This window comes from Melopsittacus undulatus, chromosome 3 (assembly GCF_012275295.1).
Source record: "Melopsittacus undulatus isolate bMelUnd1 chromosome 3, bMelUnd1.mat.Z, whole genome shotgun sequence".
Taxonomy (NCBI): domain Eukaryota; kingdom Metazoa; phylum Chordata; class Aves; order Psittaciformes; family Psittaculidae; genus Melopsittacus; species Melopsittacus undulatus.
In genome coordinates, this window is record NC_047529.1 from 28,515,985 (window position 1) to 28,577,273 (window position 61,289).

At 47.8% G+C, this 61,289-nt stretch overlaps 3 protein-coding genes across 3 annotated transcripts in view; 1 reads left to right on the forward strand and 2 right to left on the reverse strand.

Annotated features, from left to right (window-relative positions):
* The window catches only part of RRM2 (ribonucleotide reductase regulatory subunit M2), a 5,770-nt gene extending 1,618 nt beyond the window's left edge, over positions 1-4,152 (reverse strand). Inside the window, exons 1-8 of the mRNA XM_034061198.1 lie at positions 3,999-4,152; positions 3,842-3,916; positions 3,488-3,625; positions 2,778-2,894; positions 2,200-2,333; positions 1,363-1,457; positions 446-579; positions 1-43 (exon numbers count right to left, since the gene is read on the reverse strand). The exon at positions 1-43 is cut by the window's left edge and continues 62 nt beyond it. Coding sequence (XP_033917089.1) covers positions 1-43; positions 446-579; positions 1,363-1,457; positions 2,200-2,333; positions 2,778-2,894; positions 3,488-3,625; positions 3,842-3,916; positions 3,999-4,109 — 847 coding nt within the window. The 5' untranslated portion in view covers positions 4,110-4,152. The remainder of the gene's footprint in view (positions 44-445; positions 580-1,362; positions 1,458-2,199; positions 2,334-2,777; positions 2,895-3,487; positions 3,626-3,841; positions 3,917-3,998) is intronic.
* A 21,319-nt stretch (positions 4,153-25,471) lies between these two features.
* Positions 25,472-39,331, forward strand: LOC117435912 (uncharacterized). The gene is made up of 5 exons (XM_034060424.1): positions 25,472-25,513; positions 26,718-26,790; positions 26,938-27,274; positions 34,503-34,555; positions 38,877-39,331. Exons 1-5 carry the CDS (start codon positions 25,472-25,474, stop codon positions 39,284-39,286), a joined length of 915 nt encoding a protein of 304 aa, XP_033916315.1. The 3' UTR covers positions 39,287-39,331.
* Positions 39,332-48,094: 8,763 nt separating this feature from the next.
* Positions 48,095-60,699, reverse strand: KLF11 (KLF transcription factor 11). Its single transcript, XM_034061012.1, has 4 exons — positions 60,553-60,699; positions 57,982-58,236; positions 51,757-52,747; positions 48,095-49,755 (listed from the first exon to the last, which is right to left on the reverse strand). Exons 1-4 carry the CDS (start codon positions 60,592-60,594, stop codon positions 49,451-49,453), a joined length of 1,593 nt encoding a protein of 530 aa, XP_033916903.1. The 5' UTR covers positions 60,595-60,699; the 3' UTR covers positions 48,095-49,450.
* Positions 60,700-61,289: the final 590 nt, after the last annotated feature.

The following is a 61,289-nucleotide window of genomic DNA, read 5'->3' on the forward strand; positions in this document are numbered from 1 at the left end:
TCAAGTGCTTGAACATGAGGCAGGCAAAGTCACAGTGCAAGCCCTGGAATGAAGTTTCAGAAAATTATTTCAGGAAAAGAGATTTAAAAGAGCCACTCAAATCAGTGGCACAGAACAAATGGCACCATCTTTGCACTTGCTGTGTTAGTGCAACTTTCTGCCTAACCAGGAGGCATAAGCTCAGCCACTATAAGCTGCACTTGCTCTGAGTGACAAGGAACACTGAGTGCAAGAGTTGGTGGGAAGCCTTAAGCTACTTCAGAAGTAAAATGCTCAGTTCATTCATTCTCTGCTGCAAGACCCACGATGACACATTTACACAGTTTAGTGAGCTTTACAGACTGTTTCTAAACATACAGTCTTAAAACATAGGCTCCAACTGAATACCATTACTTTGAGATACTGTAGCACATTACCATCTTAACTGCTAGAATTTGATTCATACCTCATCTCTACTGATGAGTTCGTTAGAAAAAGTGAGTCCAGGCATTAATCCTCTTTTTTTCAGCCAAAAAATTGATGCAAAAGAGCCAGAGAAGAAGATTCCTTCCACTGCTGCAAAAGCTACTACACGCTCTCCTGTCAAGAAAAGATTGATATTACTATCACACAGAAAACCTAATAGGATTAATACCCAGAAGCTGCAAATAGACCAGTGAACTGCATCCTCCAAGGAGAATGAAGTTTCTGCTCAAGTGTATAATGCCATGTCCTTAAAAGCTATTTCAGTAAAGGCTTCTGGTCATTCAGCAGAACTTTTCAACAGAAGAGGAAGTAAAAAGTAACTGACAGGGTTAAGTAGCTGAAGCCAAGGCTCTTCCTCCAGGTTAACCAGCAATACCATCCTTTTTTCATTTTTTCAAAGACTGCACAATAAAACTCAGCAGTCATTTTAACAGCTGATGTAAGTCACTGTCTGCTCATCTTTGATTAAGGAAGTTTGGCTATGAAGAATGCTTTAGTAATAGTGAAATGATGATCCATACCATCTCATATAACCTTTGAAGCAAGGTATCAGGAATCAGCAATATGGGGGGGTGGGCTACAGCCTCCAACTGTACATGTCCACTGGGGCTAAATGGCCAGTATAGGTCTGGACACAACAGCAATTTATAATGCTCATATAGCCAGGCATAAAAAGATTGCCACATGAGCTACTATTATTCAAAATGCCAGCAATTTTATGAAGATTTATGACAGCAGCTCACTTGCAAATGTATTTTCTTCAACTCCAGAATTATACCTGTGTCTTATACTGGAAAGTATGTACTTTCCTGTAAGAGCAATGATCCCTGTGAAATCTGGACAAACAACAGGTTTTGCCTTTTTTCAGGAGGAAATTTCACTTAGCTCTCTACTCACCGTATGTTGCTTTCTTGTCCCCAATCCAGTGCAAGGCCCAGTCAGCCTTCTTTTTAACACATGGTAATGTTTCAATGGCATTAAAAAGAAATTCCCTGAGAAAGATAAGTCATTAGGATCAGACATCAGCACTAGTACAGTAAGCACCCATTACTGTAAATGACCTTGTTCACATACAGGTGCTCTGCACCTTCACTCTGATAATTAAGTTATATCTCCAATCTTATTTTGCACCAATGTAGCTCTATATGTATCAATAAACTATCTTTTCATCACATAGTCATGACATCCACACCAGTCCACATTGACAATATCAGATGTTGTACTTAAACAAGGCTTTCTAAACTACAGATCAACCAGCCTCCACTCCCCAGTAGCAAGCACCAGAGCTCTCATGCAAGTAGCTCTTCTTTATACATTCACACAATATGGAAGTGTAGCTGGTAACTAAATGCAGTGAGTTTAAGAGATCACATTGTAATAAAGTGGCATTCTCAGAGAATTTTTCCAACACAGCTTTCTACCAGGTGCATAGCTCCTCCATGTAATTAATATACTCCCCTTATTCAGCTGCTCCATCTTTTACCTAGATTTATTCCTTTATTTCAAGATTAAATTGCTTCAGTTTCACTCAGTCTAAGCAAGTTCTTGTTCACTTCAGAGAGGGAAAATAAGAATACAAAAATAAAGAGGAAAATGTCACTGCTTTTAAGCAGCAGTGGTGTTTTATATAAATCTGGTTTAAATCCTAAAATTAGCTTTAAATTCAGTGACTGATATGTGTCATTTAAATCTCGGCACATAAAAAGTTTTGAACCTTTCTTGAGCAATACGAACCTCTCTTTAGAATCTTTAATGTAGGTGTCAATAAGAAGACTGTACATTTCCGAATGTATGTTTTCCATGGCAATCTGGAAGCCATAGAAACAGCGAGCTTCTGTGACTTGCACTTCTTGACTGAACCGCTCCACCTAGAGGAAATAAGTGTGTGGAAACACAAAGTCGCAGGTTAGACAGACATGGATGCCATCTAACAGCTTTTACTCAGGCCACAAAAGCCTCTTCAGATTCATTCCAGAAGTGAGTTATTAACACCAATATGAAAAGCAGTAGCCACTCACAGTTCCAAGTCAGTTATTCTCACGACTTGGGAGATGTGAGTGATGTGAGTGAAATGAGTGAATTTCTTAGCTTTAATTATTGCCCATTAGTGAGAACACCAGGCAGTGGGCAAGCTTGTGGAATACAAAGCAACCCCAATTTGTTAATTAGCATAAGACTATCACAGGTTGCAATGCTGTAATGCTACATAATCTAGCAAACAAGCTAGATGAGTCCAGCAAGCATGTTAAACATAGCTATCTGCTTATCTTCACAAAGTGAGGTTTCTCTCAGGCCTGTTTCTATATCCTTACCAAGTTTTCATTGACGATGCCATCACTGGCAGCAAAGAAGGCAAGAACATGAGAGATGAAGTACTTCTCCTCAGGCTTCAAGGACTCCCAGTGCTGGATGTCTTTGGAAAGGTCCACCTGAAACATTATCAGAAGCAGATATTAAATACAGAGATGGGGCTCCAGAAGGCTGCACTTCAAATCCTGTGTTCAGTTCCGTGCCCCTCACTACAAGAGGGATATTGAGGTGCTGGAGTGAGGTCAGAAAAAGAAAAGCTGAAGGGTCTGGAGCTGCTGGGGGAACTGGGGTTGTTTCATCTGGAGAAAAGAAGGCTCAGGGGAAACTTATCACACTCTACAACTACTTAAAAGGAGGCTGTAGCAATGTCTCTTCTCCTAAGAAAGAACTGATAGGGCAAGAGACAACAGCCTCAGGTTGAATCTAGGCTGGATATTAGAAGAAGACTCTTCACCAGAAGGGTAGTCAGGCATTAGAACAGGCTCCCTGGGGAATTAAGTGGTTGAGTCACCATCCCTGGAGATATTTGAAAGCCATGCAAATAAGGCCCTTAGTAATATGGTTTAGCAGTGGACTTGGCAGCCCTGGGATAACGATTGGACTCGCTGATTTTAAAGGTCTTTTCCAACCTAAACGATTCTGTGACTGGGATGAAGCCCACGCCAGTGCCCTGGGGTTGCAGGCGGGAGCAGCCGGTCGGGGGGTACCTCACCTCCTCCGCCGTCCAGAAGGAGGCCTCGGCCTTCTTGTACATCTGCCAGATGTCGTGGTACTGGATGGGGAAGATGACGAAGCGCCGGGGGTTGTCCCGCAGCAGCGGCTCCTCCTGCTCCTCCGCGCCCCGCGGCACCTGCGGCGGAGACAGCGGCTGAGGGGGCGCCCGGATTTGGCGGGAAACTGAGGGACGGCAGTTGGCGGGAACGGGGGGCGGGAGGGGCGCACCGCAACACCCGGCGGGAGCGATGGGGCACGGCAGGGGGAGAAGGAGAGAGGACAGCAAAGCGGGGCCGACATGAGCCGCGGGGAAAGGGGAGACGGGAGAAAGGCCCGGGCCTTCCGCACTCACCGGCTTCCCGTCCTCCTGGAAGATCTTGCGGGCCGCCTTGCTGGCCAGGATGCGGGTGCTGCTGAACACGGGGGGCTGCGGGGAGAGAGCGTCAGGGTGAGAGCGCTGCGGCCCCCCCCGGGCAGGGAGCGGGAGGGGAGGGAGGGCTGACACTCACCGTGTTCTCTTTGTCTCTCAGCGACAGATTCTTCATGGGTGACAGGCCCTTCACGGGCGAGCGGCGGGGCTGGTCGGTGCGGGCAGCGAGCGGAGCGCGGGAGGACAGCATGGCTGCGGCAGTGGCTGATCGGGCAGTAAGAGCTCAAAGTCCCGCGCTGCCTCCTTATAACAGCTTCGAACTTGGCGCCAGAACGCGCCGCCGACCACTCACCGTCCGCGCAGCGCCCGCCACAGCCCTCCCCCCCGCTCCCATTGGCTGACGCCACGGCTGGGGCCCCGCCTCCCATTGTGGCGGCGGGAGGGAAGGACCCGCCCTCCGCTTTGGCGCCAGAGGAGTGGGGGGGAAAGGCGGGAGAGCGCAGAGGCCCCGCCCCCTCTCCCGCGCCGCGGCTTGGCCCCAGGGAAAGGAGGGTGCGTCCCCGAGCGCTGCCTACGTGCGCGGGGTCTCGTGGTGTGGGCGGCAGCTGCGGGTCCGGGGTCCTAGAGGAACCCGGAACATGTGTTTGCGGGTACGGGAATGGCCATAGTCTGGGGTTAAAGTACAGATCTGGAAATGCCACGGTGCCTCCGTCCCTGTCTTGTTCTCCCCGTCTCTTTCCTGCTGCCTCCTACATACCGATTCATTTTCACTTTCAACACTGATTCCTGCATTTGGTGGCAGAAATCGGCTTCCTGGAGAAACTGACTCCTTGTGCCACCTGGTCCCATGTTTTAGATAAACAGCACAAGAAAGAGAGAACACAGGTATGAAGAAGAGGTGGATACTCATCTTTAAAAATTCAGCATTATTTTCTATTCATTACATTCCCTTTATTTGAACAACAGTGTTTCCCTCGTCCAGCTCTGCAAAGGGTCTGCTTCTGTCAACCAAAAGTGTTTACCCTGAAGCAATTTTAATGAAACCAAGAGCTCAATGAGACTCAGAGGGACTTCTATGTAGGACAAATGCACAATGTTCTTGAATGACACTAAGTGGTCACTGTCATCTGAGCTCATGCTCCAAGGAACTGGTACTAGTAATTACATGGCCTCTGACACTCTGAATCCATGTTCATTATTAATTTCAGCAGGTCAGTATTACAGTCAGAATTTTGGGTCTGAGCTCTCCTCAGCTGGGATGTATCAGAAATGGCGAGCCTGGAGATCAGGCTTATGGTACTTGTGATCATATTTAGGACATCATGCTGATGCAGGCACCCACCCAGATGTTCTGTGGGGCATTCTGTAGCAGCCCTCTATACAAATCTAACATACATCTCCATCCCAGAGGAGCAAGCACTGCAAAACCCCATCCTAGCAGGCAGCCTGGACAGGCATGGACACTCTTGCTGTGTTCCAGGAAAGCAGGTCCCAAGGGCAGGTATGTGGGGCAGCTCACCAGCACCCACACAGTACCCTACTATCTCTTGCTACCTCTACAGTGGCTGAGGGGTGTGTGTGACAGAGAGCTATGGCAGCACCCTCCCCACCTCAGCCAAACTCATGTACCCTCCTACCCCAATAAAGGACCCCAAAGCCATCAGACCCCAAGCTGTGGTGCAACGGCTGTGCTATCACTGCAGCTCAGCCACTCTTCTCAGAAGCCTATGGCAGGGGATCAAAGCCCTGCCCTGAGTACAGTGGCTCTGCAGAGACAAAACACAAGCGAACACAGAAAGGGCCTGCGAGGAAGCACATTTCATCTCTGTGCTACTGGAGCTGCAGCAAAATGGTATTTAGGAATGAGTGTCCACACTGAATTTTCCTGTTACAGCAGTTTAACCCCAGTAAATTTGTTCCTCGACGCACATCCCCAAGGTTTACACGCTGTGCACGTTACTTAGCTGTGTACCCACTAGTGGTGTCGTGGAGGAAAGCAAGCATGAGGAGTCCTCTCTCCTTCACATACATCCTCCTCCATTATGCAACTGCACTTTGGGACCAGTATTTTCAGAACAGCTCCGTGGCCAGCACTCAGCATCACTGACAGGGGGATGTCAGCTGGCTCATGCCCTGTCTTTGGTTGTGTAAAGTATGCTCTGCTCTTCTGACTTCTGGCCCAGAGTGCAGTACTGTGTTTAAAACATACAGCACCCCAAAATTTGAATTAGCTTCATGCCTTCCTGCTTGTAGGAATTTAAGCACTCAGAAAGGTGGAAGTAAAAGCAGCCTGGGGCGGTAGGGCGAGGTGGTATGGGGTGTTGTGTAACCATGCTGTTCACACAGGTTGCCCCCCAGACTGCTAACCCTGAGTGGCCCCAGCACTCATGTTCACTCAGGCCTGGCACACCTTATCAGCCTCATATGAAGCTCAGCAGCAGCCACTGCTGTTGTGGGATCCAGTGGAATCCAGCATGGCAAAGCCCCTTCCCACAGGCACAACTTACAGTCCCCAGACCTCGCATCCCCATCACGTATCTGCTTCATCATGATAGGTACTGCCTTAGCTTTCAGTTGACCTACATGATGGCATTAGGTAATACTCAGCGCAGGCTCTTTCTTGCTCAGATGATTGGTTTTCTTCCACTTTAATGCAGATTGCCTACAGGACAGACAGTTTTGCTGACTGCCAGATTGCTGACTGCCTCTCAGCGCTGGTCTAACTGATGAAAGCTGGTGAAGATAACTCCATAGTAGACATGGGCTGACTCATCATTAGCTGAGGACACAGCATTTACTGATAGTTTTCCCCTGATTTGAGGAGGGTGATTTGTTTTCATGGCTGTGCCAAATCCTGAAATCCTCACTGACTGCTCAATCTGTCAGGGTTGATATTTGTATAGAGCATCACGCTGAAGAGTTCCTGCTTAGGCCTGCCAATGACAGAGCCTGAGTTCCAGTGTGACAAACAGAAATCTGAATACTCTAAATACAAGCTGAGACAGGGCAGGTGAGCAGGAGGAGGCCATCAGCCAATACTGCCAAGATGACAAGCAGTGGTCTCAATGGCCACCAACAGGTTTGGAGGTAGCCCTTGGCATTTCCTCCTGTGCTCACCCAGCTGTGCTGATGAGAAGGATGCTCCACATCTCCCCACAACCAATTTGAGCTGTAAAGTCTTGGATGAAAACTTCAGTGGTTTGAATGAAAATATTACCCAAATAGCTTGCCTCTCTGTTTAGAGATGGTTGCCCTCCACCCACTGCAGGGAGACTGCAGAAACTGAGCTGCAGGGCTCTGCCTCTTGAGCCAAAGCACACTAACAGACTGTTTCACTGAAAAACCTAGAGCAGAACAAAACAAGTCTTAGTTTGATTGTAGTTGGATATCACATGTGCTCATGCAGCTCACTAATGGGTAGGTCTGAGAGCACCCTCATTAGCAGCCTGCTTCCCTGATGACTGCCCTTTATGGAGGTAATGAATGGCTGTTGAAAACCAAAATACTCACATGCTTAGCATCCCCACTGTCTTCAATTCTTTAAAACCATGCTTCTTGCCTATTCAAGGCCCTTATCCACCATTTACAACTCTCAGGACAAAGTCTGCAGGTAGTATATGACCACATATGGGGTTATAATGGTGCAAGTGGACATGTTGTTCCCTTGCTGCTTGTGAAGCTGGGCAGAGGGCTGCAGACACGGTCCCACAAGTGCCAGATAGTGGAACCAATCTTAAAAAACTTCTAAGAGCTGCAAAGATGAAGCATTCCAATCATCTGCACTTGCTGGCCATCAGTGGTCAATAATACACAAGAGCACCACTGATTCTGGTACCTTCCTTAGGATCTATGAGCATGTTGTGGAGCTGGAGTAGTGAGACCCAGCACTGCAGTCATACGTGTGCTCAAGGATTGTCACCCTTTCTGATAGCATCACCTTCATATTTGCTGCAGCAGAAGGTAGCAATGACACCAGCAGAAGACTTTTGGCCCACCACTGACTTGCTGAAGCAGGTTTTGGTCTCAGCTCCTGTGCTCTGATCATGGAGACTGTGGCTGATCTGTTGCCAGACATGGAAAATTACAGGTCGCTCCTGCTCTAGCAGCCTGTCAGTCACCATGGAGGAATAGTGAATTTCCCTCAGGTTACGTTCCTCAGCACTTACTCATCTGAAGGAAGGCAGACCCAGGTCCCTCATTTCTGGGCAGGCTCATGTTGTTTATGTGGAGCAGGGCTCTTGCACAGCAGTGTTTCTGATGCATCTCACTCATTGCTACCCTGCACAAGAAGCAGTCTGAGCCATATTTTCCTTCTTGCTCCAGAAAACAAGCTTGCCATGTTAGCATAGCAAAGCAGCTAGGATGTACAGCCCCCCTATACTTCCAAATGGTTTCAAAGAAAACCAGCCTCAAACCATGAAAGTCAATTACTGAGGAGACAAAAGCAGGACGGCAAATGATTTTTCTTAACTGGTTCAGTAGTGAGCAGCTTGGTTATCAGCCAAACCTTACTCATCTGCAGGTAAGTCCGGGGCTTACAGACCTTAGGTACCCTTATCCCTGCTCTCTCTGCTCCCAATGACCTCTTCTTCCCTAGCAGAGACTTAATTTTTTTCCCTTGGAAGATGCAGATTATCTTCAACAAAGTGAAGGCTTTCTGCTGTAAGCTGGCACCCCTACCCCAAGACATCACCTAGTCAAGATTGTCTTGAAAGGATCCTGCCTCTTGTCTTTGGGATAGTACAGCATTTTGGCCTTGTTCTGCTCCTGGTGCCCATAACATCTGCACCTTTCCAGCAGGACAGAGAAAACAGGGACATTTACCATTGCATATTTTTCTGGTGGCATCTGCTGGACACTTCCCTGAAGAGCATGAGAAGATTCAGTATTTGTCAGGGCTCAATTGTGATTATGTCCAAAATGGGACTGGGAAAAGCAGGCTCCTTCCATGGCGAGTCTTGTTGCTCTGCCAAGGCAAATTTCAGTGTGGGGTCTGGCAGTGACCCCATGGTGATAGGACAAGGTGCAAGGGACTGTTTACCTGGTGAGTCCCTGTGCACAAACAGCAATAGGGAAGATCCCAAATAACATTCAGGTAAGTGAAATATGAGAGATACATACACCTATGTATGAAGGCAGAAATTGACCCTAGGAATTGTAATCAGGAATAGAAAGAGGTAAACTGGAAATTAAATAGTGATGAGTGCCTGCAGCACTCAGGGGACCATGAAGACACAGATAAGTGGATTTACATTGCACTTGCATTCAAAGGGATAACCAGATGTGGATGAATTGATGCAGGTCTGATATTAAATGACATAGAGGCCTGTATGGGGATATAAGAGACAAAAAAAGATTGGCAGTACAGTCACGCTAATCAAAATCCCTTGCTTTATAAGGGTATATTTGATTTACTGCCTCGTGACATTGAGAGGATTAAAACTGGTTAACTTATAGACTGTAGAAAGCCATTGTAGGGGCATATCATTACCAGCTCAGTGTCCTGAGATAGTCTGCAAAGTTTCCACATGGTAGATGTGGTGGGTGGTGAATAACGAGTGTAAAAGTCTCACTCTGTCTTTGGTATTAATGAGCCTATATGCAAAATCATGCACCAGGGAAGAAGAATGAAGACCATGCTTATGCAATGCTGAGCTGCCCCTGCAGAGAGGGACTGCTGGGGGATGATATGGCTCCCTCAGCAGCCTTCCAGGCTAACCCATGGTCAGGGGGAAAAACAGGTCCTCTGCTCTACAGGCAGAGGAATTGCAGCTATTTCCCACCTGTATCATGTGGGAGAGCATCCATGGGGCAGCCCCAGGGGACTGTGTTCAAGATTCAGCCAACCAAAGGCAGGTGTTTGCTCATGGGTGGGATGTGTAGGCACTGAGGGTACCTGGGACATCCTAAAGCATCCCGCCTGCCCTCGCTGTTCCCTAAAGATCCTCCACCCCTGCCATGTCACCCCTGCCAGACACAGGTCTCAGCCCCCTGGAGCCTTTCAGATGGCACCCATGTCCATGTTTAGGCAACTGTGATATCTAAATGCCTTCTCATTCTCTCAAACCAAACCCACTCACTGTACCCAGTGCCAGCAAAAAAAGGTTCAAAGGGTGTCAACAACGTGGAGCAGTTCAGAAAACAGACCCAGGGCAGAATGAAGGCTGGTTTTTCCATGAAATCCATCTTGGAAAAAGCTGTCCTCTTTAGTGCACTGAACCACCTTTCCTGGAGACACCACAGATTCCTCAATACCCGGTCTTTACTTCAAGGCTTCCTGTGACAGTTTTATTCAGTCACATTACGATTTGCTCAGCAGTTACTGGCAACCTTTGCTGAGGGTAAAAAGATTAGGATAGATTATTTTATTAGTCCTTTTGTCTGACATCAATCAAGAGGCTCTTTCATCTCGTGGCATGCTCAAGGGCACGCCATGAGCTTAGTTCCCCCCAGCTGTGCATGTTGGCATACCCAGCTGATGAAAAGGGGGGGTGAATCTTCAAGATAAGAGTTTAACAGTGAAAACATCAATAAACCAGTCACTGATATTTTGTTGCAGTAGAACAAGTAGGTCTCATGTAACTTCAGAAGAAAAGATAGATAAAGATAGATAGATAGATAGATAGATAGATAGATAGATAGATAGATATAAACAGATATATAAGCCAGGAAACAGTGTTAGCCAGCACAGACCCGCTGTACCTGCTCCACCACATCTTGCCGCATGTTCCGTTTGGGGGTTCAGTGACCTCTAGCGTTTCAGTAAAGCTGAGACATAAGTAATTCCTTTACAGGACATAGCATTTCCCATACTCCTTTCCTCTAAAACCCATGAACAGATCCCCTCTCCTCTCCCATACCAGCCCTTGGGGAAGAAGAGGGATTATTTTATTCAGTTAACAGGTACGTTTCTGGAACTAAATTATTACAGGTGTTTCCTTCCTAGCAGGAGCTGGGAAAGCTTCCACTGTGTAAGCAATCTACCTCAATCACAGATAGATACAGCAAGTCATTATATGACTGTTCGTTGCCTACACTGTGTTATACACCTACACTCAGGTTTCCATTCACCTCCTCCCCTTTCCCCAGCTGGTGGGCCAAAGGCCTTGCTCTCCAAGCTGAGCTGACTTCAGCTGCACCAGCTGCAAACAGGCACTCCTGCTGCAGCCCTTCTCTCCCCTCTGGAACATCGGGATGCTCATCTATATTAAAACATGGTGCACTGGGGTTTCTCAGCTGGTCCCTTCACAGGTAACTGGGGGAGAAGGAAATATCTTGGATCACAGTAGAACACCAAGCAGAAGTCTTTGCTGACATCTCTGCTTTTCTGCCTCCCGCAAGACCAGCCTATCTCGTGTGTCTTCACAGAGCACTACTGCTAGGGTTTTGCTCTTCTGACCGTGTTTTGAGTCCATCCCTGCAGTCCTAACCCTTATTTTCCTCATCCAAAACATGCAATACTGCAGAGAGGTGCTCGCTAGGGCACATAGGAAGGCATGTGACAGCAGGCTCTGAGACACTGGTCCTGTTCTACAGGTGACATGTGGGAGCAGGGCAGGAGATCAGTAGTTTCATTCCCAAGCAAATCCCTGTTATCACACTCATTGCTGTGTGGGAGATAAGAAGACAGTGAAGGAAAGCAAAAAAAAATGCCCATACAGATAAAATATCCTGGGAGCCAGAGCTCAGCCAGTTCCCTGCAGGAAAAGGGGTCCTGCATCAGTGAGACCAAGCATGGGGACACACAGAGCTCCTGGAGCTCAGACACATGGCATGGGACTGCTGAGAATGAGGGTCCCTCCATCCCACTGCTGCCATGCTGCTGTACCTCAGCACAATCAATTGCCATTCACCCTCAGCCTGGTCATACCTTGTATATTCAAAGCCATCCACTTGGCACATGTGGAGAAAAAGGCACTGGTTGTGCCCCATGAGCCACATCACACTGCTTCTACAAAACACCTCTTGATACCCTGCACATCATCTATAGCAATAACCTCAAAGCCCAGGGAAAGATGTGCCCTGGGAAGAAAGCAGAAGGAATTCATTCCATCACCAGTTTCCCAGGTCTCTTCCATCACAAGGAATTAGTTAACCACTAAACAAAAGCATATTCACACAGGCATTTAAACGACAAGAGGAATGGTCTTTACCAGATGAGAGCAAAGAGCAGGCCCTTCTTGTCTCCCACAGTAGTGCTAGTGATTAGGGAAATACACATCAGCTTCTGGCGAAGCATTTCCTGCTCCCACTGTTCCCAGGAGGAAAATGTGCCTTTTCCTAATGTGCTCATGCTGCTTGCATATGGAAGCTGTAATGAAAACATGATGTCGGTCAGTGTGTCCTTTCTTGCATTGCTAGAGGGGAATCAGCTTTTCTCATCCAACTATTTGTCGATTCAGATGTGTATTCTCTGCTCCTGGAAGCAGAGCTCGGGTTGTGCCAATGGCACAGCTCTGTCGATGCACATCTGCACTGCAGCATGTGCTGGGGGCTTTGGGGGTGGCTCACGTCAGCAGGCAGGAGCCTGCTGCTGAGTCTCTTCTCAGCCTCTACTTGTCAATTGGCTCAGCATTAAAAAAGACATCTTCAATTTGCATCACCCCAAAATGCATCAAGCCAGCATCAAGCCAGTGTGTTACCTCCAGGGATTGTGAGGAACAGAGTCCATAACCTCACAGGACCCACAACTGCTTCATTTTCCAAGTCAGCACAACTGACTGCAGCCACAAATCATGCAAAGTTTTGTTAAACTGGGAGGAAAGCTGTATTGAGCTTGTCTGGCAAGCACAGGAGGAGCAACCATGGCTTGAGAGAAGTTTATTACCTCTCTCAGCGGTGCTAAGCTGGCCCTGCTCCCATTTACTGCAGAGGGACATGAACAGCTATCATCTGCTCTGTTGAGGCAGAACAGAAATACAGCAAACCCAGACATATTTAACAGCTGGGCAGTTACACAATTACCTGATGATGTAAGGAGTAACCACCACCCTGCTCTCCCACCAAAACAAGCATTTGGCTGCCTGCCTTGACCGTGGTCCAGCCCTTGAGGAGCACAGCACAGCCATTGCTCTTACTCAGCCTCCAGAGGCAGCTGGGGCTTTTGATCCTAATTTCATGGGGTGACCCCAGATTTCAGCAGGTGACCAACAGTCCCCCTGCAAGCTACATCTCAGGAGTGGAGGTGGGAGCTGGGAACAAGCCATCACTATCTTCCAGATATGAAGTAAATGTGATCATCTCTAGAAAATGTTGCAAAGCATTTTCAGGGCTCTTTGAAAGGCCTCCCACAACAGGTAGAGGTAGAACCTCAAACCAACAAGGAAAAGCACCCCAAACTTGATACAGCACAACATCCCAGGGTAGGAGAGCAAAGAAACCTCCCTCATCAGGTATTCCTGACATGGATTTTACTCTCTGTCCCCTTCTCCCTCTGTGAAGTGGCAGGAGTGCCATAAATCCACTGTGAACTTAGCTGACACTGTTGGTGCTACATGAGGGTGTTATACCCAGCCCAGAGGGAGTCTGGAGAACCAGTATCACTTAGCAGGTATCTCAGTCCCTTACTCCTCATTTGGCCTCCTGCAGGTTCCCTTATCTGCTTGCAGAGTTGTGAAGGACATTATGTCCCTGCAAAGCCAGGCAGCTATGGTGCAAGCACTTGGCCAAACACTGGCCTCTTGCCTCTGGTCTCATGGAGATGGCTTTGTTTGAACAAGGACCCCAGGACTCAGCTAGGGCCTGCTCACAGCCCCTGGAAAACTGTCATAGCTGTCATGAGATATGGGCACATTGCCCCCTTGGCTATTAATTAAGCCAGCAAAATGTAGGGCAGGGGCTAAAAGCAGCCCTGGGTCCTGCTGGTGAGGCAAGAGGAGGGATGCACTTCTCCACTGCATGAGGCATACAGCAATGCTCTGCTTGCATGCAGTGTGTGTGTGCAAACTCACGTTGGGGCTGCAAACCTCTGAGCTACTTCTGAAGTCTCAGGCAAATGTCCCATGAGCAGGTTATCCTCTACCCAGCACCCCTGCGGAGCTCTGGCACAACCCTCCAGTTGCTTGTCAGGGCTGGCAAGCAACCTTGCAAGTGGAAAGCCTGATCATGCATCTCCTGCTACCTCCCAGGCTCCAGCCACAACATCCTTGAGGGATTACCAAGGGACACAGCCTTCAAAAATGGGTGGCCACAGCCAAACCACCCACCCAAAGTCAGTCAGCAGTGGTGTTAGCTCCCAGGGGACCAGAACCTCATGGGGAGGGCAGAGTCATGCAAAAGGAGGAGCTGCTGAGCTGGGCATCCCTCTCCATCCCTTCTTTTGAGCTCCTGGGTCTGATCCAGGCTCTGTGTCAGGGACAGTGCTGGCTATAGCCCACCCTGGGTACCATCAGTGACATGTTCTGGTGGTAAATACAGGGTTTCCCAGACATGCACCACTGTTACAGTCAGGTTTTCACCCTCTCTCAGTGCCTGACACTGGCTGAAGCAGGACCCAGTTTCCACGTACATCTGTGTTTTAAACTCCGTAGTGCTGGAGATGAAAGCACTGATGGCGGCACCCCTGGGGTCTGCTCCTGACTCCAAATGGTCTTTAGATGTTCACTGTTTGAGAGGTGCTTATACGAATCAGCATATACAAAAAACAGTGACTTCCATCACCAAACTGGACAAACATTTCCCTGTTCTGTGTTATCTCCTTTTCACAGGCATCCAGCAGCAACATTCTACAAGCACATATTTAGATAGCTTCTTCTCACTGCTCGCTCCAGCTAGTTCAATCTATTATAGCGTTGTACAACCATTTATGGTTAATTTACGTGTAACACTGTAAAACATAAAAAATACTCCTGACACTGGGTTGAGAGGCAGAAAATACGTGGTGAAGTCGGTGGGGTTTTCTTAGGTTGTTTTGACCTAAAGCCAAATTAGCCTCTAGGCAGTGAGCTAGGAAAAACAAGTTTCTAATCCAGAAAAGGTCTCTGGTCTCTATTAAGCAGTAAATGGCCGTGTTTTATTCACCAGGGGGAGGGCAGAGGGTCTTCCACTCATCCTTTCAAGATGATGATTATTATTACTTAAAATGTCTTGAGAAGTCTGGTTTTGAGTCTAATCCACATTAAAAAAGAGCTGGGGGAAAGCTTTGGTGAGCTAACAGAAGCTTAATTTCAAACTTAAAATAACCTCTTCATGGGAAGTTCAGCTGGAAATAGCGTAAAAACAAATCTGGGCCTGAGGAGGAAGAATGTGAAGAAGAAATCATATCCTCCTTCCAAAAGCAGACTTCTGCTGCTGCTGTTACTATCAATGAAGAGTCCTTCTTTGTGATCCCCCTTAGCTGGGACCATGTGCAAATCTCAAGCCTGTGTGCATTTATTAGCACACTCAGGTCTTTAAGGGTTAAAAGGCTCATTTATGACAAAAATTACAATGAGACTCCAAGAGAGCAACAGCTTTCTTATAGATGCCTGTACCGAATATACAAAACTAACAAGAATAAGCCACCATACAACAGTCTTAGAAGACCAGACTTTTCCTTTTGTTTTCCCATATATTTGATAAAGATGGATGAAAAGCAATAGAAATCTCCAACAAGATGCTTGTGGATACTAGCTGATGTTGATAGCACAATGTAGATTTCTATGACGTTGTTTCAAGGTGATCAAGTGTTTGTTTAAAATAGAGGCTGTAAAATAGCCATGTCTGAAATTCCTATAGAAATCTGTATGCTCCAAAATAAGCTGAAGAAAGCAATGCAGTTAAGTAACAAATCAAAGTGCTATGAAGTTCTCATGTCTCTCCAGATGATATACTGAATCCAACTTTAAAAAGGGCTGTGTTCCCCTGGTGTCTTAAAATGACAGTTTAAGGATACACCTGTAACAGCAGCACACTCTGAAAGTCACTACATGATTCTTGTAGCTAACAAAATGAAGGTAACTTTGGTACAATATTAAAGCAGCCAGTGTTAATGGATTACAGGATTTGTAAGCAATCCTGCTGCAGAGGCATCCAAAGAACTGCAGGAATGCAGTGGTGTTCCCTTGCATGGACCTGAAGTCTCAGCCTAGGACTTCTCAGGAGGTGAGAGATCATTCAGATTAGGGCCTGATCTGGTTTGCAGAAAGTTACTCTCAGACTGATAGAGGAGGCATCACCACTCGGGTACATAGGGATGGACACACATTCACAGCAGGGCCTGGTGCTTGGGATATTCTGCCTGCACTTCAGGCAATGTGGTCTGGCACATGTGCACCCCCCAGGCACCAACATCAGGATGTGGATGTTTCCTAGAGCACTGCATGACCAAGAGCTGCACAACTCAAGTGTCTTCAGTGGGCACAGCAGGACCCACTCTGCCACGTGCTGTAAACAGAGCACATACCTAAAAGAAAGAAAGATAAATTCAGTCACAGAGCAGGTCAACAGCAGAATAAAGAATAAAACCCAATCTTCTCAGCCCAAGGCCAGAGACCCACCACTAGTGGTTTCCACTGCACGTTTTCCATAGACTCCAAGAGCCTCTGTACTACTCCAATTCAAAAATCAAATAAACCTACAGCCACAACAGGCTGAGGCTTCCACCTCTAAGACAAACATCCTTTGGAACCCCTCAGATCTAAAGCATGCATGAAGATCTGATACATCCAACCAAATCGCTGCCAACTGTTGAGCAAAGGGTTTTACCAGTGCCACGGACTGACTCAGCTAAAAGCAGAATGGCATTAGATTGGGAAATGCGCCACTATCAGCACAAAGTGAGTCCACGCACAGGTTTTTATAGCACACGATTTATTATTTCCATCCTTATTACAACAAGGTGTCAAATGAGATCCTGAAGATGAAACAGCAACAGTTAGTATGCTAATAGCTACACTCATTTTCAGCCCTGCACTCTTACTCCACAGCATACAAAACACTCAAGACTTGGAAAGAAAGCAGCCTGCCTTGGCATTAGCACCTTGCAATTAAATCCTCACTTTTCCATCTCTTGCTCAGAGCACTGCATTGCTAGAAATATTGCAGCCCTGCCCTGGCTGCCCACTTTCCTCACATTTTCACTCTTCCAGCAGATTGAGACCACTTGGTTTGTGAGGCCCAGTGGTTAATAAATCCTTGCTTTGCTCTGTGGGAAGCCAAACCATGATAGCACAAAAAAAAAAACCCCATATTGACACTGCTGTGTTATACACAGGCTTTGAAAGCTTTGCAGTTAAATCCATTAACCATGTGCATTTGGAAGAGACACAGCTACTCTGCCTGTAACTACACCTGAGAGATCCTGCAGAAATGCTGCTTCATAAACCACCACCACTCCAGAGCTCCTTAAAGTGGGATTGCTCTGTAGTCATTAAGGTGTACAGTGCATTGCCAGCTAAGGGGAGTGAACACATGGCCTTTGCAACTGCAATTTTAAAGGAAAAAGTAACACCAAACTTTTAATTAAGTCTTTGCTTACTTCAAAACCCAAACCTACCCACACTATCAGGAGATGTAGCATTAAGCTCTTCTGGGGATGTGGGAAGCGTTTATACCAGCCCACAAACCACCTCTACGCTCTGTTTTGCCCTTTACAAAGCAGAGGTAACCACATCCACCCCAGCAAGGGCAGGGACTTGTAATTAACTGACAGTTACACAATGCTTCTGCAGGGAAACCACGTGTTTACGGTTTCATTTTGTGATAATTAGTGTCACAAACTACAGCAACGTCTCCAGGACTTTAATACCCAAACTGTGCGAGGGGCATTTCACGAAGCTCAGCAAAAAAATACCCTTGTTATTAAGCAATGTGTTGGTCCCACATAAGTAAGTCTGCACCTACAGATGCCCTGACATGTCTCAGAAGAAGCAGGTAGTAGGCAAAAGTTTGACTTGCTCATGACTCAGTGATATTAAATCAATTTGCTTCCACTAACTGTCTCTGATGCAGTGAGCACTATTCACCCCACAATTAAAAAAGGTAAAGAAAAGGGAAAGGAAAAAAAAAGAAAAAGAAAAGGAAAGGAAAAAGAAACAAGGAAAAGGAAAAAAAAAGAAAAATATACTTTACCTTCAATGAAAACAATCCTGGTCCAGGTGGCTGTCTGAACACAGGAGTGGAAGAAAGACAAATGATTTGGTGCCTTCTGGGCTAAAACCAATATATTTTTCAGGTCTGGTCAACAGAGAAGTCCAAAGCTGTGTTGTTTATTGTGAGACTTGAGTGATAACTGCAATCCCCTCTCACTGCAGTGCTTCCCTGACCCCAGGTCAAAAGATTGGTCTCTCTTGGGCTCAAGGCAACTGATCAAAAGAGATGTGACAACAAGCTTCCGTATGGTCTGCTAATGAAGGTCACTAAAGGCCTTCAGGAGATACATCTTTTGATATCTCCTGGACAAATCCATGTTTCCTCTGGATCACTGTCAGATGTTATATGAGTACTAATCCCTAGAAACACCTGGGGTGCTTGACATCCTTCTGAGAATCTCTTCCTCTGTTTCAGAAACACAGACTTGACTGCAAGCACAGCTGAGGTGTTGCTGAGATTTCAGACTATCCTGAAGGTGGCCAAACATTGACAAGTGCCCCAGAGGCATAAGAGGAAGGCTTCTTGCAGGGATTATGCCCAGGTAGTAGTGTACACAGATTTTTAAACGCAAGGACATCGAGGGTCAATTAAGGCCATGCCTGGCATCATGGTAATAAACAGAAAACTGAGTAATGGTCAAAGAAAGTCATACATGAGATTAAAGGTAATGAGTACATAACGTGACAGATCCTTTAGTTTTGTTTCAAATCACTTTTCTTTGCAGAGCACAGTACCCCACCATACCCCCATCTCCCTTAGGTGGAAAGAGCCTTGTGGGAGCTGTCTGCTCCAGGCCCATGGCTACCATTGTGCAGGAAACCACACTTTTGTGGTCTCCTTCTATTGCCTCTCACTCCCACTCCAGCCCACTCCACGCTGACTTTGATGCAGTTCAGACATCCCAGCAGGCAGCCTGGGAGCAGGCTCCTGTGCTCCTCATGCATATACTGGTCTGTCCAGCTTCAGGACTGGGGTCACAACCTGCCCCTTGCCCTTCTTCAGCAACACTGCTAGGTCACGGCTTCAGTGAGCCCATGAACATGTCACATGGATACTGTGAGAGAACTAAGAACTGGTGGTCATGTGAATGACTATTGGGAATAACCCTGAGCAAAGAACCTGGGGGGTTCAGTAGCCCACTTGTGGGAGAGGTTAAAAAGCAAGCACTACCATTTAGTTCAGTGGTTTCCATGGGTCAGAAGCTGGGACATGTGCTGGCTTCCTCCCCTGTGCAGACAGGCTGCATGCACATTAGCAAAAATAGACATTTCCCCTGAGGTGGAATTTGATTGCCCAAACACAGGCTGGTGTCAGTGCTCAGGCACAACACCCATGACTCTTCTCAGAGCTGTGCAGCAACAGGACAAGAGGCAACAGCCATGCCCTGGAACAAGGGAGACGAGCAAGTTTCCCAGAGGGGATGTGGAGTCTTCATCTCTGGAGGTACTCAAAACTGGACAAGACGCTGAGTAGCCTGATCTATCTGACCCTGCACTGAGAAGAGGGTTGGACCAGAGACTCTTCCAGGTGGAACATCGCTATGGCATCTAAAACAGTTCTGTGTTCCCATCTAGAGATTCAGTTGAACTGGAGAGTCAGTAGGTTGCTGGAGTCTCTGTTCCTCCATGAGCTGGAAAAGTGAAAACCTTCCTTGCCAGCAGGACCGTTTTGCCTGTCTCTGGTCCCAGTCAAGCACCTCTGTGCTTGATCTCTCCAGATCTGCATCTCAGAGAAAATGCAGTCACTGAGTTTACAAGAGCCAGCCATTAGACCCGTGACCAAAACTTTTGGGGAGATCAAGGGAGCAATCCTGGCTCTCCTTCCCTTTTGTAACCTCCCAGCAGCACAGGGGTGAAGGCAATGCCAATCCCTGTGCCCACAAGCCTCGGGCCTGCCTTCTGGAATAGCACAGGTCAACGTTGTTAACTACGCACTGAAAGGTATATTGTACATTAGCTACATGCTGTGCAGGTCGACTTTTTTATACAGGAAATGCTTTTAAAAGCTTCCCTGCCATTAGCCTCTACAAATGTGAAATACCAACAATTGTACAAGTTCTTTCAAATAGAATAATGCAAAGGCTTCCCCTCAGGGTAAAAGCACATGATTCTGCACATTAAAGACAGGGTAGATGAAAGGAAGGTCTCTTCACAGCCCTTACTCCCAGCACAAGCAATTGGATCCTGTTCACCCTGCCCTTTGTAGATAAAGCCATGGAATATCTTGCCCTGCCTCTCCTCCAGGGCCATCCTGCTGTGGTCCCCCTCCACCTCACCTGAGAGGTGGGTATGCTCTATCACAGGCCAGCTTCAGAGATCTTTGTTCCAAACCTGCCACATCCCTGTGGCTCGCTAGGAGACACAGTTTTGCTAGCACCAGGATAGGTCACACATACCATGAAGGGACCAGGCAGGATCCCACTATAGCTACTCAGTGAGTTATTTCATGGTCTGAGCCATTAAACCCGACAGTACCCAAGTGTGTGCTCTTAACCATCCTCATTTGAGAGACATGGCCTCAACTCTCTCTCTGTGAGCACATAGGGAGATTTGGCACAGCCTGTCAGCACCCATAACTCAGATGTGTGTCTGAATACCAGGTTACTTTCATTGCCTGCTGGTGAGGCATTAACCTCGGCGATTTTCTTCCTCTGTGCAAGTTAAAACAGTTCAATTGCATCTATATGTGGTGGTCTCTCTCTGTCAGGCTTCTCTGAACAAACAGGGCTTGGCCCTGGCTCCATTAAACTGAATATCAGAATATCTGTTTAATTACAGGAGTCCAAGTTTGGTGGTGATAAAGGGCCCAAAGCTGGAGGCCAACAAACCTAACTGTCTCAACCCACAGCAGTTTGCCTTTGTCTTTGATCCCCCATTGCCTCATCTGCAGGGCTCCAGGCTTTCAGGATGGAGTTATGAGAGGAGAGACATGCCTGGTCAGATGTAATAGCTTAGCTTGGTGAAGGGAACCAACAGCAATCCCTTATGTCACTGCTGCCTTTTGCTCTCTGGACAAAGCATCACCAGGTTACAGCACGTCTGCACTGAGTGGGCAGCCAGGATATGCTCCCACAGCCCATTGCCTTCTCCCAGGCTGGGACAGGGCAAAAGCAGCAGAAAAACCGGGTGCTGCCCAAGCAGCAGATCAGCTTCTACCATAGGAAGCCATGTGTGGTGTCACCTGCCTGCTCACTTACACTGCCTGGTGTCACCCCAGGCATAGGCAATCTGCTGAAGCCCAACCCAGCAACCCTACTGCACATTTGACTGCTGAATCCTGGGACACAGTGTCTTGCTTAGCTGAAATCCCATACCCTGTAGTTCCATGGGGATGCTAGGCTTTCTGGGGTCAGCCAGTCTTCACAGACTTCAACCTTGTCCACACTGAGGGTGAGAACCAGTATCACAAAACAGGAACAGGAACAAAGTTTGGAACGGGAGGTTCAGCGCTTGCTGATTAGCTTCATACACACACACACAAGATCTCTGCAGAACCCTTCTGCTTCCCTGCACCCTTGTGTTCACCCATCACAGAAGCAGCTATCTCGAAAGGCAATCCACTAAGTTCTACCTCCAGTACCAGGACAAAGAGAGGAGAAGGACATGGCTGGGGAGCCACAGCAGGGAGTCCAGCAGGGCTCTGCAGAAGGCAGCTCACCTAGGATGGGGCAGGGGCATGAGGTCCACAGGGCATCCCTGCTTGGAGAGACAGCAGGGTCGGGAGTCAAAGTAGTATGAGCCAGGAGAAGCCAGGCTTTAAACAAGAAAGCTGGGCCATAGTAAAGGATACAAGTGGGGCCAGAGTTGGCGTTCATGCTACCGATGAGGTGCGAACACCAACAGAGCCTGAAATTTGAGCTGTACAGTGCTGCTAGGAGTCCTGCACTACCAGGCAGACACCAACTCATCTGTGTGGTTCTGTGCCTCACCCGCAGGATGCCCAAGAGCATCCCTCCTATCGCAGCTGACTGGGTTTTTGGCTTTCCTCCTTATCTGGCCACAGTTTGAGCCTCGCACAGGGACTCAACAGAAAGTGCTTGTCTTGTCAGCACACAAGCTGCTCGCACGGGACATGCCGTCATCCTCCAGCTGAGCCACAGCTGCCTCTCCAGTACACAGAGATGCTCGGCCTGAGCCAGCTGCAGCTGCTGCCGGTGGAAGTGCTCCCATGGCATGAGTCCTCCAAGGCCCCAAAGAAAAGACCACAGGAAGACAGCGTGGTGAGACACACAAAATGTAACTCTTCACTGGTCTGGGCCTTTGTTCTCATGTTTTTGAACAGAGCAGAGCCCTTCCCTTAGCATGTGGGAAGCAGGGAGAAAATACGTTTTTACTGACAATGCTTAGGGTGCAGTAAATCCAAGATGTGTTGAAAGGACACTCCTAAAAAAGATACTTTTATATTTAAACATCTGTTCTCAGCAGGTTTTTTGCAAATTAGATGAGTCAAACTCCAGCCCTGGGCCAAAGCCCAGCTCTGTTAATTACATAGGGGCAACCTCCATCCCTCCTCTAGCTGTGGTTTCCCCATTGTGTCCTGGTCCCATTCTGTTGTAGGATGGCTATTCAGCAAGGGAACTGGTCTCCTTTGCTGTGAAGAGCCCACCTTTCCAGCTCATCTCAGCCAAAGGGATGCTCAGCACGATGCAGCACCTTGAGCAGCAATAGAGATGAAGCAGGCTTGGGAACATTAACTCCTAACCATCACTTTCCAACTCAGCTTCTTGGACCTTTCCTCTCTGTGTCTCACTGGCCTCTCTTGCAACTATTTTTCTTGTGGCAGCAAAGCCAATTTCCTCCTCTGCTCCCCATTTGGGTACCCAAGCTGTGCTCTGTTCTCAAGCCCAGCTTCACAGCTCATCAGGTCAGGACATGAAGTCTCAGCACCCAAGCAAAGGCCTGGAGAACTGTCAGAATTAGAAATAAATTTTGCAGGAGGTTTTGGGTTAGAATTGCAGAAAACCGCAAGTGAAGATGGGATCTGGGAAAAGGTTTGAAAGCCAGGCGGTAGAGGCTGGCTCTGCTTTGAGCAGTGTGCCTTTGCTACACACAAGTTAATGACAGAAAGGCAGATTAATAAATAAACCTGTTCACTGAAGGGTAACGCCATTCCAGCAGTTCCCAGAGGGAAAGATAAAGGTTCTCCCACATGCTCCATAGCGACCAAATCTTACTATTTTCTTCTTAGAGCATGGCAAAAGCTGCCTAAGATAGTTCGAAATCTGCACAAACTCCTAAAGGGCTTTCACTGGGCTGCTTCTAACAAACACACAGCAGAAATCTGTACCAAGATCTCCGGACTTCCTCCAAACTTGCCAGCATGTCCTTTCCCATGACCATCAGGCACAGTGGGGGACAGCTGGGAAGATGTAGCACCTCTCCATGCTGCATCCCAGGGAAGCGGGTACCCCACAGAGGCCTTAGGATGCCTGGACAGCACAGGAGGAACCACCCTTTTAGTCAGTGAGTAAAAGGGTGAGATTCTTTCTGACATGATGCATTTCACCTGTGACTTTTAATCCTTTTTGTGGTTAATACAGATGACCACAAAAAATCCCATAGCTTTCCAGAGCTCTCACACCAAGGGGCTGTATCTGTCTTTACAGAAGACTTGCTGAAAATACTGCAAGTATTAAGAAAGAAGACAAAACCTAAACACATGGTGTGATGTTTATTGTTACAAGATCAGTTCCTTCAATGAACTAACTGCAAATAGCCTAGAAAATTTCTAGTGGGAACAAAAACCTGACAAAACAGAGCTCCCCAGGTTCTGTTTTGGTTACTGTATCGGAGGGAGCCTGTTATTTTACCCAGCAAGAAAGCTCCTCATATGTTTCCTCTCTGGTACTCCCATACTAACTACTAGTAGAGCTGCAGCTGCCCATCATGCCTCGCTGGGATGAACAGCAATACAGCCCAGATACAGCTCCATCCTGCTTCCAAATGCTGGTGCTGGGACCCTCTTGGTTGCTCCTGCCAGAGGAACCTGTCTGTGGGGCAGAGGGTGTGCTGGTATCTGTCTTCCATCCGCCCCATCCCCTCCTTGCACTAATGTCACAAGTGCAAGGGATGGGCTGTGCTGGTCCTTGCACTGGCTAAAGTCATGAAGATCTGTCCTGTAGGGAGGGGGTTGCTCCAGGAGTTGGAGACATAGAGCAAAGACCTGAGGAAGCAAAAAGCTCAGGTTCTGTATTGCAGAGGAACCACAAGCTCTTGGCTTCAGTAGAAAGGAAGCCTGGCACTATAGGGTCTCACTTTTGAGATTGCGATGAGGTGTGGGATAAGGTCTGTGAGACCATCCCACAGCAACCAGGGGGACAAGCAACTTGGCTGGAGCTGGCTGTGATTTTTCACATGTCCTCACAGATGAAAGACTGTCATGAGAGAGGAGAGTGATCATAGTACGTGTAGTCTGGGGGTGAGACACGGGGTAAGGTAGAGTCCGTCTGGTTTATTCTCATACTCAGGGAATGAGCAATCTGAAAGTAATATTTGCCCAAGTAATTGACTGTGTTGACTCCACTAACTTTGCTGTTAGAAGCCCAGTCAAATACTACAGCAGGACAAATCAGTGCTGGTGGCTTCAATGGATAATAGCAATCTTAAAATACTCCCATGTTGCTCAAATAAATGTGATGGTTTGGGCAAGACTTAGGTGTTACTATGCATACTTATAAATGTGGAGGTGTGTATGCATGCATATATATACATATATATATACACATACACATAAATAATTAATTCCTCTATTAGAAGAAACAATTGCCAGGTTTGAAGAGTTCTGTCTAACAGAGGTAGGCAACCTTTCATGTACAGCACACATCCTTTTCTTTCCCAGAGCAGAGGCCAAGGGTGCCAGCACAGCAGGAGTCAGAAGAGGCCACCTACCATGTAGCTGCATCATCATCCTCCCAGATAGCTCCTGGGCTCCCACAGGACTCAGGAGAAGCTGGGAGCCGGCGCCACTGGCTCTCAACACTGTGCTTTGGATGTGAAAGCTCCTGGCTCCTCACCAGCCTGGCTGGGCGCCATCCAAAATTGATCCACATGCCATACTTGGCACTTGCACTACACACTTCTAACCCTTGAAGATCAGCCAAGATATTATCCACTGGTCCTGCTGGGAAACAGTGTTAAAAGCCACCAGTCCATCATAAAGAGGAATTTGATAGCCAGCCATCATTGATTTTTTCCTGAGAAGTTCTGTATTTATCAGGCCTTTAGTTTTTGGAAAATCTGCTAATTTTCAGCAGTCCTAAAGTCTTCACAGCAGGAAAATATCACTGAATGGCCTCAGAGCCCTTCGGTGTCACTGCCAAACCACAGCAGCAGCATCTGGGGTCACCACTGCTCAAACACTTCCCTGGCTCCAGCAGCGAGCCGCTCCAAAACACAAGGCGTTTGGCTCGCTTTGACAGCTGGTTTATGGAGCCAGCATCGCTTCCAAGCCAATCTGAGGGACTGCCCTGGAATGAACTGTTTCCATGGGGGCAGCCAGGAAACTTTCCAGGAGGCTCCAGTCCTTCAGAGACAGCCTGTGGGGATGGAGGAGGAGGAGAAGGAAGAATTTGCTCACTTCTTATTGGTAATGCTGTTTGTCCCTGATGCATGCAGAGCCTTTCTCCTTGTGGAAGGATGTGCCACACATGGTGAACAGCCCCCCAGGAGCACAAGCACCAGTCATGCTGGGGAAAGCTCAGAAAACAGGACAGGAAAAGGTGGCAGAGCCATGTCCTGAAGAGCATTGAGAACAGCCCATGAGGGCTGACAACACGCTGCTCCCACCCAGGCCAAAGGCCCCACTGCCTCCTCTTCTTTCAGAGATGCTGATGTCGTGTCCAAAAAGCAATATGACTACAGGAATATGTTTTCCCAGGATGAAATAATGTAGGTTGGGTTGATTCAAGGAAGCAGCTTGAGTTCGAGGCTGGGACTGAACTCCCTCAGTGGTTAGAATGGTCAAGGTCAAAAGTCCTCTCCTCAACTCCCCTCTCCTCCAGCTGGCACAGTCTATTTCACCCATGTACATGAGATGTGCTCTCCTTCCCATTCAACCCTGGGCTGCAGATCGGGGCTGGAACCCAAATAAGCCACCTTACCCCTCCTGCTCTACTCCCCAGGGGAAAAACAACAGCCTGGCCTCTAACAGGGACTTTGTTTCAGAGTGACAGCTTCCAGAGTGTCCAACACAAATATTTTATTGTCAGAAACAAAGACAAAAAAGCAGTGGATGATGGTTAGGGAATCTGCTCCACAGGCTCGTCAGGGAAGCAGAGAGTGACTCCATCCATGGGTCAAGCTGAGGAGGTGCCCACATGTCTCATCCTTTGCATGAGGCTTTCCTGAAGCTTCAGTCCTTTAACTGACCAGTCCAAGGGCAGAAACCCTCCGCAGCCCAAGAGCACTGCCAGAACTGCCACTTCATGCCCCAAACCTGCCCCAAATAGCATCATAGAATCACTGAATGGTTTGAGTTGACAGGGACCTTAAAAATCATCTAGTTTCAACTCCCTGCCATGGGCAGCGACACCTTCCACTAGAGTAAGTTAGTCAAAGCCCCATCCAACCTGGCCTTGAGCACTGACAGTGATAGGGCATCCACAGCTTCTCTGGGCAACCTGTTCCACCCTCACAGTGAAGAATTCCTTCCTTATATCAAACCTAAATCTCCTAAGTTTAAGTTCCTCTGGGCTGCGTTCATTATTCTCCAAAGGTTTGTAAGACCTGTCTGGGAGAGGTGTCCTGGAGCTTGGCTCAGGATTGCTGTTCCTGCTGCATGGTCCCTGAAGCTGACACCGCCGAGAGGTGTATGTAAGGAACGGGAGGCTCGGGAGGCCGGAGATAACGGGCTGGTTTCGAAGGGTTTGGCAGGGTAAGAGGAGGGAGGCAGCCCGCGGGCGCCCCGAGCTCAGAGAGCCTGGTGAGAGACAGCGGGCACCGCTCCCTGCATCCCGGCCCCTTCCCGCCGCTGGGCCACTTCTGGGTGGGATCCTGCCCCCTCCCCCAAAGGTTTCGGGAACCGAGGAGCGGCCAAGAGCCGCGCCCGCCCCGGCCGGGAGAGGCGGCGGGGCCCGGGAGCGCTTCCCGCCGGCACAGCCCTCGGGCTGCGGCACCGGCCATGGGCAGCGGCAGCAGCCGGCGGCGGGGCGCGGCCGTGCCCGTGGGCAAGGCTCCGGAGCGCCGGGAGCTGCTGCAGACGGCGCTGGCCGAGGGCGAGGAGGCGGCGGCGCTGCCCACCCCCGGCCGCCGAGCCCCGGCCGCCGCCGGCACCCCCCCGCTCCGGGACGGCGGCCGCTGCGGGGACGCGGCGGCGGGAGGCGGAGGGGGGGCCCTGCTGCCGCAGGCGGTAAGTGCCCGCACCCGGGACACCCCATCCCCCGGGGGTTGCCGCTGGACAGGGGAGCCCTGGCGCAGCCGGGGTAACTACTGCAGCCACGGCTTCCTCCAGGCTGAAGTGGCACTGAGCTCTTTATACCTTCGGTAGCGAACTATTCCCGGTCACACCGGCTGCTCCCTTCGCATTCTCTCTCTCCCTTGCTTCATTCCCATGGTGCAAGGGAAACACGGTCCCGAAAACGGCGATTCCGTTCGGTTTCCAGTTGCCCTGTGCTACTGAAAGTTTCTTTTCCTCCCTTGTGGAAAGAGCTCGGCTTTCTGAAGGCCGGCTCCTGCTTCTCCCTGGGTTGGGCTTGTAAACAGGAGTTTAAAAACATGAACATAAAGCTGCCGTTTAATGTTTTCCAATCCGCTACAACTGCAGTCTGGCTCTTCCTAAGAAAGCATTTCAGTCCCTTTCGGTTTAACAAATAATGGATTTGCCTCAGAGGGGGTCGAGATTTATCTTTTTTCTTTTCCTATCCAAAAATAACAGCAGCATCTATATCATCTGGTGACAAGGCCAAAAATCACCAGCTTCTGTCATCTTTCCTTAGCTGTGGAGGTTGTGTGTTGTTTGTTAGATAAACGCTGCTCTCCACAAATGCACAACAGTCGTCAGACTAAAGCAATAGATTTAAAAATAGAATGAATATTTAGGACCCAGGAACTTTCTGCCTTGCCTGCCTTGGCTTTGCTCTGTAGAAGTGTATAATTTCCGTTGCCGAACTGCGTGTCCATGGGGTAACTTTAACACAAAGTAATTTTGCCATTAGGAAACTTGGCAGGGTTCAGTATGAGAACCTTTTGGAGGGTTGTTTTTTGTGGGGTTTTTGTGAGAGTTTTAAAAAAAAGCCTCGAAGAAAATAAGATTTGGAAATGGAAAACAAAACCAGACGTCTCGTATTGTCGTGGTTTTCCTTGCTGTTTTAACTCCAAACCCTCCTGCGGTGTGAATAGGAGTTCAGTCCAGCACCACCTTCTGTCTGCAGGCCTTTCATTTATGAGCAGTCCTCCTGACTTCTCCCCTTTACCTTTGCTTATGGGAATAGAAGTTGGTGTTGTCCATTTCCCCCTGTTGCAACATGTGATTATCATGGCTGGGTCTTTAAAAATAACTGTTACATCAATGGTGATTTTTTTTCTGTGCATAAAGCGGTATTTTAGCTCTATCTGAAGTGATGTATATTCTGGGTAATTACACATCAAAAAGGCAATAGAGGTGTCCCCCATCTCAGTCAGAGAGGCAGTATTCCATGGCAATGAATTCTAGAGAGCTAATGACAAGGAGCAAACCAGAAAGGGTGAAGAATTAAAGATGTGGCACCTGGGGTGGGGTGGAGGGTGTCATTATGCCCCTGCTGCAGACCTCCTGCTCCAGCAGAAATGATGGTGAGGAACCTAGAGCATCACCTCAGCCACCCTGTGCTGTGGTCACATCAGATTGCAAACCTGGGATGGGAACACTGTCAAGCACTGCAGCACAGAGATGACTGTGAGGGCCTTCAAAATCCAGCCTGAAGCCTACATGTGGGGCCTCAGTCACTTGGTGTGGCCAGCTGGGTGCATCACACAGTGATGCTGCCTGTGACACCTCAGTGACACCAAGCATCTTGTGTCTCCTCATCCAACTGCTGCTGCTACCTCTGGGAAGGAAGTTCACATCCCTGGTTTCACCAAGGCAGGTTGCCTGAAAGACAGCAAAGAATTACCAGTGTTTTTCAAAGCCAGTGTTTTTTAGGATATAAAAGACATACAAAAAATCCGAGATATTTTCAGGGAAAACTTAAAGCTGTCCTTGATAGCACTTTCTTTACCTGAGCATGGCATGGCCTTGGTTACAGACAGCGGACATGGGCTTACCATTCTGACTCCTCGAGGCCTAAAAAGTCACTAGCCTGAGAGGAGGAGAGGGAACTGTTTGCAGCACCAAGTTTTGGTTGTTTACTGGATGCAGTTTAGTCTTTCAGGTCATTGTGCAAACTGCAGTCCCACCCTTCTCGTGAGGCTGGCGGAGGCGGTTTCTGGAAAGGGATACCAGCTTCATTGCATCACTAGCTCCTTGCTAGAAGTTCTGAGGGCAGTTTCTCTCAGTCTTGCCAGCTTCTCGAGCAGTCATTTGTAACTTGTGTCTTCTGGTGAGAGCTGGGTTGCTTTGCCCTGCTCAGCTGTGCAGACTGGAGCATGAGGACAGGAATTTCAGAGAAGGGATGATTTGATTTAACAAAGCTAATGGGGGAAAGACGAGGGAGGAGGAGGAAAGGCAACAAGGAGATACTGCAGTAGAGGAGTCCAGTGAGAAATAGCCCATGGGGGAGCAGACTGTGGCCAGCTGAAGGAGAGGAGAGGTTTGTCACTGACCAGAAGAGAGTGGTTGCCTGCAGGTAGGACAGCTCTCTGCTGTCATGGTTGGGTTTCTCCTGCATGTGATGTGCATCAGCGCTATGCTTCACACCTGAAACCCTGATGCACCGTGTCATCCAGCAGCAAGCTGGCAGAACCGATGGGAGTCAGGCCAGGTGGCAGGGGCTGCGGAAGAGGGATGTGGCTGCATCTAAAGGCTTGAGCTACCTCTTTTGCATTTAAATAGTGCCTGGAAGTGAGAAGGGTGAAAGTAAGTTGAAGCAGTGGGCTGGGAACCAAATCCTGATAGGGAACCTGAACCCAGCTCAGAGCAGACCCCAGTACCTCCTTGTCAGCTTCAAACGTCTGTTTTCAGGATTGCTCTCAATTCCAGACAGCTGTATGTGCTTCTTCCTTGTTTCTTTGTTCAAGACAGAAAAAGTATTTGTGGTTTTGCAGGTGCTGCCACAGCACAGAGTGGGATGGCAGCTCCTGGTGGGAAGCAGGGCAAAGGCTGCAGCCTCAGGTATTTCCCCACTGGTTTCCTGAAATGGAAGTCACGCAGACATGTTAGGGCCTTGCTTTAAAAGCTTTTTCCATGGCACCACCAATCCTCCTGACTGGAGATGGGATGTGATTGCAGTAAGCCTATCATCCCACCTGCAGCGCAAGAATAACGCAGGTAGTGGGTGTATTAACTGATTTCTAGATGGACTATCGTATCCTTTCAAAACACCCAGGACTTTAAAGCTTTGTGTGGTATTTTCAGCCAGATGAATATTCTTTCTGCAGATTGATGCAGTGCAGCATCATCTCCTGGCTGTGAACACATAGCAGGGTCCTGTGGGGACATTTCATGTTGTGCCCATTAGTTTCTTACAGACACTCACATAAGTTTATTTTTCTACTCCTGTTAAAGTGTACTTCCCTCAAGCAGAAATTTGATATTTCTGATTCAGTTCTGTTAGCAAGTTATTACAACATTTTCTTCCCGGTTGTGTTGATGGTCAAAAATGCCCTCGAGTCAGGTAGCTCTGCAGTTGTGTAGGGAATACAACCTCCACTGGCCAGGGTGCTTCAGGTCTTTCCCAGCTGAACATCCAGGACTCCTTGAATTCCAGACTAGTGAAGCAGCTACATCAAAACCCAAAAATCAGATTATTTCTGTTTCTGCAGTTATGGTTGCTGAGCAGAAGCTCTCCCTCTCTCTCATATTATGATCCTTGCCTTTTTAAAAGCACCTGGAACTTCAGCGCCCAGCAAACAGTAAGCTGTGCTGTCCCCTCAGCCACCGTCACCCTCCCAGCACAGCTGTGCTGCAGCTGGATCCAGAAACCTGCTGATTAGGTACTTTTCCCCCATCACTTGGCAGAGCACGGGTCTCTTGCCCTGAAGCCATTCCTGATCCAGAAACTAGGCACAGGGCATGCGCAGCATAGCTGGGAGCTGGTGTTTTAGTTGGCAGGAGAGAAGCGTGGGAACTCCCCACGTCCCTGCCCACTTCCCGTCCATCGCATGCTCTTAATTCCTTCACTGGCCAGAGGATGTTGCTGCAGACCAGAGCAAGGCTGGGATGCGGCTGGAGCTGGAGCTATACATCCCGTTTGGTACCTACTGACGCGTTAGATAAGCTGGATTGTTTTGCCATTGGTACTCGCGGCTGCGGGTCCGTGAGAGGCTGTTTTGGGCAGCGATGAGTGTCTTAGGCAGCCACATTGTTTGCTGGCGTCGCTGGAGGGTGCTGCCCTTCTGCTGTACCAGCTCAGCCTTCTGCAGCTCTGTGCAGACTGCTTCTGCCACACATTCCGGCTGACATGGCCTTCGTTTCAGCTCAGACCGGTCCCCTGCTGCAGTTCATGGGGTGTTCGTGAAGGGAGAGTGGAGGCAGGGAAGGACGCACTGGCTTACATCTGTGCTATGAAATCACAGCCCAGGGGACCAGCACTTCTGGGAAATATACTGCTCCCACGGGGATGTTTTGGGTGGCTCTGTCACTCTCTAGGCTCTCCTGTACATGATGGAACCACTCAGGGTCTATGTCTATGTCTCAGGTCTGTATCTGTACTGGTAAACTGTACCATAGCAGCTGCCTGGCACTGGATCACACTGGTCTGCCCCACTAACCTGGTGTGGTTTTGGCCAAGATCAGCATGCAGGCTCCCAAATAATACTTGGGCATGGCTCAGAGACCATTCCCAAAAGGCAGTTTGAATTTGGCCACCTAGTTTTGGAGACTGTGTGATTTTAACAGTTGAGATTATGGCTGACTGGTTTCAATGCAGCTGGGGGGCAGCTTAGGGCCTGTGATAGTGCATTTGCTCCACATTGCCCTGTGGGTCCCAGGGCAGGTGTTCTCACCCAGCTCACCTGCAGATGCTAGAGCTGACAGAAGGAGAGGGGAAGGAGGTGATGGGGAAGGGCTGGACTATAAGGAACACCAGCCACAACTTGCCCTGGGTTGCAGGGAACACAAAGCTGCACCCTGGGAGTGCTGGTTCATGCATGCAATAGAGAGTAATAGCCCCTGGTTCCAGCTCTCTGCTCTGCCTTGCTCCCAGGAGCCACTGCCCTAACATAAAGAATGGCTGAACTCTCTGTGCAATGGCTGACAAACCTTTCCCCCTCACATCTCATTACATCAAATTAAACCCAAGTATGTGCTGGGTGAGCTTAATATCCAAGCCTTCCAACTTGAAGGAGGTGGTAGTGTGGGGCATTGTAGCACAACAGACCCCAGCACGAGATGCCTACACTGGGAACAGGGTGGAAAACAAGGAGACACACTGTGGTCTGAATGACTAATAAAAAGATGACTGCAAGCTGCAGAAAGGAGAAGCTGACTTCATTTGTCTTTTAGCAGAGCACAGGCCAAGCAGGCCTGCAATTACTTATTTAGCTGTAGGATAGGAACCCATAATATTAAAGTGTTGTGACGTGTGCACCATATTAACACACATGAAGGGCTGGTACTAATTACATGCTGACCTTGCACCACGCACATCACAGCAGTCCCGGGCGGGCTGGGTGGGGTCAGCTTTATTGTGCCTCCATGCCGTGACAGCTCCATCCTGCCTGCTGCCCGGCACCATGCAGCACCACGGAGCCACGCGTCATGTGCTGGGTGAGCTGGGAGCAGCTCCCAAAGCGTGGAGGCTCTGACAGTGAAGGAGGGGCAGAGGCTGGAGGTGCCTTTTGGCTTCACTTGTCACCAGTTTTATGTCATGCACTGGGTTCTGTGTCAGTAGAGATCCACCTCTGCCCATGCCAGGTTCTCTTGGGAAATCAGTGTTGCTGCTGACAGATCCCTTGGAGAAGGTGGGAGCTGATTTTGCACAGAGAGCAGATTTTGCTAACCAGAGCTGCTCTGTCCTGATGACTAATTAATTCTGTCTTCCACCCACACCACACGTACAGCTCATAATATGGAGGAGTCAGCCACAAGGGAAGAAAGCAAAGGCAACCTACTGTACAGTTCAAACCCCTCCCTAAAATGATCCAAACACATCCTTTGCCAGAAGTGTTGGAAGCTGGGTTCTCGCTGTGGAAAGAGCATCATCAAAGCACTCCTGGAGAACTGTATTCCCCTTGGTGCTGAGGATTAATAATATTCTTCACCTGGTGGACAGAAACCGGGGTAGCAGCAGGAGCCCAGTGGGTGACGGTGATGATGAGGGACTGCATTATGGAGCACTCACCCAGGAGAAGTCAGCCCTTGGAACACAGTGTGGTGTCCTCCTGGCACCACTGCTTGCTCTTGTCGCCTGTGGGAGATAGCCAGTAAATGATGCTAAATAACCAGGCAGGAACTCTGTTCCGTCGCCATCAGCTTTGTCACATAGCCTCATCTCTTCTTGGACCCAGGAGTTGTTTCTTGAGCACTTCAGGCTCTTCCAGAGAAAACAAAGCATTGCCAAAGAGCAGGGCCCCTTCTGAAAGGAAGTTGAACGCCTTTTGACAGGTACCAAAAGACGTTACAAGTCTCCCATAGTACAGAGAGGAAGTTGGAAACAATGAAAGTGATATTCTTCTCGGTAGCATCTGGCTGCAGGGGCTCATTTTATTACTGGTCCAGCTGGGAGCTCAGGCAGACACAATGTCCCGTCATCTTCCCATTTTACATGCTGTTAGGTTTGGCTTTGTTTGCCCCCCTGCTGTCCTACTGGAAACCTGTGGGCTTCCAGCATAGGAAAGGTGGATGTTGCACTCCAGATGGATCATTCCAGAGAAATGGCTTTGTCAGATGAGAAGAATTGGGTTCGTATCGCTTTAGCTTCCTTCTTTAGCAGGTATTTCCATAGTGCTCCCTGTCAGCCGGGGGAGTGGGGGAGGGGCAGGCAGTGAAAACTGGGAGGTTTAATGAGTTAGTGTTCAGTGATTTGGTTCTATAGCCTGCAGCCACCCAAGTGCTGAATCAGAGTGAACCCAAGTGGTGAATCAGAACTAGCAGAATGGTAGTTAGTAAAGGGGACTCTCTTCCACCTGTATTTTCTCCACAGAGGCTGTTGGGGCTTTAAACCAGGGAAGATATAGCCCAGTATAGACAGAGATAGGTTTCATAGAAGTAAACAATAGTTTGGGTTGGAAGGGACCTTTGAAGATCGTTCAGTCCAACCCCCCTGTCAACAACCCCAACCCTCTCAGCCTTTCCTCAAAGAGAGGTGCTTCATGCCTCTGATCGTTTTTGTGGCTTCCTCTGGACCCTTTCCTATAGGTCCAGGTCTTTTCTGTACTGAGGGCCCCAGAACTGGATGCAGCACTGCAGGTGGGGTATCACCAGAGCAGAGTAAAGGGGCAGGATCACCTCCCTCAACTTCACAGTGCTGTAACTGAAATACATGACTTTTCTTCTTTCACAGGCCTTGTCAACCAGAAGCCCTACGAGTGCAGAGAACAACAATGCTGACCATCAGTGAGTACCCCATGCTTTCATTATAACTTCAGGGAGGAAAGCAGCTGCAACAAAGGGAGCATAGTAAAGGGGAAAGCTGTTCCTGCATGCCTTCTACTGTGCAAGAGGGAGGTGGGAGTGGGTTATAGCCCTAAATATCCTGTCCTCTACCTATTTGCTAATTAAAAAGAAAATCCAGGAGCTGTGCTGCCTGAAAAGATCCAGGGTCCAGCTCAAGTGCAGTATAGAGATTCATTTTGTGTCATGAGCAGTGCAGAATTTAGGATGTCTGCATGCCAGAGAGGCACCTTGATGTAACTTGTTAAAACTAGGGAGGGAAGCTAGGGAGAATTGCTTTAAGGAGTAGCTCAGGCCCTGGTTCACCCACAGGTCATGTGTGGGCTCTGCAGCATGTAGAAAAGGAGAATAACATCTCTTTGCTACCCAGGAATCATAAAGGAAACTCATGACACACTCCAACACATCAGCTAGAGACATGGGTGTCCCTCAGGGACAGGGGAATGATGGGAACCTACTGCACTAGGTGACAAAAGAAACCTGAACTCTTTCACAAGCAAAAGCTGTGCTTGAGTCTGCCTGCACCAAGAGCAATGGGAGCAGTTTGCCACACATGTTGAAGAAACCTAAATGAAACAAAAAGGCTTGAAAACCATCTTAAAATAGCATCTCCTCATGGTGAAGAGTGACTCTCGCAAGGTTAAGCTCTGACTGCTCCAGACTGCTCTCCCAGCCCTCTGCTCCCTCAGCACTAGAGAGCAGACTGATCTGCAGATCCTGGCTGCGGGCTGTGTGACCTACTAATGCTGAGCAGTGTCAGTGGATGTGACACAAGAGCCCAGCACCGTGCTCCCCTGTCCTCTCCCTCCCAGCTGGCAGGGAGCTCACTGGCAAGGCTGCTGGATTCAGGAGCACTTGGAAAACACCTCTCCCCTCAGCTTTCCCAACAGCGGGGCTTGTACGGGCATTCTCGTGGGGACTCTCTTGGGCTCTCCAGCATCTTCAATGGGCTTTGGATTGTGATGGCAACTGAGCAGCCCCCTCTGGGGGTGCACAACCAGCCCTGCCACAGTCCCCATCATGATTCCCAGTCCCAGGCTCCTGCTAGCTCCTCACTCTGACAAGGCTTTCCTTCTCCCTCCCTCTCTGACACACAAAAGGGAGGACTTGAGACAGCAGAAGCAGGTTTCTAACCTGGGATGACAGAGCAGGAGCTGATTTTCATTTAGATAACATTCACTCTATACCCACTGCGAAGCCCCATAGCATAGCTCACTTGTGAAGTGCCCATACTGCCCATGATAAGCAGGGCTACAGTTTCTGCTGGCAAGAACTGCTGTTGGTCCAAAACCATATTTTGAAGAAATCAGATCAAGTCAAGCCCAGAAACAGCAGTTAATGGGTGTAGGAGTCTCACCCTTCTCATTTCTGCGGCTGGAATTTTTCTAGGTAAGCAGTCACATTACAAGCAGCAAAAATCAACCTGGTCTTGGTGGAGCTGCTGACTGAAGACATTCCTGTGAAGCCAATTAAAGAAGAAATAAATGTCAGTCAAGAAGAATTAAAACTAGACATGGAGACCTAATGCTGTCTGCCAAGGGAGCAGTCACGCGAGGTAGATGCTGTAGGTGTGCACCTCCTGTGCTGTAAATATGCCAGCCTGACACCACGTAAGCACCTAAACCAGGCTAGCAAATACCTTCAATGTGCATGGGAGCACACTGGTGTATTCCTGATTGTGCCGTGTTACCTCTCCTTCCCCCCACAGTTATTTTGGGAATTCTTTATCATCTGGTAGTCCACGGGTGGGATGGCAGAGCCCGGGAACGCTGTAATGACCCTATAATTGATGCCAAGGCTCATGTCACTGGCAGTGTTACTGGGGCGTTGTTTTGACCCATTTTCCAGCTGCAAGGTATTGCACAAGGCATTTTAATGATTAACCCTGGACCTTCCCATCCTCAGCCCTGACCTGCAGCCCTGGCTGTGTGTTGATGGGAGCAGCAAGGGGCCTCCCCTCCTGCCAAAGCAGCCCAAGGAAGGCAAGAGCAGGGTTGTGGTGCATCCGCTCCTGTCCTGACCACATCCTGTGCTCAGAATTTCCCTGCCACAGCCTCTCACTTAATCCCAGAACCAGCTGAACCAATGTACCTTTGAGATCAGGGTTCAGGTCATGAGGGCATCACGAGGTCTTCAGTCCAGTCTCCTGCTCCAGGCTGGATCAGCTGTGAGGTCAAAGCAGAGCGCTCCAGGCTTCGTCCATCAGGTCTTGAAAGACTCCAAGGATGCAGCCTGTGCAACCACAGCCTGTTCCTCTGCTGGCTGTCCTCAGGGTACGGAAGTTTCTCCTTTTATCCAGACTGAACCTCCCATTCTTTAATTGTTATCAGTTTTTCCGTATTAAATGACACAGAACTTTGCCATAAAAATAGACAGAAGATGAGCAACAACTTCATTTTGCTTTGCTCACAGCCTTCTCTGTTACTTTCAGTTCTGGGATGTGCGTGGTAGGTAGGCTTTGCTTTTGCCTTTTTAAAAGCACATCTGTGTTTCAATGAGTTCCAGTTTTACCTGGAGATCTTCTCCCATGCTTGGAGGTCACCATGCAAGCCAAAGCATCAAGAATAATTAACAGTGGGAAAATATGTAGCTGCTAAGAGAAACAATGACCCTTCTGTGGGCCTGCAAGCAAGCTGCCAAGAGCTCTGTCTCTAATTCATCGCGTAATATAAAAGTAGTTCAGGGACTGTCAGAGTGTGGAGTTTAAATCAATAAATCACATGTTGAAGTCAGAGTTCCGCATTTCCTTTCCCTAATTCTGGCTTTGTAGCTGCTGGTGTTTGGTTCAGGCTCTTGGACCTGTGGCTTTCTTCCCAGCTCTTTTTTACTGCAGTGGAAACCAGACTGCCTGCAGCCATGAGAAGGAAAATGGATAAAAGCAATAAGCAGAAGAGCCCACTTGCTAAACCCTACTCACTGCCAGTTGAACTTGCCATCAAGGGCACAGTGCAGAGGAGTAGGACACCCACATGACCCAGCTCCCATGCCAGCTGGTCATCAGGTGGCTCCAGGAAAACATCCAACTATTTCTGTCACGCCGGGGTATAGCATTAACACAGCTAGGTCAGAGCAGCAGGGCTGGGCCTTTCTGACCCCGACAGATAAGAGCAGAGGAAGGGCTGCATTGCTGCCACTTGCTCCACAGCGATAGCTGCAGGAGACAGGCTGCTATCTCTTCGAGGAACACTGTGGATGCTCCTCACCCAAGGAGAGCAGTTTATGAGAGCTTCTCCTGTAAATGACAGTTTCCTTTGAAAAGCTTATTTTCTTCAGTTCTGATTCTACATTCACTTGCCTGCTTGGGGCAGCAGAGATACAGAAAAACAGCTTCCATACAAAACCACTCCTTTCTTGTTTATTTGTTCTCCACCAGTGGATGGTCACAAAGTAAGCCCACCAGTCTTGGTTGATGTGGTATGGCAGAGCATTTTACTGTTTGGGTTTACCAATTCAAGTCTCCATTTAGCTCTGCACCTCAGCATGACCCCCATTTCATGGAGACATGTTCCCCAGGTTCCAGAGATGCCTGGCCCGACAGCATGGATTGCTCACGTCCCAGCTCTGTACAAGGTCAAGGAGGAGCACTCACCTGTCAGCTCTGTCTCCCCTCTTGAATCCTGGAGGGCAAGATCAAGCAGACTTGGTAGCATGAGCTACAGTGGTCAGAGTTTGCAGAGGACTTTTCACTGTTCTCCCTCATGCAGGTGGGGACAGATTTCCCTGGTACCCAACATAGCCCACCTCTGATGACACCAATAAAACCCATACTCATTCCCTTTGAATTGTACGTCATTTTCCAACCATGGGAGAGTTGTGCTAATGTGAAAATAAAAGCCATACGAGCACTTTGAGGTGGCTGCATTCATATTTTGATTGGAACTCAAATCCCTTACAGATACAAAGAGAACCCCAACCCTTTCTGCACAAAACCTTAAATTAGTAACTATCACAAAGGTTATACAGTCTTTTAGCTGGGCCTCTGATCTAACCCACCAAAAGGTTCTGGGAGTTTGATCTGGAGCCTTGTAAGCACTGTACTGTAATGAACTCAGACTGAAATATATGCCAAGTGATAGCAAATGTCAGTGAGCAGTGTGCCTGGCAGGGGTATGGGAACTAGACGTGACAGAGTATCCGTGTCTCAGCAAGCCACGTGCCACCCGATCTTTCCATTCACAAATAAAAAGTGAAGTAAGGGTCATCGTGTATCTTCAGAGCTTACTCCTCTCTCATAGCACCAATAACTCATTCCCTTCCCTGGCAGGTGCTCACAAGGGAACAGCAAGAAGCAGGCAGAACAGTCCACAATATCCTATGATTACTCGGAGGAGGAGCTCATGGCAAGCATCGAGCGGGAGTACTGCCGCTGAACCCAGCCCCTTGCCACGAGAACTTCAAGCTTGTTCCTGGAAGCCCAGCTGGAGCAAAACTGCTACTGACAAAACAGCCTCTCGCACGGTGGGATGGCCTGGGAGAGGAGGGTGGCGAGGAGAGACGGAGCGTGAGAAGGCAGTGTTGCTGCTTGGGAAGCACGGGGGAGAAAGTCCTCCTGACCAGCTCTGCCTGAGAGCATCAAGTTCCTCACCAGCTGCTGAGCAGTGCTCCTGGAAGAGGAGACAATTCATCCATGATTCAATATCTAGATGCTTGTTTCTAAACTGTATTTGCAAATGAAGATATACTAGAATTAAAGTGTCATACTAGAAGTGTTGAAACATAGTGCTTTGAGGGAAAATCTTGTTTTGTCTTAGCAGAAATGAAATGTAGCAATAGAATTCCTGCATAATAAATGCAGCAATATGATTCAGGTTTCACTTAAGGGGGTGTTGCATGAAATTCATGTTCCTACAAAGGGCCAAATTTACCCCTTGCACTGTGCAAGCCTCAAGTCCAGGTCTGAATTTGACACTGCTTCTTTGAATGTGGTCCCTGGTATGGGATGCAAGATGAAAAGGGGAGTGAGCCCACCATTGAGTATATAGGCAGTGTAATCCCAGAGTTCATATCCCACCATATGGGCAAACAAGGCTCCTGGGAGCTACCAGGTAGCATAGGATCTATACAATCCCTTTGGGGTGAGATCTCAGCACCAATGTCCTACCTTGGGCTCCTTGGTGTGGATCTTCCAGACAAAGCAGGAGGTACATCACCAGTGCTGCCCTGCTGCAGCCAGTGATCATCCATTTTGAGAGGGACTTAACACACTGTAGCAGAGAAGCTGTTTGTGATCAGTTCTCAGCATTACCACTCCCAGCCATTGGCATATTTCTTGTCCTTGGTAGGTAGCCTACAATTATAATCACTACATTTTATCATTAGCTGACTGCAAAGTAAACCAAAAGTCATCTCTACAAAGAAAAACATATTTTCAGTGCTCCCAAACAGGGAAACATGGCATTTTAGGGCTTCTGCTCTTGCTTTACCTGCATCTTAACATACTATGACTTATTATCAGAATTATCAGCTGCTTATTATCAGAAGTAGAAAAATACTTTATTTCTGTCTTTAGCTGAAGTATAAAAGACATCAGATGAAATCTTCACATAGCCCATGTAAATCCAAGAGGAAACAGCAGGACACACCTTAAGATGATGTGTTTTAATTTCTTTGTAATTCCTGGTATCTGTGAAACAGAAATAAATGCCTCTTTGCTCATGTAGTCCTCAATGAAGGCATCAAATCTTGTTTTGAAAAAGTCTCTATCTGACGTGGTGAATCATCTTACAGTGCCTGCAGAGGCCGAGCAAAACACACTCTTGGAGGTTGGCAGGAGGGACGATGTGAGGCAGACACTAGCTCACACCACTGGCACACGTATTTATGCTCCTGGTGCCTTTCCTGCAGCAGCCTTCAGTGAGTCTGGCCACTGCGCTCTGCCTGAGAGCTCAGGAGCTGCCAGGCAGCCAGTAGAGGTGGGCAGCAGACAGGGAGCCAGCCTCCTGCAAAACTACAGAGGCTTGGAGACAAGAGCTCCCAGTGTGCCAGCCAAGGTAGGACAAAGGGTGATGGTTTTAAACTGAAAGGTGATAGTTTTAGGTTGGACATAAGGAAGAAATTCTTTGCTGTGTGGGTAGTGAGACACTGGCACAGGTTTTCCAGGGAAGCTGTGGCTGCCCCATCCCTGTCAGTGTTCAAGGCCAGGCCAGATGGGGCTTGGAGCAACCTGGTCTAGTGGAAGATGTCCCTGCCCATGGCAGGAGGATTAGAACCAGATAATCCTTAAGGTCCCTTCCAATCCAAACCACTCCATGATTCTGAAGTAGCCAGAGTAGAGAGCAGATATCCTTGAATAGCTTGGGGAAGTTGGGTGGGCCCTCTGGAGCAAGGTTTCTCCAACCCTCCTGAATAAAATCCAGTTTTGAATGATAGGACATTAGCTTTTGGCAGTGATGAGTGAAAAAAAAAGAAAATATCTATCTAAACTGAACATATTATCATTAGGTTGCAAGAAATCTTTCTGGATTGAACACAGCAAACCACTAAGCTTCTTCACAAAATTAGCTTATCAAATAGCCAAGGGATGAGTACATTTCTGCACCTGGAATAAAGGTGCAGTGGGTTTCACAGGTAACTTTTTCAGTATCACCAAGAGAACAGGAAGAGCTGCAGGAGCATAGGAAGGTCCACAAGGGAGTGATGCAGCTTGAACAGTCACTGCACCAGGGAAAAGTTGGGAGAAGGAAGTTTTGGGATGCAAGGAGGGACCTCAGACCATGCCATGACCTTGCAGGCTTTCTCTGTGCTGTGAAATGATGCCTAGGAAGGCACCATCACACTGTTTAACTACCTGATGTCAGTGTAACCCTATGTCCAGGCAGGCCTTGAATATCTCCAATGTAGAAGACTCCACAACCCCCACTGCTCTGTCACTCTTACAGTAAAGAAGTTCTTCCTGATGTTAACGTGGAACCTCCTATGCTCCAGTTTACACCCATTGCCCCTTGTCCTGTCACTGGATATCACTGAAAAAAACCTAGCTCCATCATCCTGACACCCACCCTTTACATATTTGTAAACACTGATGAGGTCACCCCTCAGTCTCCTCCAAGCTAAAGAGAACCAGCTCCCTCAGCTTCTCCTCATAAGGGAGGTGTTCCACTCCCTTCATCATCTCTGTGGCAGTTCCTGTGTGATGTACTCTAGGTTACCCTGCTGTTGCAGGGGGGTTGGACTAGATGATCTTTCGAGGTCCCTTCCAACCCTTGGGATTCTGTGATTCTGTTCTGATCCATCCTTTGCTCAGTGGAAGTAAGATACTAGATCATTTACAGGTAAATAATCATATCAAAGCAGTACTTGAACCCACAACTAATTTCAATAGGAACTTCATGAATTGAAGGACATTTGCACTATGGAGATCACTTTGCCACATCTCAAGCAGTGAGTTATTGGAAAGTTTGTTTTCTTTTAATTGTATTCCTCTATAACCATCATCAATTCACAGGCACTTGCAAGACAAAAGACTTACTTGGCTTGCCAGTACTTCCTGCTTCTAAAACAGTTTTGCTGGAATTAAGGTTCTGGAGTTTCTCATTCATTGTTTTAGAACCTACTCTCCTGTTCAGTATATGCAGCATAAGACAGGGTAGCTGACCATGGGGTTTGAGCTAATGCTATTAATCCTCATTAATAAAGCAGCGAAAGGCAATGCATATTAAGCAAATCACTACATTATTCATCTAACAACGACAAATGCTAAACATTATTATTTTTTAAGTCAGACAAAACTGCAGTTGCTGAGAAGGCTGAAGAGTGTAATTTTTTCAGCTAATCATGAGAAATGACTCTTTAGTGCAGAAGAGACACTGACACTTGAGCTTAATGACTTCCAACAAGCTCAAGAGGTTTCTTACCTGGCCATGCAACAAGGTGCCAGCTGAAAGGTTCTGGTGGTGAAAGCACTGAAGATGTGTCTCTTAAATTAGGTGATCTTAAAAAAAAACAAAACCAATGAACCCGAGCTACAGAACCAGTTTACACACTCAGACTCTCGATTCCACTCAAATTTGGGGTTTCAGGTGCTAACAAGTGCTTTGAATCCTTTTTTTTCCCATTTGTTTGTAGATGCCTTTCTGACAGCACTGCTGCTTTTTGCAGAGCTCTGCCTTTTCAGTAGCCCAGTCAATGGGCAGAACTTTTTCCCAAAGAGCAACTAAGGAAACAGATCAGTGCTAAAGCTGTTTTAGGGAGTGAGTTGTCTTTTACCTGGAGCTGTAGGTAGACTTAAGTGGGGAAAACAAAGCTGTGACTCGATCTGTGCTTGGGTGAGATGACTGGAGAGAACGATGAAGAGCAGCCGGTCAGATAACCACAGATCCCGAGGATAGGTGGTCTTTATAGGCCATTTCTGTCTCTGGGACCCTGAATGCAGTCCTTTTGCCTGGGGGAAGATGCCCCCACTACGCATGTATATACCAGCATTCCATTGCCCAAACCTCCAAGTGCCGAGCAACCAGTTCCCTGATGCATCATGTCCAGCACTGCTGTCATCTGCTCACCTCCACAATATTAGAAGAACAGAGGAGAATAAAGAACTCCTCCTCTTCACAATAGAGTGGAAAGGAAGGTGGCACCCCCACCACCCCAGGGATGCTCTTCCTGCAGGATCAAACCCCAGCAAGCTTTCAGCCAAACTACTCACACACACAGAAGCTGAAATGGAGCCAGCGCCCTGGATGAGGTGCAGTCCTGGAGCTGTGCCACATGAGCAGCGTGGGGGACCTCCCACTGCACTTGGCAGGGGGGTGGAACACCAGCTGCCTGGCACAGACCGCAGCCACTACAAGTTTTTCTGTGCCTTACTCTGGACACAGACCATGGCAATTATTTGCACAGGGTGAACTGGGTTTATCTGGACAATGATCACAGAATCACAGAATAGTTAGGGTTGGAAAGGACCTCAAGATCATCTAGTTCCAACCCCCCTGCCATGGGCAGGGACACCTCACACTAAACCATGGCATCCAAGGCTTCATCCAACCTGGCCTTGAATGGAGCATTCACAACTTCCTTGGGCAACCCATTCCAGTACCTCACCACCCTCACAGTAAAGAATTTCTTCCTTATATCCAGTCTAAACTTCCCCTGTTTAAGTTTGAACCTGTTACCCCTTATCCTGTCACTACAGTCCCGAATGAATAGTCCCTCCTCAGCATCCCTGTAGGCCCCCTTCAGATACTGGAAGGCTGTTATGAGGTCTCCACGCAGCCTTCTCTTCTCCAGGCTGAACAGCCCAAACTTTCTCAGCCTGTCTTCAAACAGGAGATGCTCCAGTCCCCTGATCATCCTCGTGGCCTCCTCTGGACTTGTTCCAACAGTTCCATATCCTTTTTATGCTGAGGACACCAGAACCACACACAATACTGCAAGTGAGGTATCACAAGAGCAGAGCAGAGGGACAGGATCACCTCCTTTGACCTGCTGGTCATGCTCCTCTTGATGCAGCCCAGGATACAGTTGTCTTTCTGGGCTGTGAGTGCACACTGCTGGCTCATGTTCATTTTCTCATTGACTAACACCCCCAAGTCCTTCTCCGCAGGACTACCATGAATTTCCTTTTTGCCCAACCTGTAGCTGTGCCTGGGATTGCTCCGACCCAGGTGTAGGACCTTGCACTTGGCATGGTTAAACTTCATGAGGTTGGCATCAGCCCACCTCACAAGCGTGTCAAGGTCCCTCTGAATGGCATTCCTTCCCTCCAGCATATCAACTGAACCACACAGCTTGGTGTCATCGGCAAACTTGCTGAGGGCACACTCCCCAACAGAAATCACTCTGAACTTGAGACACACTGCAAGCGAGAAAATCAAACCTAAGGTGTTCTTTCTATCTAGGAAACTCTCCTAGGAAGGATATACTACAGCTTCCTCAGGTTTTTTGCACGTGTAAGATGTGCCCATGACCTTTTGCACACACCAGGATGTAAAAGCCACTGTTGCTCCTGCACTGAAGAACTGAAGCAGAAAACAAGGAAGGTTGCATTTTATAGGATGAAAGCAATCTGGAAAGAAAATGGCTCAGTGCCAACATACTTGCTGCAGGGAAGGCAATTCCACAGACTGCATGGACTGGGAGCAGACTCGGCTGAGGCTTTGCAGCTTCCTCCTGAACCGTCTTGCTTTTTTCCTTAGCCTGTAGGATGCCAGGTTTTGAATCATGATTTACTCTTCCTGCACACATGGAAGAAGTCTGCCTTCTCATGGCCGTAAACTGCCTGCCTCAAGCTGCCTTGTCAGACACAAATGGAAGGTAAACAGGCAGATGGGCTCACAGATTAAACTTCAAAACCGGTTAGAGGACTGAAGATGAACTCAAGTCAGATGCAACCCTGGGGCAGGATTCAGCTCACAAGAGATGATGGATGAAGTGCCGCCTTCATCATTCACAGGATCCTGAACACAGCTTTCACACCTGGAAATGAGGAGTTAGCCAGAGCTGCAGCCTAAGCCATAGGAGTACACAGGTTGTGCAGGCACCCAGCAGCATGGGTCACCTCTGCCCAGCGAGCGCTGCAGCTTCAGGATGGTTTCATGCTTCCAGTATCCAACCTGCAAGTGGATCAGTGCTCATCAGTTTGTGAGCAAAATAAGGCAAGCTGCCACCTAGCTGAAGGTTTGGCTGCATAACCACACACAGGAAAGCAATGCCGGCCTAACTGCAAACCATAGCACTAAACCCAGTGGACACGTCTGAGTGCACAACATTTTTCCACAGAAAATTATTAGTTTTCATGGACAGTCCTTCAAGACAGGACTTTTGCCCACACAATACTGTGTCAGCACATGGGAAGGCCTCCTTGCATGTGAACTGTTTTCTCTCACAGGACGAAGCTGTTCCAGTCTCATCAGTATGTGTCCTGAGTGCAGCTGTGTGTAACAGCTCAGACTACAGTATGGTTCTAAGGAAAAGCAGAAAGATGAGCACAGAACTGTGAAATCCATTGTCATGTCTTGCGTAAGCAAAGAAAGTGAGATAATACAAAATTTGGCAAAAAAAAAATACAGATATTGTTCAGTATCTGACTTGAGGCTCAGAAAAATCTTCCTGGGAAAACAGTCAGGACAAGTAAGGCAAGTTCCCCTGGGACACAAAAGCATTATGGAGCCCTACAGAGCCCAGGGGCTGAAGAGTTTGCACTACTCTGCAGAGTATCAATCCCACAGGCAAGCTTTCCTTTCTCCTGAAGAGCAAGCAGGACCATTCATGGCACCTTTTCATCTTCCACACCTTTGAAGAATGATGTCTTCTTCTGCTGACAAAGCCTTGAGCCACCGCTCCCAGTTTGCACTGTGAGGGCTCTGACTACAGAGACCGTCACCTTGCAGAGAAAGGCTGCAACAGAAGGCTGGTGTCATTCATTACACTGTCTCTTTCCCTTCTCTTCCATTAAAACATGACCTTGCCAGAAATAAACACTGCTGCAGCCTGGGAACTGGTCTGAGGGAAAGAAACAGCAGAGATGCTTAAAAATGTAAAGTAGTTACTGCTGCTGCCACCAGAGCTGGACACGTCTTTGCCAGACAAGACCTGGAAGTGACACCCAGCCTGCCAGAGCCTCTTCCCCACCAGAGAAGAACCAGGACTGATGCAGCCATCTCTTGAATCAAATTCTCATCTCTTCTTCATTTCCAGCATCATGCCATGCACAGCCTGCAACACCAACAGAGCAGCACCTTTTGCTGATAGCTTCTGGAGGCCATACCAGAACACAGCTACGAACCCCAAGTCTTGTTCTCCGAGAGCATGCAAAAGCCCCAGGCCCTGGCAGTGGTGCAGACATTTCACCAAATACACAAGAAGCGTTGTATAAAATTATAAATGGATAAGCACTGATCAATTTACAACAAAATCCAAAATATCCTGCAATTTACAGGTAAGTGAACTGGCAAGCCCCAAAGTCTTCCATTGGCTTAGATATATAACCTAATCCAGAAGGATTTACATAGTTCTGGAATGGATGTGTATGAAACCTAAAATTCTGCAATTTTTTTATGATTTAAATCCAGTTTCATTACATACTTTTTATTTAATAAAAGTGAAAAATAAGTACAAAACCATTATTCCATTTCTTTAAAATAAGTCTGAACAACAGAGTTCATGCAATAAAGTGCAACAAGAGCAGTTATCCCAGCCATGCTTTATCCATAAACAACCCTTATGCAGCAGGAAGGAACAAGAAGGGCAAGCAGAACAGACACAGCCACACCACGGCTCAGCTATTCATGCACATCCATGAAATGTCCCAGGCACAAACACGTTACAGGAGCATGCTAAGGTAAGACTAACAAAGAGGGAACCGCTGCTCTTCTACATTGTGACACACATCCATGACACACTGGTTTAAATTCTGTATTCTCCAGCCCATCATCTGGATGCTACAAGCTAACATTACTGAATTATGACACAAGCTTCCAAACTGTTTTGCTCAGGGGAACACCTTAAGTGGTTAGTCTGTAAAACGAAATTAAGTACATTGGCCACTGGATTGAGACAGGACACTTCCCTTGGCTATGAGCATGCTAAAATGGTGTCCAAAAGTCAAACTTCTTGTTCTAAGGGTCTTCTGAGGAAAAAGAGCAGCAATGTCTCTTTCTTCACCACATGAATTTGGAAAACTGGGAATTGACAGAGAGCAGCAACACTACAAGCACCCAGGTTACCAGCACAGAAGTTTCAGCCACAGCATGCTCACACTCACCAGCACACATGCTGCAGTGAGTGGGAGTACAGCACATGTTGAGTGAACAGGTGTGTGCATTTTACAGGTCAGACAAAATCTTTCAGCACGTTTAGCACAATACTCCAATATGGTGCAGTGCAAACACTATTGTTAATTATCATTCTTCACTATGAGGGTGGTGAGGCACTGGCACAGGTTACCCAGAGAAGCTGTGGCTGCCCAATCCCTGGCAGTGTTCAAAGCCAGGTTGGACAAGGCTTGGAGCAACCTGATCTAGTGGAAGGTGTGCCTGCCCATGGCAGGGGGTTGGAACTGTGTGAGCTTTAATGTTGCTTTCAATCCAAACTAGCCTATGATCCTATAAATTACAGATCTAACCGTAAAAAAATAAAGACATATTTTGCTTTCAACTGAAACAGGTCTCTACCCATTTCAGGGGAGTGCTAGCTGAAATGAGCAAGTCCGTACTTACACAGATTAGAACTGTGCTTTGCCCACATTGGGAAATAAGACTGGGATTTCAGAACAACAAAGCAGAGCAAGAGATAGTGCACTCCTAGTTATCCACATTTTACACATCCAGGAAAAAAAGTCCTCAGCACTTGACTGAGCTTCAGTGCGGGAGTGGCTGGAGGAAGAAGAGTCCAGAAGGCACTACAGAAATATTTCATTCAGTGGGTGTGCTGTCTGCCAGCAAAACACCGCCTGATGCTTCAGAGCACAACAGCTCTACCATCAGCTCTGCTACAGCACTACACTTGCACGTTCTTCCAGACCATGGAAACCCAGCAGTCCAGTTGTGCTACGGGCATTTTGTTTTATTACTCATATCATGCCACTAAAACACAGCATTCCTGCAGCCAGCAATTCCACTTCTTAGCCATATTTACACTGGGTGTAAAGAAAATGCATTCAACAGGGAAAATATCTCATTTAATAGAAAAGGGTAACTTCATACAAAGTACTGTGGAGAAGTAGAAGGCCACATGCAAAGTGTCATCAAGTTGACATGGTGGCTGTTCCTTAAGACATGGTTAGTACTTCCTCTGGTGCTTTGTTACAAGTAAATGAAAGCCTTGAACAATTTCCTATAAGGTGCACGAGCATCCACAACACATAATTCTTAATTCTCTATTTCTCTTGTATGCCAAAAAAAATATATATATAAACAAAGACCCAGCCAATTATCCCCATGTTATCTTGCCACTTTTGCACTTTCCAGTAGACTCTTTGATATGCTGGTTTAGTAGGACTGAAAGTAAAGCATAATTCTTAGTGTCAAAGTTTCTAAACAGTGTTTGTGCTTCTAGCTCCATCAGAGCAGCACGGTTCCTCCAAACTTTGCTCCACTGGAGTGTGGACTCAGGAATGCCCGGTATGTCAAGCTTCTACCAAACATCACAACAGCATCCACTTGCAAAGGGTATGAATTTATAAAATGTTGAGGACTTCACCACTTGTCCTCTGGAAGTCATTCTAGTTTGGCTTATCTTAAAATGATGACACACTTCAATCTCAAACCTCCAATATCACCTGTGACAGGAGGGTGTAACAGCACCAGCCCATCACAGGATAAGGATCTGCAAGTGTGAATATCCCAGCCACTGTGAGTTATCAAATATTCTGTTTACAAAATGTTCTGAATGCAATTCTTTTGGTTTACTGAAAAGGAGTTTCCAAAACTCTGGGTCTCACCCTGCACACCCTTACTAATGCAGGTCAAGAAATTTGCCTGTATATCAGGACCAAAATGAATAAATACAAAATATATTTGGTATAGAAAATACTAGTATAAAAATTAAAAATCACCCTGTTTTACTGTCCATCAAAATATTAACAGCAAGCATTACAAGGGACTTCTTTAACCTATTGCCAAAATCATTTCCAAAGAGTTCTGCTTTCCTGAAGTGCTGGTGATTGCATTTGCCCAAGTATTGGAAAAAAAAAACCCAACAAACAAACACAAAAAAACCCAAATAGGGAAGGAACAAGAAAATATATGATAGATTTCTCACATAGCATTATTAACAGAGGACCTAAACTGAAGAAAACTAAAGTATGCACACACACAGCGGAAAAAAGCTATTGTCAGTTCTGCTCAATCCATCAGAGCTCTTCCTGATCTTCAGACAGTTTGTAGAAAAGGGGCTCCCTTCACACTAGCCCTGACAGACAGATGATGGCACAGGGATGAGCATACTCAGAGCACTGCTGCTTTTTGGTTTCTCTGCTGTGGCAATCCTGCTGAGTTTGCCAACCTCTGTCTGCCAGCTGGGGATCTTCTTTGTGGTCACATGGCGGCGGGTATGCTTTGTCAAGTGATCGCTGCGCATGAAGCGACGCTCGCACACGGGACAAGCAAATTTCTTCTCTCCTGTGTGAGTTCTGCGGTGGCGTGACAGTTCATCTGAGCGGGCAAACTTCTTGTCACAGCCTTCCCAGCTGCAGTTGAAAGGCTTTTCTCCTGCAGGGCAAAAAGGAAACGTAATTTACTTTTGAGAAGCTGTGTTACAGCTTTATCAAAGAACTAACTTAAATCCTGCCTTGCAAAAAGCAGTGAATTCCACAGAGCTGTTCATGTGTGTACTCAATATTAGCTTAAGCTCAAGTTGTGTTTTGGACAAAAATTGTAGGTATCACTTCTATGTATTCCCTCACATCACTTTAAATGTTTTTTAATCAAGCCTATCTTATTTTTTTTCTTTTCAGTTGTCTCAGTTTAAAGAAGAGGCTCTTCATAAAGGTACCTTACCCAATGACTGAAATAGAAGCAACCCTCTACCCCATTCCTATGTGACCACAGCTCTACAGCTGGTGCGTCACCAGCAAATACTGCAGGCAAATGGGAAGCCTGGAATCAAGCCTCCTGAGTCCTGCTGCTCCAGTGATCCACTCCTACACACAAATACATTGCCCCAGCAAGTATTACTGAGGAAAAGCCTGTCCTGCAATTCCCAACAGACAGCTAGGGGAATTTTGCACACCCATGAATGACAGCAAGCAGAAAGGCTGTTCACATCAGCTTCTGCTCATCCTGGGCAACTGTTTAACATCAGACCTACCCTAAACAACACGATCTACTGACTACAACCCTCATAAGGCTCAAGATAAGCATCTACCACATGATGCAAATTTGTAACACTTTGGAGCAGGACACAAGTGTCCAGCAAAGAGGAAACCCCATAGAAGTATTGCTCTTATTTCAGATATTGAGAGCAAGTTCTGTGTTTGTTGTATTTGGTATCACCTAGCTTCTCAGTGCGCAAAGAAAACAAAAATGAACTACTCTGCCTCCTGTTTCTGTAACATGGACTAGCTAGCAAGGGCTCAGCATGCTCCACTTCTCACACGTGTCCCAGTCGTAATCACAATATAAGGACACACACACCTTCCCCATGGATCATCAGCAGCATGTGAGACATTTATTGGTAGTCTATGTTTACCCTGTAGTGCCATGTTAATTCAGCAGCCTGCAGCACTTACTTTCAAGCTAGAAGCAGAAACATCATTACACCTCTGAGCTCTGGTTTACAAGGATTATCAGCTTCATATAAGGCTTAAGCACTTTCCCCAAAGGAACTGTAAAGACAAGCCACCAAACTAATGCAAATCCTGCCACAGAAGCTGACATCCCATAAGCCAGAGTGTCTCTGGGGCAAGGGAGGGTAGGGAAAAAAAAACAAAAACAAAAAACACGAGGAAAAGCAAAATTAAGCAGACTTTTGAATGAGCTATTCTGTACCAATTTCTGACTATGCTTACCCTCAATATCAAAGTTGAGAACTCAAAGCTAGTTTGAACAGGATCTTGAAGCCAGAAAAACGGTAAGTAAATTACATGTATACTGTATTCACACTGATCAGATTTTATGGAGCAAATTAGCTCATATTAATTACAACTTATTTTCATTTATCTTTAAAATTCCCTTTCTGTAACTGAGTAAACTACTACATTCCTGTAGCAGCTCTGCTTCCTAATACAGTAGCCCAAAATCTCAGTGTTTTCCCATTTAGGCTAAACAAAGCTCTGGAAAAATAAGTAGCTTCCAAATTTCTATTAGTTTCCTCACGCAAGAATTAAGACCAAGCACCTGTACTATGGTTTGCTTACACCAGACCTCTCCATGCCTCCTCCCCCCTCCAAAGACTGCACAATTAATTTCCATCTAGTCCAGATGACAGGATTCCACTCTAAACACACACACAGACCACAAAGCTTTGCTCCAACTGAAGCATGTGAAATTCAACTAGAAGTATGGGGTCAGCTGAGGTCTCAGAACAAAGTCTGTCTTGTTTTGCTTGCCCATGAAGAATGAACATTCCTCCCTTCTTTGAGATGAGTAGAAGTTTCCCTATCACCTGCCTCACCCCCTTTTCCCCAACCCCTCCCCTAAAAACCCATGCATTTCAGCACCCCAATGCAAGCCAGTGCCAGAGTGACAAAGGCCTCGCCCTGTTGTACACACCAGTGTGGGTGCGAAGATGGGCTTTGAGATGGGAACTTTTGAAGTAGGTTTTCTTGCACCCAGGGAAGTTGCAAACATAATTCCTCCGCCTAGAAAAGTCCACCTGGGGGGTGCAGCTTTGACCAGAAGCAATGAATACGGGAGCAGGTGCAAGGGGCAGTAACTTTGTGTTCCCAACAGTCATTACTGTTTGTGGGCACTGCGGTGTCGGTGTGACAGCAGTCTGTGGGAGAACCAACATGACGGTCCCCTGAGGCACAGAAGGTCCCATGAGTACAGGCTGAGAGAGTGGGGCTGTCTGCGGTAAAATAGGTTTCATGGGAGTTGAGACTGTTGGAGTTGAAGGTTTGACATAGGCATTGATCATACTGCTTTGTCCATTTAAAGGGATCATTTGACAGAGAACCTGGGGGCTTGAAACAGGGGCAGGTGTCACTGGGGTAGCCCTTTTTTGCAAGTCATTCTCACAATTCTTTGGCAAGTGGGTCTGTGGCGAAAGAGGCTGGACTGGTAGTTGTCCTTTATTGGTCACAATATCACTGGAGTCCTGTGCACAAGGCTGATGTACCGGAGAGGTATTGTTAACTAAATCATCGGCAGCACATGGGTCCTGTGGCAGTCTGGAATGTTTTCGGTCATCCACTCCATGCCAGTCTCTGGAAGTACTGTAGCCTGAAGTTACCTTTGTTTTTTCTTGCACAGCAGGAATGTGACGGTAAGCAGAGCTATCTCCTGTGTGACGTATGACACTTGTTGCCATGGCCCTGCAGGGCTGAGGGGCAAAGGATTCAGCTATCACTGGCTTCTGGCTGCATGGCAACATGCTGGTGACAGATGGCTTGGTTATGGGAGAGGCACTGGTCACTGATGTTACTGAGCAGGCAGCTGTATTTGCCATGACAGTCCTTGGTTTGGAGTAAGTGACTTGTGAGGAGAGGAGTGTAGCAGCTGATATCTCAACAAAGTCAGGGCTGTGTGGAGGGGTCATGCACTGCAAGAAAAAAAGCACCATTATACATTGAATTATATCCCATCTCCAGGACAAACTGCTTAAAGAATACTGTCCTGGTTTAACTTAGCCAGCAACTGAGTACCACACACCACTTGGTCACTCTGGCTTCCCCTTACCTCCCAGGTGGGATGAGGAGGAGAACTGGAGGAAGGTAAAACCCACAGGTTGAAATAAGAACAGTTTAATAATCGAATTAAAAAAATAATAATAATAATATAATGGAAATAACAAAAAGAAATAAAATAATAAAAAAACACAAACAACAAGTGATGCGCAATACAATTGCTCACCACTGACTGATGCCCAGCCCTACCTGAGCAGTAATCAGCCTCTTAAGGTAACTCCCCCAGTTTACATATCAGGCATGGGGCATGACATACTGTGGTATGGAATACCCCTTTGGCTACTTTAGGTAAGGTGTCCTTGCTGTGTTCCCTCCTGACTACTTCTCCTCACTGGCAGAGCATGGGAAACTGAAAAGTCCTTGATCAGGGTAAGTGCTACTGAGCAACAACTAAACCATCAGTGTGTTATCAGCATTGTTCTCAGACTAAATCCAAAACACAGCACTGCACCAGCTACTAGGAAGAAAATTATTCCAGTGAAAGCCAGGATAGTATCCACCCCTTATTCCATCCCATTTAAGTCACGCCAGGTCCCACACTTCAATGCGTCTTTTGATAGAGACACACAGACATCATTCCATCAGTCTATGGACCACCCCTCTAAAATATCTGCTGAGTTCATTTAGCCCATGACTTTGGGCTCCATCTGTCACAAGAGCCCTTCAGGGAAGGACAGATGCTGTGTGGTGTTGGACTGCTGCATGCTGAAGCCAGTTCTGATTCCACCACCACTGCACTTGTTTAGTTTCATCAAATCATTCATTAATCTAGGTGATTTTTACTGCAATAGGCTTCATACGGCTCACAGCCACCAGAAAAGTGATAATATACAGTATTATATAGCAATTAACATAATACAGTTTAGTTCATTGGCTATTTTCACCAGATCAAATCCCCTCGACATAGATGCCAGAATTCCCCATCCTTCCGCATCACCTGCAAAGTACACCCAAGTCCATAAATGGGTTTGCCTTTGCCTCAAGTGAGAATAACCCAGACTGTCTTGTTATGTGCACCACAGGTACTTTATCCTTCTCTACAGTACGTAAAAGTTCTAACTGGGCTGGGCCAGCCCTGTTGGCAGATCCCCTCATTTTAACCAACCAGGTGGTTTTTGCTGAAGGTGTATCCCAATATTTGAAAGTCCCACCTTCCACTCCTCTCAGTGTAGTTTTTAACAGGCCATTGTACTTTCCCAGCAAGGGCAATCAGGGTGCCAGGAGGAGCTGTGCCAATTCTTCAGTGCCAATCACTTCTGAAGCAGCTCGAACCCCTTCATAGGCTGCCAGTATCTCTTTCTCAGTTGGGGTATAGCTGGCCTCAGATCCTTTGTATCCCTGACTCCAAAAGTCAAGCGGTTGACTCTCAAGTCTCCCCTGGAGCTTTCTGCCAGAGGCTCGAGGTAGGACCCTTCTCCCCAGCTGCAGTGTACAGTCCCATTGTCTGACTCAACTCTCTCTGGGGTGCCATGTCACCACAAAATCTGTTTCTCAAGGCCCAGTATAGTGTTCTGGGCACTGGCATGGGGCACAGCGTATGCTTCCAGCCATCCAGTGGTTGCTTTCACCACAGTAAGCACATGTCGCTTGCCTTAGCAGGTTGGTGGGGGTGTGATATAGTCAATCAACCAGGCCTCCCCATATTTGTTCTTCAGCCATGGTCCTCCATACAGAGAGGCTTTAACCACTTGGCTTGCTTGATTGCAGCACAGGTTTCATATTTGTGAATAACCTGGGCGATCATGTCCATTGCTATGTCCACCCCTCAATCATGAGCCTATCTGTATGTTGCATCTCTGCCTTGACGGCCCCTGAGGTGTCTTGGGCCCACTGGGCTAAAAATAACTCACCCTTATGTTGCCAAACTAAATCCATCTGAGCCACTTCAATTGTAGCAGCCTGATCCACTTAATGATTGTTCCAGTGTTCTTCAGTGGCCCTATTCTTTGGTACATAAGCATCTACGTGCTGTACCTTCACCACCAGATTCTGCACCTGGGCAGTGATATCTTGAGACAGTACAGCAGCCCAGACGGGTTTACCTCTACGTTGCCAGATGCTCTGCTTCCATTGCTGCAACCATTCCCACAGGCATTTGATACCATCTATGAGGAAGTATAAAGTATTGGCCACTTTTCTTCTTCAGCAACGTCCAAGGCCAGCTGGATGGCTTTCACCTCGGCAAACTGACTCAATTCACCTTCTCCATCAGCAGTTCCTGTAACTTGTTGTAGGAAACTCCATACAACCACCTTCCATCCCCTACAATAGGGCACTGTACTGACAAACTACTTCATTCACCATCCTCTTCACCTCTCCAGGTCATTACTGCCAAAGAGTTAGCATACAATGATGGTGTACTCCATACAATTTCCACCACACAAATCGTGTGCACTAGACTTTGCCTGGATCTGTGGGTGACTGTGCATTGTTTGGGTCATAACAAATCACCTCCAGTACAGCTAATTCCCTCAGGTACTGGACATCTCTCTCTTCACAGTGGCTTGCTTACTTGGGTGACATATAACATCTTCCTTGAAAGGACACCTTTCCTGCAGTGCTGACAGGAGTCACCTCCAGAGGCTGATGGCTTGTGCCCCTTTCCCAATCACCTCATTAATGCGCCCTTCCCTAGAGTGATCCCAACTGTTTGTCTTCCCCACCCTCTAATTTGAGGCTACTGGCCCCATTATCCCAGCCTCACAGCAGCCAGGTGACAATGTGCTCACCTGACTGATGGCTTAAATCTTTTGTATATCCCACAGCTCACTCAGGGATGGCGAATATACCTCTGGTTCTGCCTCTTCCTCCTATTCTTGTGATGTCCCTGTTTTGTCCTTCTTTAACAAACAAACTGACTTTCATATCCATTTCTTCTTGTGTACAGGGTTAGGGTAACTGATACCAGCATGGGCTGGTCCTCTGCTTCAGCTGTACCACCCTTCACTGGTGCCTGGAAAGCTGCAGTGCCTGTCACTGGAGCCTGTGGAGCTACAAATAGTTGCTTAACCCTAAACAGCACCTGAACCACATTCATGTTTCCCAGCAATAGGGCCATAGTTTCAGCATCCCAAGGATATTCAAATTTTCAAAGTTCTCAAATGCTAATTAGCCCGGAAGAGAAGGGAAAGATGTAGGAAAGTGACTCCTTTACAGTTTGGCTCTCCAAGGAGAGGAGGTGAAAGGTGTTATATATTAATAGCTTCCAATAGATGGTTCCCAAAGTACAGAGGTGATGGCAGTGCTGAGTACAAATACCAGATTAGTTTAATGGCCAGCAAAGCTATCATATCATAAGTGAGAGTTACAAAGTACATCAAAATGATAACCTCAGCCCAGCCCCCAAAGGAGATGAACATCACCACAGGGAACACATACAGCAGGTGAGGAGTTACATGATGCAATGCTGAGAATAAGCACAACAACCCTGAGAACAAATATGGAAAAATGAGAGCAAATTGTGACCAGCAACTATTAAACCAAAACAATGAATGCTTATATCAAACTTATATAACCCACAATGGGATGGGGAGGAGAATCTGAAAAAGGTAAAGCCCATGGGTTAAGATATCAACAGTTTAATAATTAAAATTAATTATAATATTTCTAAGGAAAGGGGGGAAACAAAAACAGAGGAATAACCCTCAAGACAGGCAAGTGATGCACAGTACAACTGTTCACCACCCGCTGACTGATGCTGCTTAGGGGTGGGCTGAGCAATCAGCTGCTCCCAGCCAAGTTTATATACTGGGCATGACGTCCTGTGGTATGGAATACCCCTTTGGCTAGGTTGGGTCAGCTGTTCTGTCTTTGCTCTCCTCCAGCTTCCTGTGCCTCTCCTCACTTGCAGACTGAAATGAAAGACTGAAAAGTCCTTGACTTAGGGTAAATGCTACTGAACAACAACTAAAACATTGGTGTTATCAACATTCTCAGGCTAAATCCAAAACACAGCACTTCACCAGCCAGTAAGAAGAAAATACACTGTACTACAAAAAAAAACCCTCTCATTCTTTTCTCCTCAGCCAGTGGGTGCAGCTGTAAGATACTATGAACACTCTGCTGTTCACAGAAAACAGACTAGCAATAGAGAGCAATACCATACCCTTTCAATTTCAAGCTTCCAGCAAGCCTTGATCTTTTATCCATGATTACACCATTAGCTGGTGGCTACTTCTGAGATAAATATATGACAATACACCCATGACAATGGATTTACCCAATGGATTTACCCTTACCCTTCTTATTCACCCATTTCTCTCTTGCTGCTGCCTACTCTCCTTTTACCACTGAAAACTCAAGCCTATCTCCAAGCACTGCTCAACAGACAGTGCCAATACTGAACAGCAGTAGCATGAGACAAGTCTGTCAAGCAGACTGCCATACTCTCTCAACCTCTTTCCACTGTTATTCCCCCATTTTTCTGATGTAACTGCATTCTAGAAGCCTACTGGCTGAAATGAGCCCTAATCATCTGGAACCTGAACACCACCAAGCCCTTTTTAAGTACATACTTTTGTTGCAACATAAATGGCAACCAAAAAATAAATTGTGATTCAACCAACATTAGTCAGCTGGAACAGACCAATGTTCTGGAGAAATAACAGACTACATGTACAAACACATAGCATAGAAACTAATTAAATTCTCTATTTCATAATGGTAATCTGTACTTTCCTTTGTAACGACCAGAGTGAAGCCAAATGTTGTCAAGAGCCTTTTTCATACAGTGCTTGCAGATAAGCTGGTGCTTAACCACTGAGGCTCACTCTGCCACTCTTACTCAAAATGCTCCAAGAAACCTACAACAACCAGCATGCAGCATCCTCAACTTGCCTTACAAATTAAATCACTGGTCAGCAAGGGTTTTCACATCCAGCCTTAACAAGGGATCAAACCCTACATTTGCCATTCCAGAGACAGCAGAAAAGTCCTACCTCAGCATGACCACCTCACCATTCTGGCACACATACAGCGTCCTGGCTGCTCTGTAGCTATTCTACACAAGGACACATTGGCCAGCCAAGCTAAGCAGAGATGTAACACCCAGATGTCAGGCATAGTTATTTCACATCCATGTTTTTCTTACCAGTGTAGATAAATAGTCCTTTGGCAATTCAGATGTCGCCTCGGTGTGCATTGTGAAATCACCAGAATCCGAGAAGGGCGTAAGTGGCCTTATCTTTAATATGTCACCTTTCTGTGATCTTTGACCCCAGGAGCTCATACAAACAAGCGCTTCAACGGCTTCAATGTCATTCTGCTCCAAGGTGCTGCAGGTAGACCTTTCGCTGTCATGACGCTGCCTTTCACGGATAGACTCATAGATGTCCACGATGTCAGCCTAAATGTAATCAGATTAGCAGCTGTTAGGACAATTAGGACAAGTCAGAATACAAAGCTGACACCACCCACATTCTGTCTGCTCACGATGAAGGTCATCTGAAACAGATCCCATGCCTGCGGCAAGACTTCTACCAACCAGCTCAACTCCTGCCCTCCCCCACCAGCTCATCTACCTATGCCTGGTACTCTAAAAAAATCATAAAAAGTAAGTGTGATTTGCAGCAAAGAACAGATACCTGTGTAGCTCACATTTCTCGAGTTACTTTCCTGGATTACACTGCTCTGAATAAACACAACCCATGTTTGTAAACAAGCAAAAAGAGGGGAAAAAAAACCAACACCTGGCTTCCAACCTTGTTTAGACAAGGCTGTTTGAGTCCTGGCCCCACACTACAACTGCTGTTCAGGACTGATCTCATTCTGGCAACATTTAGGCAATACATTTCTGCTGATAGCAAGGTGGTATGATCACAGACTTACATTATCACACCTTGCAAAAAGCATTTTACTCTTATTACCAGTAGGGAAGCCAGGATGGGAGAAGGTGTTCAAAAACCATGTAGAGACACCCTTAGTGACAGGATTTAGTGGTGGACCTGGCAGCTCTGGGGTAACAGCTGACTTCATAATCTTAAATGTATTTTTCAACCTAGCTGATTCTACATAGGCAAACAGCCTTCAAAGTGCAGTGGGAATTGGTTGCTTTGTCTTTTAAAAGGTATGACTCTACACGGATGACAGGTATCTCAAAACACACTACAAGTAACATGAAGACAAATGAAACTGTATTGATTTGTTTCCAATTGCAAGTATCACAGAAAATGTGTGTGTGTATACATGCATGCAAAACACTTGACTTCCTGTGCAAGGATACCCAGATTTCACAACACTCTCACAGTGGTGCTTGGCAGTGACTCCAAAAGCTACGCTGCGCTGTTAATTTACTGCTCACGTGCCCGTGCAGTCTCAACTAAGCATCCAAGCTCTTCCAGTCTTTAGCCACAGCAACTTACTGTGAAGGCTGGGATTCTGCAGCATACACCAAGATTTTTGAGCCTACTGCTTTTACATAGTATGCTTATATACTGCAGCAAAAAGGCTTTAAATAGGCACCACCACACCATCAGCACAGCCTAAAGCCCTACAGGGAACTAGGCTGTGGTGACATCACTTACACACCTACGTCAATGAGTTTTGTTACTTAGTTAAGTAACATAGAATGATCCTGGCTCAGTGCTATCACAAAGATGCAAAGCCCTGTAGTGAAAACACAGGGACACACACAACAATCACGTTAAAACAATGAATCCCAACTGTCAGTACTGCACTCAGAGGACTTTTGCCTAAAACGTAAGATATCAGACATGGCGATGTCAAGACTGTGAGGCAGGAAAGGGTTAAAAGCACTCAAATGATTAACTGCTCTGAAAGAGACTTCTAAGAATTTCCACTGAGAGCAATGAGAACGGGAAGGAGCGCAAAGCCCCATGTGCCTGCAAGCCCGGACCTAGTTCCACAGGAGCCACACCAGACAAGGCTCTGCACTAAGCAGCCAGGAAACCTGCGAGTCCTTCTCAAAGTGTGACTGCAGGCAACCAAGCAGCAGACTGATTTTTTTCCAACCCTACGTTTCAGAAGAGCAATATTCCCTAAAGAAACATGAAAAAAACACACCCCGCTTCAAAAAGCGACCAACCTAAAACAGCTCTTTCTGCAGGCGAGCTCTACAGCTGCCAGGGGAATGGCTAACCGCGCCTGCCCGCCTGTCCTCACCTCACCCCGCCGGCTGCCGGGGCCGGAGGTGCGCGGGCAGCAGCGCAGCGCGGGCTCTCGCCCCAGGCAGCGCCTGCTCCTGCCCGCAAGGGCCGCGCCCGAGCCGCCCGCTCCCCGCATCCCGGGGGTGCCCCGGGCCGGGCAGCGCCGCCGAAGGGCGGATGGCGGGAAGGCGAAGGAAGGGAAGCAGCTCCCGCCCTGCCGCCGCCCCCACACGGCCGCTGAGAGGAGGCAGTCCCCCCCCGGTGACTGAGCAACACCCGCCCCGAGAGCTCTGCCCGGGTGGTAGCAACGGCACTGACCGACTGCCCCCTCCTCCCGCGGCAGGTAACAGCCCCAACCGACCAGCATCCCCTCAGGGGCGAGCAACGGTCCCGACCGACCACTCCCAGTGTGAGCAACGGTCCCGAGGGTCCGCCACTGAGGCGAGCTGTAACGGTGCCTGCCCGCCACCACGTGCCCGAGCCGAACCGGCACCGACTGCCCCCAGCTCAGAGTCGTCCACCACCACCGCCCCTTCCTCCCTCCGCCCGCTGCTTACCGCGGACGCATCTCCCATCTCCGAGCAGGGCGAGCCGTGCATGGCGGGGCTCCGGCGGGCGGCGGCGATGTGACCGGGCAGCAGCAGGAACAGCAGCAGCAGGAACAGCAGGAACAACGCCCGCAGCAGCAGGAGCCGGCACCGCCTCCCCCCTTCACCCGCCCACTGGCAGCCCGCGCGCCGGGGGAAGCGCTCCAGAGCGCTCCCTGCACCAGACGGAGCGGGCGGGGCGAGGGGGAGGCAAAGAGGGGAGGCCGGCTTCTCCGCCAATCACCGCCCGCCGCGGCCTCGCTCCCAGCCAATGAGGGGCTGCGGCCGGCGTGATCGCAGCGTGCCGGCGGGAGGGGCGGCGCGTGGGCACGGCGGGCGGGAAGGGAAGGCGGGGGAGCGCGAGCTGGAAACTAGGGGAAAGGTCGGGCGGGAATGCCCGTGCGCGCGGGGGTGTGGCGGGGCGCGGAGGGGGGCGCGGCTCACCCCCTCCTGCCCCCCCCGCGCGGTGCGTGCGGCGCCGCACGCAGCAGGAGCTGTGCTCCCCCGCCCCGCCCCCTCCTCGTGCCCCCTCAGGGATCTGTGGTGGAGCTGCCGGGCCCCGGCGGTGGCGGTGCCCGCTGGCCCGGAGCCTGGGAAGGGGCAGCCCCTGTTCCCCCGCGCCTCAGACGGCCCCTTTCCCAGCCCGGCTTCCCTGGGGGCCTTCCTGCCGCTGGAACAAAACGCGGACAGTAATAAGCATTTTTTTC

Bases quoted from the DNA above. Each gene is read 5' to 3' on its own strand.
- LOC117435912 (XM_034060424.1), top strand. From the start codon at position 25,472: ATGGAGGAGGAGGAGAAGGAAGAATTTGCTCACTTCTTATTG. The intron at 25,514-26,717 runs GTAATGCTGTTT...TGGTCCCTGAAG, and splicing joins AATTTGCTCACTTCTTATTG to CTGACACCGCCGAGAGGTGT. The intron at 26,791-26,937 runs GTTTGGCAGGGT...CCTCCCCCAAAG, and splicing joins TAACGGGCTGGTTTCGAAGG to GTTTCGGGAACCGAGGAGCG.
- KLF11 (XM_034061012.1), bottom strand. From the start codon at position 60,594: ATGCACGGCTCGCCCTGCTCGGAGATGGGAGATGCGTCCGCG. The intron at 58,237-60,552 runs GTAAGCAGCGGG...GATTACATTTAG, and splicing joins AGATGGGAGATGCGTCCGCG to GCTGACATCGTGGACATCTA. The intron at 49,756-51,756 runs GTGTGTACAACA...TTTGCCCTGCAG, and splicing joins CCATCTTCGCACCCACACTG to GAGAAAAGCCTTTCAACTGC.